The sequence below is a fragment of the Grampus griseus genome (genome assembly GCF_964374135.1).
Source record: "Grampus griseus genome assembly, chromosome: X".
Taxonomy (NCBI): Eukaryota; Metazoa; Chordata; class Mammalia; order Artiodactyla; family Delphinidae; genus Grampus; species Grampus griseus.
In genome coordinates, this window is record NC_138999.1 from 129235992 (window position 1) to 129303685 (window position 67694).

Here is a 67694-nt window from a genome sequence, read left to right on the forward strand (position 1 = left end):
TGTCGCTCCCTGCCTCGGTTTCTCGCCCCGTCTAAACCCTCACGTTTGTCTCCCCAAAACTGCTCTTGCAGGAGTCTCCCCATGACCGAGGCTGGGTACACGGGCCGGGGGAGGAATGGGACCCCACCCAACGGGAAGGAGGTGTCGTGCTATGGCCCTGGGCTCATCTGGGCCCTCAGGAAGTGGCTGAGCTTCCAGTGATGGCGTGGATGCCAGGGCTGATGACGGCCTCTTCCTGGGACGCTTGGCGGGCTGACCCAGTTACCCCTGTAAGTGGCCAGCACAGGGCTCAGCCCCGAGGAAGTGGCCACCCTCAGAGCAGTTATTGCACCCTAGGGGACCTGCTCAGATGGAGCAAGGATGACTCGCTGGCTCCTCCTCTCTGAATCAGCTTCTCTGAGCCTCAGCTCGGGGCAGGCAAGCTGGGGAGGACCCCCAGTATCTGTGCTGCGTCCTGCCAGCCCCCAGCTGAGTCCCAGCCTGAGATCACACAGACAGGAACGCTTCCTCTTTTTTAGGGAAAAGAGGCTGCAGTGGGCTGGGAGGTGGGGCACCCGGAGTGCCCGGGAGCCTAGATCAAGCCCTTCCAGAAATCCACAACAGCTGCCACCCTGATCCCTTTCCAGGCTGAGGAAGGCTCAGGACCAAATTCCGGGGCCCCGTCCCTGGACTAGCAATCAGAGGCCACCTGCCCCTGGTCTCCCCTCCACTTCTGCCCTCTCCCTCTCTTCCGCCCGCCCTAACACCCGCAAGCCAGCTCCCGCCCCTCTCTGGGCCTCAGTGGCCCCATCCGGATAGTGGAAAGTTTGAATCTCTGAGGCTGCGCCTGCCCAGAGCCGCCAAGGGTCCTTGTGTGAGTTAGACTGTGTGTCCCTTCACTGTGTGCCCCAGGGTGTAGAGGGGGGGCAGGCAGAGTGGGGGGAGTCCTGGGGGGCGCAAGGGGGAGGGGTGCAGCTAGCCCAGCCGTCTACAAGAAAATTACTCCCTCTGAAGCTGCCAGGGGGGCCGGGAAGCCTGCCCCCTCCCTCCCTCCCTCCCTCCCTCTCTCCCTCCCTCTCCACGCCACCAGCCCCCTCCCTCCTTTCCTCCCTCCCCGCCCCCTCCCCGCCGTCCCCTCCCGTCGTCGGCCCGCCCGCCCAGCCTTTAGCCTCCCTCCCGCCGCTGCCACCGCCTCTGTCTCCCTCTCTCCACGAACTGCCCAGGAGTGAGCAGCTGCTCTCCGACGACCCGACGGACCGACAGACGCACGGACTGCCCGACCCTCAAGACCGCCAACCAGCCAGCCTGTGCCCGCCGCTTCCCCTCCTCAGGTAGGGTCCCCCCCTCCACAAGCCCCGTAGTGTCCCCGCTGTTCCTACGCTGGCCCTGAGCTGCTCTCACTGCCTAACCCCTGGGTCCGCTGCCCCCTCACCGCCCTCTCCCGCCCCTAGGCTGCTTGTGGATTCCCACTGCACGGCTGCAGGCTCCTGGTCCGCGCCCCTTCGTCGCCACCCTGCGGCCCCCTGGGTCCTTGTCCCATTTCTGCGTCTTCTCCCCGCTGTCCTCCAGGCACCTTCTACATCCCCTTCGTTCACCCCTCTGACCTTGCTCGGCTCTGCTCCACATCTGCCCTCTCTGCCTCCCGCCTCGGGGTTCTTCCCCTTGGCCGCTACCCCAGAGCGTCATCCAGGCATGGCTGGGCGGCTGGCACCCTCACTCTGCCAATGGCCCCCTTAGTTCACTGCAAGTCCCGGGTGCACTTTGCACTCGGCCCTGGTTAGGAGGACCTCTGGGCGGCCACCCAAGCTCGTCACTGGGGAGCGGTCCCCACGGCCTGGGGCTAGTCCACGGCGTGGGCTCAGAGACTCGGTTTCCCAGGCACACCCCAGGCTCCCTGCCCAGATATTCCATGCTTACCCACAGGCCAATGCCGTGCCTCCACCTCCTCCCGGGCGAGGTGTGGGTCCACAGAGTCCTGGCTGGGGGGTCCCCGGGCGGGGCTGCCTGGACAGCTCAGTCCACTCTGCCCCAGAGCCCCCTTGGACTGAGGTTCCAAAGCGGGGTGCAGAAGGAGACTCAGGCAACTGTGCTGTGTTAGCCACAGGCAGGCTTGGCCTGTGGCCCCGGAGGGCTTCTGGGGACCACGGGTAGATGCGAGGACACCATCAGCCCAGGATGGGCACCTTTAGGAAGGGGTGAGGTTCAAGAGCTCCCAGGCTAGATGCTCTGTCCCCCAAAGGCCGCCCCCCACTGGTGCCTGGGGGCATCTCAGGAATGGAGAGAGAACTCCAGTTCTGAAACAAAGTGTAGCGACAAGGTTGCCCTCCAGAGCCGTTTGGGAGGGGAGCCGTGGCCCCTGCTGGTCCCACTCCCACCCCATCCATTGTACAGAGGGGGCAACTGAGGCCCAGAGAGGGGCAGGAACCTGCCCACAGTGGCACAGCCAGTCAGGGGCAGAACTGGGGCCAGGACTCAGAGCTCCTGACTGACAAATCCAGGCTATTGACCCCGTAGCATCCAGGGAGCCCGCAAAGTCACTTGCATGTTGACGATGATAGCTTATGGTCAAGTGCAGTGCGTGGGGACTGGAGTGAGAGGGGGCAGGCCCACTGGCCCCGTCCCGCAAGCTCTCAAGATGGCTGGCATGCTGAGGGAAGTGCCGAGGGACCCAGGAGAGGAACAAGGGAGAACGGAGCCCTCTGTCTGGGTGTGCCACTGAGCATCCTGGAAGGCTGGGGGATGGGAACAGCACCTCGCTGCTCCACGGGCGGGGCGGGGCTGGGGCCTGGGCACCCGGTGGTGAGAGCTTCCCGCGTTGCTCCGCTGAGTGCAGCAGAAGGCCCGGGGTCCTCCAGGGCAGGGTGCTGGGTGGGGCGGGCGGGGCAGACCTCGCCCAGGCCAGGGAGATCGTTCTCACGCAGCTGAAGTCTTCGTAAGGGCCACTCAGGTTGCTGATTCGGTGGCCAGTCCTGCCCTCTGGGGGCTCCTGCTTCTGTGAGCTCACCCCTCCCTGGCCGGCCAGCTCTCCACGAGGTAGGGACTGACTGAGATTGAGACCAGCTGGAGATGCTCAGGCCCCCCTCGGTGCCACCCACACCCTGGGAAGGCTGGCGGTTCGGCAGAGGCGCCTTTCTGTGCAACTTCCGGTGTCCGGCTGCCGTGGGCCAGCGTGGGTGAACCTCTCAGGGCAGTTCTCTGTGCGTGCATCGAAAGGAAGCCATGGCACTGTCTCCGAGCCGCCAAGACCGGGCGGTGGGAAGAAGGCTGGGAGCAGGGAGGGCCCCCACGGCGAGGCAGCGACCGGCCCACTTTCACGTCCCAGGACCCGGCTCACAGAGGGCATTAACCGTCCGACCACTTTTATGCCCTGCCCTGGAGCAGGGACCAGGGACCCCACTATGTCGATGGGGAGTCCGCGGCCCAGCCCCTTCACCAATGGGTCTGGTGGCAGTTCTGTACCAGCTCATTTTAGGGGCCCAGAAATCTGGGGTGCTGGCCCTCTGACTGTCATGCAGGGTGACATGCAAGCATTGGCCCCAATTTCTCCCCAATCCCATCAGTGGCCCTGGCCCATCAGAGGAGCGTGAATGGGGAAGGACCGGAAGAGAGGGTGTGTTCCTAAGACAAGAAAGCAGTTCCTTTCTTTAGCAACATTCCTTAGTCATTCAGGACCACAGAGCATCCCTTCCAGCACCGGCGTCGAGTCCCAGAGGAGGGATCTGTCATGAGCCCCTTCCCAGGCCCACCCACCACCAGCTCTCCTCCACTCCCTGGAGAAGCCCCAGGGAGACAGGCCTGTCCCAGCCATCACTTGTCCTTGGCCTCCTGGGGATGCAGCCTGAGGCCGTGGCCGGCCCCAGGGCCAGCCTTGGAGCACGTGAGCTGCGGGACGGCAGCCCAGCTCCCAGACTCCCAGTAGGGCCCGGCGCTGTCTGGCTCGCCTCCGGGCAGGGCCCCAGTCCCAGCTCGGGGCCTCCAGAGCCCCACCTGCTAGGCCACTGGGCTGTTTGCCCTTTCAATGGCATGTCTGGAGCCCCTCTCCTTCCCTGCCAACACCCTGGATTGTTAGAAAGTTCTTCCCCAGGGTTGGAGAGCTTGGTCCCTGCCCTGAGCTGCCCACCCCTCCCTGTGCCTGTCGGCCCTGCTGGTGGGAGGGGACACACCAGCCCAAGGGCTTAGCTCAAATCCTGGGGCTAGAGGGTGATGGTGACTGTCCTGGGGCGCCCTGCTGTGAGCATAGGGTGGGGGTGAACATGGGCCCCCTCTGGAGGCAGGCACCCCCGGGCCCTGCCAGCTCTGCCCCCTCTTGTCCTGTCAGCTGGTGCCCGGGGCACTCAGTTCTCCTCCCACCCCTCTGTCCCCTCTGCTCACATACTGGGGCCCACACCTGATCACCCATGAAACCTTTTCTGTGAATCCTATCTTCAAGGAAGCCAGTGCGGGGAGAGGCAGAGGTGCCTGCGCTGGGAGGACGGAGACGGAGTCTGCTTAGTCCTGCCCCAGGCCAGAGGCTAACTGGTAGCCCTAGAGCCAGGCCCTTCTCCAGGCTTCCAAAACCAGTTTCCCAGTGCTCCCTGGGGCTGTGGTTCATCTCCCCACCTTCCAGATGGAAGGTTCTGGGGTGAAAGCTCTCCCCTCACCTGGAGTCCCCAGCCCCAGGGTCCCCCAGGACTTCCTTCACGCCCTCTGGGGCTCTGTTTGGCTTGTCCGCCACCCTCTCTACTCTGGGGTGGGGCAGCTCCTGGGTGCCTATGGGAGCAGCCCACTTGCCCACACGCCACCAGCCTCAGCTCCTCCAGAGGCTGCTCGGCCCCCATAGCAGTCCGCAGAGCAGCCCAGGTCGCGCTCATTGGCAGGCTGGTATCGCTGACGTTCCCAAGCCCAGTGGAGGTGCCAGGGACTCAGACGACTCATGCCTGCCCCTCCCCATGGTGACACATCGTTCAGGTTTAGGGGACTGGGGCTCTACCCAGCCTCCTCACAGCCAGCTCTCGTGATCCACGGCGTCTGAAGGCCAAACTCGGCAGAAACCCCAGCCTGGAGCAGAGCTGCAGGACAAGGGGCAGCAGGCTGGGGGTGGTCCCAGGTTCCATGCGACTCAAGCGGCCCCTGCTTCTCCCCCACCAGCTGCCTCTGGGTGGCTCAGATGGCCAAGAGGGACACAGCAGTCAGAGGCCCGAGTGGCCATGGGATCGGGGATTTGGGGAACAAAACTAGGACCTGAAGGAGAGGGGCAGAGGGCAGACAGGACCTCAGGCTCTGGGAACCAGGCTGAGAGCATCTCCCTGTGGGGTCTGGCACCTGCTGGGACCTAAAATGCTTGGGGGAACCTCCCGGGCCAGGCTGGGATGATGGCTTTTCCAGGCCACTTCTGTGCAGCTGGAGGCGGAGGCAGAGGGGCTGGGGCTGGCCTGATGGGTGCGCTGGGGCCGAGGAGGGGCATCTGGCCCCGCGGGCTGAGGGGAGCTATGGATGGTGGCAGTCAGAGAGAGACGCCATGTTTCTAGAGGATTCGTGATGCAAGCCAGGGGGCGCAGGACCCACAGGGCAGGGCCCTGCTTTCCGTCAGTGTCACCTCCCAGCCAGAGTGGGGGAGATGCAAGGAGTCTTCTGCAGGGACCGGGGGCTGGTTCGGCCCCCTGTGCAACCCAGGGAGTTCGGGATTCTGTGACTTTGGGCTCTGCAGCAAAGTCTGCGGGGACAGAGGGTGGGGCAGGGCACGTGTGCCCCCTCTCCCATTTCCTCACAGTGTGGCCTTGGGCAGGAGTTTCCTGCTGGTCCTCAGGAGGGCTGTGCTAAGAAATCCCTTGAGTGCCCTGTCCCACCCTGGGAAGGGATAGAACACCTTCCCCCGCCCTCAGGGTTTCTGCAGCGAGCCTTCGGGGGTGCGGGGGGGGGGCAGGGCACCCAGCAGCCCAGGACCCCCAGCTGACCTGGCTCATCTGCCGCCTGACTCAGGCATGGCAGAAGGCCAGCACTGGAACCGCCGGCCTTCCAGAGGTTTCCCAGAAGGCTGGGGGTGGAGGTGATGGCTGTCCTCAAGGCTGTGGGGAGAGACGTCCGGCCTGGTCAGTACCGGCCGCCTAGCCACTTCCCCGGTGCCAGCGCTCTGCAGCAGACGGGCTGGCTCCCTGTTGGCCTCCGACACCCACATCCAAGTCAAGTCTGTCCCTGAAGGCTGCAGGGGCACAGGACCCAGCTCTGTCCGGTCACCTCAGCAGCGCCAAGACCCCAGCAGGGAGGAGCGCCCTGGCCAGCCACGCCTGGATGTCTGCTCCCCTCGTAGCTGGAAGGCGTGCCGAGGCCGTGGCGGTGGGCTCGGGGTGGCTGGCGAGCAGACACCGATGGCGCGGGGCTCAGGGCCCACCCCAACCCCTGCAGCCACGACCCCAACGCGCGTAAGCCTCAGGAGACCCACGGATGGTGCACGTCTCCTCTCTCAGGGCCCGGGAGGGAGGCGGCGAGCAGCCGGGCGTCAGCTCGCAGAGCAGAGCTCTGGGCAGCGCCCCTGCCTCTGGCCTGCTAGTAGAAGCTGGGCCTCAAAGGCTTTGGCGGACAGAGGGGAGGGGGGAAGCGCGACCCGCAGTCCCAGGGACCACGGGCCCGCGCGTCCGGGTTCAGGTCGGGCTGCTCAGAGGGGCCAGACACCCGGGCCGAGGCTGCGGAACAGCGTCAGGCGTCCGGCATCTGCGACTTGGCAGCCGCGGGCCGCACATCTGCAGGCGAGCTCCCAGGGCCTGCCAGACCTCAGGCCCGCTCCCGCCGCCCTTGGCCTGGCCTGAATGCCTGGCGCGGCCCCTCCGTGTTCTCAGGGGCTGCCAGTGTGTCTTGTTTGGCTGTGACCTGGAGCAGTCCCAGTTGGAGGACTGTGCTGGCTTTCAGAGGGCCAGACAAGGAGAGCCCTATTGGGTGGGCGGCCCTCACGCCAACCTGTGGGCGCGGCGCGAGGCCTCACCGCCATCACCGCTTCTTTCCTTCGCTCTGAGGAGGAGGGACCCATCCAGCTCAGAGAACACTTTGATGGGGCTCGAGGCTGCCTGAAGTCCTTGGGGACACGCCCAGGAGGCCCAGAGGCCTGGGTAGTGTGGGAGGTGGGGCTGGCGGGACTTGCCGTGGGTCTCACAGTACCTGTCCGTGGGGGCTCCCGCTTCCGGGGCTGAGGGCCCACCCCCCTCCTGCACGTGTGTGCGGTGGGAGGGACCCGGTGTGAGGTGGGGGGAGGCAGCCCTGCAGCTCCGCTTCCTCCCCCAGCCTCTGTGCCCTGCCCACACTCAGCCGGCGGGCCAGAGAACTCCATCACCCCCGGCTCCTTCTGGGTCTGTTGCGGCCCCCGGGGGCTCGGTGTCCAGTCGGCCCCCTCCACTCTGCACAGTTCTGGCCGCTGAGTCTCCTGCCAGCTCTCCGCGGGGAAAGCAGGGCTGTGCCGGAAAGTGCGCCAGCCTGCCCACTGCCTGGGCCCAGCCAGGAGCCGGGTGAAACCAGCCAGACCTTGTCCTGTGCTGTCACGGGGCCCTGGGGTGGGGCCTCCAAGTCCTCAGCCTCCCTCCCCGCAGAGTGAGCCTGCACTAGAGCCAGCCCTTCCCCTCTCTCAGCCACTCTGTGGGGCCCCAGACGCAGCGACATCAGAATATCAGGCACGGCGGCCCGGAGCGGCTCACCTCCTCCAGAGCCTCCGTCCCCCACGGAGGGTCCCGTGAGCCCACTTGGGGCCCCAGTGGCTAGTCCTGCCCTGGTTGGCCTTCCCAGCGCCTGTCCATCCTCCCCCGTGGTGGAGGGGCCAGATGCGGGTGGAGGCGCCCCGTGGAGGCCCCCAGACCTTCCCGGTCCCACCAGGCTGGAAGAGCCCTGTCTGCGCCCACCGCCCCCCGAAGCCTCCCCCCGGCCTGGCCAGACCAGCCCCCTGCCCCCCTTGTCCAGGTGGACGGTGGATCCCAGAGCCTCCCAAGGATCCTGCCGGGCGTTCCAGCCCTGACTCACCCCCGCCCCCCACCCCGCCATGAGGCAGTGGCTTTGGCAGGAGTGCCAGGCCGGGGGGCAGTCCCCTCCCTCTCGTCCCGTCATCCTCGCCTTCCTGTCCTCTCCGCTGCTCTTCCTCCGCGCAGCCCTGGGTGTCCAGCAGCCCCTGGGCAGGGGCCCTGCGCCGCAGCGGCAAGCCTGGGAGGCCTAGGCCCACCCTGCTTTGCCCTGGGGTTTGCGAACTCGTGGGAAGAAGGAGGGACTCATGGTCCGGGAGGCCAGCCCAGGGCCTTCTCCCAACTCTTCACCAAGTCCCTCTAGGGGCTCCCCAGGTCCCACTGGGCCAGCCTGGGGCTGGCAGGACCTGGAGTGTCATCATGAGCTCTCAAGGCTTGCAGGAGCCAGGGAGGCTGGGCGCTCCCCCAGCATGAGGGACCCTCACTTTGTTGTGTGACTGCGGCAGGCAGGCAGCTTTTCTGGGGCTGGCTCCGCAGCTGCGTCTGATGAACAGCACCCTGGGCCCCCGGCCGCTGCCTGCCAAGCAGACTGCGGCCCCAGCTGCCAGAAAGGCTGCTCCGGCCCCTCTCGCTGGCAGCTGCAGCTCTGTCCTCAGGATGGTGGGAGCCAGGACAGGCCACGTGCCCAGCTCAGTGGGGGGCCTGAGGAGTGCGAGAGGGGCGGCAAGATGGGGATCAATGGGAACCCGAGGTGCAGAGCTGCTGCGCCCACGTCTGGAGGTGGCCGCAGCTCCCAACCCCCGCCTGCTGGTGGGAGGACTCTGGGGCAGCAGTGCCCACCCTCCCCGGGCGGCCAGTCCAGCCCCAGGTCAACCGGGCCTGTCAGGGGCCTCCTTCCCCCTTTGCAGCCGGCTATCAGGCTCGGGGGGCTCACCCAGCCCCACTGAAGCCCCGAACAGCCTTTCCCCTGGCCAAGATGGGCCCCGAGTGAGGGCCTCCCTGGGGTGGGGCTGCTTCACGTCTGCACCCGGGGCAACCGCAGACACCCCGCGCCTGGGAGACAAGCAGGGCAGGTGCACTTATTCCTCTATAACATGGGAAAATGAGGCTGGGGCTTTCCCAGGAAAGCAGGTAGCTGGGGGTGGTAGGAGAGGCAGGGACTCCAGCCTCCTCCTGGGCACTGTCTTTCAGCAGAGGAGCCTCTGGACAAGCCTGAACCTGCCCGCCACCCTGGCAGCAGCCTGCTCCCCTCTGGTGGCCTCTCCAGGGGCCCGGGGCCGTGGGCAGAAGGAAGGGTGGGAGCAGAGGCGGGAGCCCTGGGGCTCTGCGGGCTGAGCCAGGGGACGGCTCACGAGCCAGGGGAAGGCTCGTGGGCCAGGGGAGGAAGCCACAGCCCAGGGGAGCAGAGGCGGGGTGGGGGGGGGGCAAGGGACGCCGCTTCCATGTCCAGGATTCCACGCATGGCCTGGGAGAATGCCCCTCTCCTCACCTTCCCTCCAGGGCTGGCCCAGCCTTCTACCCAACGTGCCCAGCCTGGTGCCTTGGCCTCTTGACTCTTAGAGAAATGTGGGTGTGCTGCAAGGGGGGCTCAGGCAGGAAAGGAAGCGACTTGTGGTCACCTGAGTCAGCCCTGAGCGCGCTCACACTGCCCTGAGCATGTGGGAGTGGCCGGGCCACAGTGGTTTCTTTAAATCTGAATTCCTCAAAGCCTGTGGGCGGCAAATGGCTGGGTTTCCCTCTCCGCCTCCTCCACTAGCCTCAGTGACCCCCCAGGCAGGCTGCAGCTGACTCAGTGGCTGGTGCGTGAGTGTGTGTGTGCTTGCGTGAGTGTGTGCTTGTGTGAGTGTGTGTGTGTGCTTGCGTGAGTGTGTGTGCGCTTGCGTGTGTGCTTGCGTGTGTTTGCGTGTGTGTGCGCTTGCGTGAGTGTGTGTGTGTGCTTGCGTGAGTGTGTGTGTGCACTCGCGTGAGCGTGTTGGAGGGGTACAGACTCACCAACTGGGAAGACACAGTGCTGCCCACTGAGGCCAAGTCCTGCCCGGAGTCTCCTGCCCACCCACACCTCCCTCCCGGCCCCTACAGCCCAGGGCCTGGCTGCACCCGTGAGGGGTGAGGGGCGAGGGACACGAGGCCAACACGTGCAGAACCCCAGCCCCCCGGGCTCGGGACGGTAGCCAGGCAAGGGCCCAGAAGATGGGTGTGGGCGCCAGCTGGGCACTCCTGATGGCCTCTCCTCACCCCAGTCTCGCAGGCACACCCACCATGTGGCCCCTGTGGCCTCTTGCGGCCCTGCTGGCCCTGAGCCAGGCTCTGCCCTTTGAGCAAAAAGGCTTCTGGGACTTCACCCTGGACGACGGGCTGCCCATGTTGAACGACGAGGAGGCTTCAGGCGCCGACACGACCTCGGGCATCCCAGACCTGGACTCCCTCCCTCCCACCTACAGCGCCATGTGCCCTTTCGGCTGCCACTGCCACCTGCGGGTCGTTCAGTGCTCCGACCTGGGTCAGTCCAGTGGGGTGGACGTGGAAGCGTGAGGGTGGGGAGGGGGTGACCCCAAGCCAGCTCGGGAATCCTGGTTTCAGTGTGGGAGGGTGTCCACTGGTCTGCTTGCAAGCAGGCGGGGAGCGAGAAGCCCCTCCGTCTGCCGACTCTGGCGCTGGCCCACTGGCGGCGGAGTCCCTGCGTGCACGCGAGTCCCTGAGCTCCGCGCCACGCTGGGGTCATGGCCATGGCTCACACTGGTGACGGTGGTGCCGGCCCCCAGGTCTGAAGGCTGTGCCCAAAGAGATCTCGCCCGACACCACTTTGCTGGACCTGCAGAACAACGACATCTCCGAGATCCGGAAGGATGACTTCAAAGGCCTCCAGCATCTCTATGTAAGCCCACCCTGGCCCTTCCAAGGGGCTGCAAGGAGGTGGCAGGCCCGCAGCATGGGGGGTTGGGTCCAGATGGGTGTGGGCACATACTTGTGGAGTGCGAGAGGGGACCGGAGACCTGGGGAGTCCTGAGAGCGGTCTGGAGGCGGCTGTGGTGGGAGTGCCCAGGGTCACAGGGCACATGTGCAGGTGTCAGCAGCCGTAAGTGCAGGACAGGATCACTCAGCCCAATTCCCTTCTTGACTGAAAACTTTTCATCTTATTGACTCCTCCCAGCAACACAGTGAGAAAAGATTTCATTGTAGCCAGGGTGCAAGTGGGGAAACTGGGACACAGAGGAGCGGCAGGCTGCGCTAAGCAGCAGTGGTATTGCTGGGCCTGAGCGCCAGCTCCCCGATCTGCACTCTGCCCAGGAGCACAGACGGATCTCCTGGAGGCTGAGCTGGGGCTCAAACATCTGTAAAGTCCTGACAACTGCTAATCGTGAATCGCTAGCTCAGGTGGCAGGGATGGGGGAGAGGAGAAGGCGGGCAGGTAGGGGGCCGGGGCCTTCACCTCAGCACGCGTGCTGCCTCAGGCCCTGGTCCTGGTGAACAACAAGATCTCCAAGATCCACGAGAAGGCCTTCAGCCCCCTGCGGAAGCTGCAGAAGCTCTACATCTCCAAGAACCACCTGGTGGAGATCCCTCCCAACCTGCCCAGCTCCCTGGTGGAGCTCCGCATCCACGACAACCGCATCCGCAAGGTGCCCAAGGGCGTGTTCAGTGGGCTGCGCAACATGAACTGCATCGGTGAGCGAGATCCCACCAGTGGCGTCGTCACCCGTCCCCGGCGGTGGCAGTGGATGGGGGAGGAGGGTCAAAGGGGGGGCTCTGCCAGCCAGGGCAGCTGGGTGCTGGGCTGTCCAGGACAGCCATGGACCAGCCGGCTGGGCCTCACGGTACTTTCTGGAAGCTTGTCTAGGAGCACACCCCAGAGCTGCCAAGGGAAGGTGAAGAGAAACTCAGGGCCCATAGGGAAAGGGAAGGGAAAGGGCCAGTGCAGCCAGCCAGCCAGCCAGCCAGGGGCTGGGCGGGCGGGGGAGCCCGGCCTTGATTCCTGTCTCCCCTCCCTTTCTCCGTGCTCCCTCTGCCCCCTAAGGCTGATGCCAGGCCCAGTGCCCTTGGGAGTTAGTGGCCTCGAACAGCGAGGAGTTTGCATTCAGTCCATTAGCGTTAGTAACTTAGCGGCACTGCTTTCAGGGAGAGATGGGGGAGCGGGTAATCAGCAGGGCCCACTAGGCCAGCCCAAGCCAGGCAGCCGACAGGCTCTGGGGGCGTGCGGGCAGATGCCCAGCCCTGGCTCCAGGGCTGAGGGGGCCTCTCTCCTAGAGATGGGTGGGAACCCCCTGGAGAACAGTGGCTTTGAACCTGGAGCTTTCGATGGCCTGAAGCTCAACTACCTGCGCATCTCTGAGGCTAAGCTCACCGGCATCCCCAAAGGTAGGAAGTCAGCCCTTGCTTCCCACACTACCTGGCCTTCGGAGCACACATGGATACAGGTGGGGGGCCTGGAGCCATCTGGAGGCACCCAGTCAACTCAGGGAGGGCTTTGGCTGCCCCTCTCCCCACCTGGGGCAGAGCTAGGGTCTCTGCTCCACCAAGCGTGGGACCGTGCACACACACACACACACACACACACACACACACACACACACACAGCATCAGCCCACACACGTGGCCTCCCCTCCTGCATTCAGCCCAGAGCATCCTCTTTTCCTGGCAGACCTCCCCGAGACCCTGAATGAACTCCATCTGGACCACAACAAAATCCAGGCAATCGAGCTAGAGGACCTGCTCCGCTACTCAAAGCTGTACAGGTGGGCTGGGGGTCTGGGGGTCTGGGGGCGCTGGGGCGACTGGGGGGGCTGGGGGCCTGAGTCCTCACAGTGCCGTGCGGCCTGCGGGCCCCACCACACCATCTTTTTCTCATCCGCCCCTTCGCAGGCTGGGCCTGGGCCACAACCAGATCCGCATGATTGAGAATGGGAGCCTGAGTTTTCTGCCCACCCTGCGGGAGCTGCACTTGGACAATAACAAGCTGTCCAGGGTGCCTGCTGGCCTTCCGGACCTCAAGCTCCTCCAGGTGAGAGCCAGGGAGTGGGCAGCCCCTCAGCCCATGGCCCTCCTTGCTCAGGCCCAGCACGTGTGGGGTCTGGGTACAGAGCGGAATGGGACCTCGCTGCAAAGGAGCAGGCTCAGGGATCCCTCCTTCAGGGCCAATCACCTGCACTGAGGGAGGAGAGGGGCAGGTGGGGATGCCGCTGTGGACAGCAGGGAGGGCGGGCCCGGGGCAGTGAGGTCGTGAGGGAAGAGCAGGTTTCTCAGGTGGGTGCAACACCTGCAAGGTGCGGCCGGGTCCACGAGGTGAGGGAACAGTCTGGGCACGGGGTACACAGATCTGTGGCAAGACAGGGACAGCCCAGGGCGCAAAGTGGGCTGATGAGGGATACAAGGCCTGGCCTGGGGCTCTCTCAGGGGCCCTACCCCCAGTTTGGCTGTCAGCCACATGGATGAACTTGGCCGTACTCGGCCCTGCTCTGGACCTCAGTCGCTGCTTCCAACCCATTCACACGTGCCAGGAGACCCGCCATTCTCGCGGGCTGGCCACTCAGAGCCGAGTACACCGGAGCCCGCCTGAGCCCTGCGTGGGGACCGCCCACCTGCAGCGGCAGCGCCCCCCTGGCCAAGCCGAGAGCGCCCTCTAGCGGCCGTGTCCTTGCCGCCTCTAGAGGGCGCCGCTGCAGTCTGAGCGCCTCCCTGCCGTCATTGGGTCCTCCCTCCCTGACCCTCCTGTCCCACAGCATGTGGCTTCAGGCAGCTGGGGGAGCGGGGGAGGAGGAGGCTCTTTCTCCTCTCACGCCCCTGGGGCTCTGGACTGGGAGGCTGCTTCCCTGGGGGCAGACTCACAGCCCAGGGAACCCAGAGGGAGGGCCAGTGACTTTATGTGAGCCCAACGTGCCATCCTTCCCGCATCGACAGTCCCACCCCACCACTCGTGCCCCACGTACCCCTCACCTCACACCCACACCCCCCAAGCTCCCCATCCCAGCACCCAGTCACACACCAGTGCCTTAAGGCGGGCCAGCACCCGCCCAACAACCATACCGAAGCCTCAGTTTGCTCCTCCAGACCATGGGAGGATCACCTCCACGCCCTCAAAGGGCCGTGTGGATGCAAAACAATGAAACGTGGCCCATGAGGCGGCGGGGCGGGACTCAGCCGGGAGGGAGGGCACCAGCCCTCGGGGTTCTGCCCTCCGCTCGGCCTACCCAGGCAGGGCAGACGCAGGCAGGGGGGTTGGGGCGACTGGGCCACCGCCCTGAGCCACACCCCTCTGCCCCCAGGTGGTCTATCTGCACGCCAACAACATCACCAAGGTGGGCGTCAACGACTTCTGCCCCATGGGCTTCGGGGTCAAGCGAGCCTACTACAACGGCATTAGCCTCTTCAGCAACCCCGTGCCCTACTGGGAGGTGCAGCCAGCCACCTTCCGCTGCGTCACTGACCGCCTGGCCATCCAGTTTGGCAACTACAAAAAGTAGAGGTGGCGGCAGCCGCCAAGGTGGCCTGGGCGGGGCCTCTGGGGAGCACAGCGGATGTCCTGAGGGGGGAAGCAAAGCAAGGGAGCCCCGCCCTTGATCCCCAACCCCCTCGTCGCCACCCGACATCCTTGCCCTGGCTCCCAAGTGTGCAGGTGAGGCGTGAGGCCTGGCCCCCATCACACACCCCTTAGCTTCAGAGCTGCCCCTGCTCCCCCATCATGACCACGCAGAGGTGCCCCCACGAAGCTTTCTTCCCATTCACCCCAAAACCAAATTGTCTGAGGCTCCAGTCCAAGGAAAATGGTCCCTGGGTCTGGGGGGCCAGGGATGGAGACAGCGGACCCCGCTGAGCCCACCCTACCTGCCGGGCACACATCCCTCCTCGGCCTGGCCTGCTACCCTTCTCCTCCCATGCCCGCTGGCATCCTTCTGTGAGTTCACGGCCATCCATCCCAGCCTGTCTGCTCTACCGGCCCCTGGATCAGTCCTCTCCATCTCTCTCTGTCTCTCCGTCTGTCCCTCCCTCGTCTTCCCTCTCCTCTCTCACATCCTTGGGCTGGGTCTGGTCTCTGTCTCGCTGGGCTTCTGCCCAGCCCCTACCCAGGTGGGCTGCGGTGGGGGACAGCTGCCCCCCACCCCACCCAGGCCTCGCCCCCAAGCCTGGATGATCCGGCAACCACGCGCTCCACAGGCCACGTGCTCCCAGGGGGAGCATTGGACTCAGCCAGGCCCTGAGAGTCTGTCCCCCGGGAGGGGCCCAGCACCCCGCAGAGTCCCCAGCACGCTCCTCACTGCCCCCCTTTCCCCCACGACGGCTAGGTCTCCCCTCCCGTGGCCTTCCAGCCCCTGGGGTAGTAAGGAGGGGCTGCTTCTGAGGTCGGTTGTTGTCTTTCAATTAAAGAAACACTGTGCAACACGGCTGCGTGTGCAGCCTCTCGGGGTGGACTGGGGACCCAAAGGAAACGGGAGCCACGAGGGTCCGCTGTGGCTGGCGCCCAGGTTCCGCCTCTCCGTGCCCCATCGGAACCCTGAGCTGCCTGTTCTCTGCTTTCCCTGACTTCAGTGGGGAGCACCTCCAGGCTCAGGGCTGGACCAGAAGGCCCCAGGCTGCCCCCTTCCCGTCCCTTCTAGTCACTTCTGTTGCCCTGGCTATCCTCAGACTGGGCTCCTGCAGCAGGGCCGGCTGAGGTGGCATCTGCCCTCCCAGAGTGGAGTGTCTGCCAAGCAGCCGCTGGCTGAAGGGCACCAGGTCAGAAACTCCCCCCAACCGAGCGGGAGCCGGGAAACCCTAGGGGCCCCTGCCCGCCTCAATGGGGTTTGGGGGCTCAGCACAATACCGGATTTCGGCTGTGGTCAGAGCTGTGTGCCACACCTGTGTCAGCACCAGGGGGCGCACTCCTGTACTGGCTTGGCCTGGGCTCCCAGCGCAGCGACCACCCAGTAGGTCACCCTGTGCGCAGTTCGCAGCGTGTGGGTGCCGGTTCCCAAGAGAGGATCCAGGGCACAGCCCGTGAAGCCTGGGGACATAGGTCTGCCCCGGAAAGGGAGTGGGGGGGGAACAGTCCCCCAAGAAATGCCCCTTGGATGGCAAGCCCAGCGGGCTAAGCAGGAGACAGGCTATGGCCTGGCTGCTCTTCCCTCGTCGTACACAAGGGGCCTCTGCCCCAGGTGATGGGATCCAGGGCTTCCCTGAGCAGCCGTGGGCCACCAACGAAAATAGAGCAGGCGGGGCCGCCAGGAGTGCCAGCCCAGGAGAGAAGGAGCCCAGAGGCACCGCGTGCTGGCTCCGTGCACAGAACCCTTCCGCCTGGCCCGGCCCTGGGGCACCCGGCGTCCCCAGATTTCTCCTTTTGGGGATGGGAGGCACCACTCAGTGTGGTGGCCCAGCAATAGAATGTCACCCGTTGGCATCACAGCACTATTCTGGGCCGTGTGTTCCACGGCCCGGCAATCTCTGCTGAGCTGGGCAGGCTCAGGGCAAGGGCACTGGCGGGGGTCCAGGAGTCAGGGCCTCGGTCAAGTCCCCTCGCTGGTGGGAGGAGGGGCAGCCGGCACAGGGCCTGGCGGAGACAGAAACACGGAGCCCTCGGGCTGTTTCTCTGCGGGCAGCTCTGGGCACCGGACCCTGTGGATCGCTGCCTTCCCTCCAGGCTTGCTGCCCTTCCTCTCCTCCCTGCCTCCCTCTTACTCTGGGACACCAGTGCCACGACACGCTGGTGGGACCGGTGTAATAATGCTGGTAGGCACAGAGGAGAACCCCGTGGTTGGGCCCCAGGGAAGGTGTCCCGTAGGCCCGGTGGGTCACACACATGAGAGGGGACAGCGCCATGCGGGCATGACCCACACCCTGCCAGACCCAGGGGACCACTCAGGTCCCACTGCAGGCACCGCGGAGTTGAACAGGGCCGCACCCCACGAGGGCCTGGGGATCATGGTTGGAAAGGAGGTCTCCGTACCCAGAGCACTTGGTCAAAGACAAATGACCCTGGGCGGGGGGGACTTCCCTGGTGGCACAGTGGTTAAGAATCCACCTGCCAATGCAGGGGACACAGGATCGAGCCCTGGTCCTGGAAGATCCCACATGCTGTGGAGCAACTGAGCCCGTGCGCCACAACTACTGAGCCTGCGCTGTAGAGCCCACGAACCACAACTACTGAGCCCACGCGCCTAGGGCCCGTGCTCCGCAGCAAGAGAAGCTGCCGCAATGAGAAGCCCGCGCACCGCAGCGAAGAGTAGCCCCCGCTCGCTGCAACTAGAGAAAACCCGCGCGCAGTCAAAAGAAAAAAGGCAAACGGCCCACTTAGCCTCACTCTGGTATCGAGTGTGTTGCAGACTATGAGATGATAGTAATAACAAAAGTTGAGACTGACTGGCCTTTGAAAAAAGCCTATGGCAACATCTCTGTCAGCCAACAGTCCCTCATGTACACTTCCCCATATGCCTTATACACCACGCAAGGCTCCTCCCTGCGGAGCCCAGGGCCCAGCTGCGGTCCCAGGAAGCCCCAGGTGGCAGAGCTGCAGGGGACTGGGGTGCTCTGCTGTGAGCTGTGGGCAGGTGGATGGGCGAAGGGGTGTGCAGTCCCAAAGCCTCGGTAACCCCGCGGGAAAGGGGCAGGAAAGATGGGGGAGGGGCCAGGTCCAGTTGACCTTGAATTGAGTAGGAGCCTGCACTTGGGTGCACGTTGGACGTGGGGTGAGAGTTAGGGAGTGGGCAGGGTGGGGTGTGGCACCCCCGGGGCCTGGAGAATGCCCCCTGAGGGCCAGGAGCATGCCGGGAGCTGTGGACGTGTGGTTGCACTCAGAGTAGGGCTCTGATCCGGAGGGTGAGCTGGGGCCGTCACACGTGCGTGCACACACACACCCAGGGCAGTGAAAGTCATGGCAGTGTCTCGCTCGGGGAGGGCTGTCCCGTGAAAGGAGAGGCCACTAGGGAGCTGACTCTGAGCGGCATGGGGCTGGCGTGGGGGACATTTCCAAGTACTTACTGCAGGTCAGGTGCCTTCTGGGTGTAGCCGGGCCCAGCTGGAGCCTAAGCTCAATCCACTGCTTGGGTTTAGACGAGTCGGGGCTTGTCGGAGGGGCAGCCAGCCAGGTGTCCTCAGGCCATGGTGGGGGCTGGGGGCAGGGCGCTTAGAGGGACAGCCCCTCCTTGAAGGGCCTGGGTGGTGGAGGGGCCCACTCTGAGAACTTGGGGGGTGTTCCTCCATTGTGGGCCCCACCCCCATGGGCTCCTGACTCTGGGCTCCAGTCTTGGGAGGACAGAGGTTTCAGGAAGAGGCAAAGCCGGCTCCACTCTGGACGCATGGGGCAGGGCATGGTCGCCAGGGGTGGCACAGGGCCACTGTGGCCCCGGAGAGCCCAGGGCAGCTCCAGCGCTGAAGGACTCCAGCTCCCGCTGCCAGCTCAGGGCTGGTATGAGTTTCCTGGGGCCACTGCTGTAACAAAGGACCACACGGGCGGCTTCAAACAGAGATCGAGTCTCTCATGTTCCTGGAGGCCACAAGTCCAAAATCAGGGTATCAGTAGGGCCGCACTCCCTGGAAAAACTCTAGAAGAGGGTCCTTCCCGGCCGCTTCCAGCTTCTGGTGGCTCCAGGTGTCCCTTGGCTTGTGGTTGCGTCACTCCAGTCCGTCTCTGTCTTCACAAGACCTCCTGCTGTGTCTGTGTGTCAGCTGTTCTTGCCTCCCTATTATAAGGACACTTATCACTACATCTGGGGTCTGCCCAGATAACCCAGGATCGTCTCCCCATCTCAAGATCCTGAACTTATATCTGCAAAGGCCCTATTTCCACACAGGGTCCCAGCCCAGTGCAGGCTGGGGGGGCGGGTAGGATGTGCACGTCTCTCCAGGGGCATTTCAGCCCCTCCTCCCTGGGCTGCAGGGGACCACTGGCCCTGGAGGTCCAGGCACGCTGGTGGCCCCCGAAGCCAGGGGATGGTGGCTGTGATCTCAGCCAGGGAGAGAGTGGGAAGAGGAGGGGGACCCGGGGCCCAGCCAGAGGGGCTCCCATTTCAGGGCTGGACTGAGGATTGCTGTCCCCGGAGGAGACGGTGACCGCCACACCAAAAGTGGCAGGAGCGAAACCGGGCAAGGGAGGGGCGACAGCTGCAGGGCCCACGGAGAGGAGGGGCCTGGGGACAGGTGGTGGCCGAGGACCTGGGAAAGAAAGAGTTTGGGAAGGGGGAGAACAGTGAGGGCTGAAGAGGCAGCCGGCTCTGAGCTCTGGGAGCAGGACGCACTTCACGTGCCAGTGCCAATGCCCCCGTGTGCACAGCAGCCATTAGTAAAATGAACACCGCCCCCAGGAGTGATAATATGTCCCCCGGTCGCTGAGGGAAGACAGTGACACAGTCCTAAAAGTGAGTCTTCTCTCTTCTCTTCAGCCACTCCCAAGCCTCCCCTCTCAGCACCCATTTCTTCCTCCACCACTTCTGTCCTCCCAGAGCCGCCAACACATGTCTGCTAAGAGGCTGGTGTTTGCTACTGGCCAAGGTTCACCCCCTGCCCGAGGGAAGCCTGTTCCCCCGTGGGAGGCCAGGAAGGGGGGTCCAAGTCTGGGGGAAGGGCTCTCGGGAGGCGACCCACCGATTGGGGCTCCTCTTCCCTGGCGCCCCATCACCCAGCCCAGCGCAGGCCCAGCTTGACCACCGGCTCCAGGTGGGGGCTGGCTCCCCTCCAAGCACAGGGGTGGCCAGGAGAACAGTGCCAGGCTGCCGGGTCAGCACCCGGCTGCAGGGCTGCTGAGGGGCCGAGGGGGTCAGAACCAACCACCAACCGGGACAGCCAGCTGGCTCTCAGAGAGCAAGTCCCAGGAAAAGCGGCCGGGGTTGGAGTGCAAGGGGAGCATGTGCGTGAGTGAGCGTGCATGAACGAAGTGTGTGTGGGAGAGAGAGTGTGAACAACTGTGTGAGAGGCATGCGGGAGGGTGTGAGTGTGACTGGGTGGGTGAGAGTGGGTGTGTGAATAAATGTGAATGACTGTGAGGAAGTGTGAGTGTGTGAATAACTGAATGTGTACAAGTGTGTGCAAGTTTGTGACTATGTGTGACTAGTGAGCGTGTAAAGGTGTGAGAGTAACTGAGCATGTGGGGGGAGGGAGTGTTCTGAGTGAGCGTGTGTCACCGGCTGTGAGTGTGTCAGCATGTGTGAGAGTGTCAGCACTGTGAGAGTGTCAGCACGTGTGAGAGTGTCAGCATGTGTGAGTGTCAGCACTGTGAGAGTGTCAGCACGTGTGAGTGTGTCAGCGTGTGTGTCAGCACTGTGAGAGTGTCAGCACGTGTGAGTGTGTCAACGTGTGTGTCAGCACTGTGAGAGTGTCAGCACGTGTGAGTGTGTCAACGTGTGTGTCAGCACTGTGAGAGTGTCAGCACGTGTGAGTGTGTCAGCGTGTGTGTCAGCACTGTGAGAGTGTCAGCACGTGTGAGTGTGTCAACGTGTGTGTCAGCACTGTGAGAGTGTCAGCACGTGTGAGTGTGTCAGCACATGTGAGTGTGTCAGCGTGTGTGTTAGCACTGTGAGAGTGTCAGCACGTGTGAGAGTTGTCAGCATGTGTGAGTGTCAGCACGTGTGAGAGTGTCAGCACGTGTGAGAGTTGTCAGCATGTGTGAGAGTGTCAGCACGTGTGAGTGTGTCAGCGTGTGTCAGCACTGTGAGAGTGTCAGCACGTGTGAGTGTGTCAGCACGTGTGAGTGTGTCAGCATGTGTGTCAGCACTGTGAGAGTGTCAGCAGTGTGAGAGTGTCCGCACTGTGAGAGTGTCAGCACATGTGAGTGTGTCAGCGTGTGTGTGTCAGCACGTGTGAGTGTGTCAGCATGTGTGTGTTCGCACTGTGAGAGTGTGTCAGCGTGTGTGTCAGCACTGTGAGAGTGTCAGCACTGTGAGTGTGTCAGCGTGTGTGAGTGTGTCCGCGCTGTGAGAGTGTCAGCACTGTGAGTGTGTCAGCGTGTGTGAGTGTGTCCGCGCTGTGAGAGTGTCAGCACGTGTGAGTGTGTCCGCACTGTGAGAGTGTCAGCGTGTGTGAGTGTGTCCACACTGTGAGAGTGTCCGCACTGTGAGAGTGTCAGCACGTGTGAGTGTGTCAGCACTGTGAGAGTGTCAGCATGTGTGAGAGTGTCTGCACTGTGAGAGTGTCAGCACGTGTGAGTGTGTCAGCGTGTGTGTTAGCACTGTGAGAGTGTCAGCACGTGTGAGAGTGTCAGCACGTGTGAGTGTGTCAGCGTGTGTGAGTGTGTCCGCACCGTGAGAGTGTCAGCACGTGCGAGTGTGTCCGCATCCCTGAGGATGTGTCAGCATGTGTGAGTCTCTGTGTGTGTGTGTGTGTGTACGCACATGCACACGTAAGTGTGACCTCTGCCTGCACTGAGAGGTGCCAGGTCTCAAGGGCTGTCTGTGGAGCAGCTGCTTCCTGCTTGAGGGACAGACCGTGGGGAGCTGTGCCAGTCTTCTGGCCCAGGGAAGACCCCCTGGGTCTGCAGAGCCTTCGTGCCCTTTAGGTGTCTGTCACAGTGGCACCTCCTCAAATAAGCCTTCCCTGAGCTCCCAGCACCATCTTTCGTCTCCCCCCGCCGTGCTCTCCTTGGGCCTTTACCCCAACTGCGATGCCTTGAGTTCACGCTCTGCCCGCCAGCTCCTTGTTTTGGGGTCCCTGCTGTGTCCTCGGTGCCCAGACCAGGCCTGGCACACAGGACACCCCGGGACCCTGTTTGTCCCAGGCAAGGAGCAATCAGTGGCTGTGTCCAGGCCTCTTCTACCTACCTGCTCCGGACTGGTGACGCGCACCACGGGCCTGTCACTCACACTCAGCCCCCGTCCTGTGCCGCTCCCACCCCCTCGCTCTCCTGCTCGCTGCTCACGGATGGGGGCCAGGGCCTGATCCAGGTCCAGAGGCACTCACTGTCCCTGGGGCTGGGCAGCTTGGGGCTTTAAGGACCAGGGGCACGGCCAGCCAGCTCCCGCCTGGCCACTGGGTGTCCACGGGCACACACTCGGGCCTCTGTCCACGGACGTGCCTACATGTGTTTGGGCATACGGGGGTCTTCTCCACATTGGAGTTTTGTCTGTGTGTCTGTCTCCCCTTGTGTCTGCGAATGTGTGTCCCTGTGTGTCTGCTTCTGGGTGTGTCCACCTGTGTGCGGGATCTCTGCATCCTGTATAAGGGTCTTTGTGTGATAACCTTTTGGGGTCATTGACTTTGAGAACCTGTCCCAAGCTCCAGCTACCCTCCGGGAAAAGTGTTTAGATGTCTTACTCCCAACTGCTAGCAGGCAGTTTCCTGAGGATCACCAGCCCCTCGGAGGCCACGGGGCAGGGGTGAGGGTCAGAGGGGGGCAGGGACCCCACATTACAAATCAGCAACTCAGCTCCACGCCCCGTTTGACCGTCAAGGAGACAGACCCAGGGGCAGCTTGGGGAGGGAGCGGCAGCCTGCCTGCTCGGTGCCCTTTCTCTGAGCTCCCCGGTGCCAGGGCCCCCCAGTACCCAGCCGCGCCCACCCCCACCCCCCTTGGCCAGCGCCCTCCGGGGTCACCGCCAGGCCAAGAAGGGCGGGCACCGCCGCGCGTCCTGGGGGAGAGCAGGGCGCGCACCGGGCGCGTAGCTCGGGAGCCGCGTGGCTCTGGAGCCCCGCGGCCCCCGCGCCGCGCGCCGCCCCCCGCGCCCGCTCCCTCCTCCCTTCCTTCTCCTCCCCCCTCTCGCTCCCTCCCCTCTCGCTCCCTCCCTCCTCTCGCTCCCTCCCTCCCTCCCTCCCTCCCTCCGCGCTCAGAGCTGCGGCTGAAGCCGAGCGCGCCGCGTCGCCCGCCGCCGCCGGTGCGGAGCGTGGAGAGCACTCGGCCGCAGCCCTCGCCCGCCGCGGAGGGTCGCGCCCGCGCTGCCGGGCAGGCCGCCTGGTGCCCGGGCCTTTCGGTCCCTGGAGCGGATCGTTGTCCGCCGGGCGTCCGCCCGCAGCGACTAGCGACAGCGCCCGCCGGAACCGAGGCCGCGGTGGCGGCCGTGCCCATGACCGGGTAAGTGGTGCCCTGGGCGCTCGGGCGCTGCCGGGGTGGGCGCGGGCGCGGGCGGGGAGGGCGGCCCGGCAGGTGGCGCGGCAGGCAGGTGGAGGGACACGGATCCCCGCCCGCTGCACCTGCGCCCCGCGCCTGGCCTGCTGTGTCCTTGCGGCGCCGCGGCCGCGCGTCACCCCCGGGTCCCCAGGCCAGCGGGCAGCGCCCCGCACCCTGCACCCTGTGCCCCGCATCCTGCGCGCACGCGCATCTGCGTCTGGGGAGAAAGGCCGCCGGGGGCTGCGGGCGGGTCCCGGGGCGGGCACAGCCGGGGGGCTCAGGGCCTGGACTGGAGCCGGCCTCGCGCACGCACGTTCTCGGAGCCTCTTGGCACCCCCTCCGCCCCCACCCCGCCCCGCTTCCTCACACTGTGTCATCCTTCCCGGACACACACAGTCTGAGAACCCCTCACACGTTCCCGCACTGTCCCCTGCACGCCCACACAGCTGCCCGGCCCCGCCACCGGCATGCCGATGGCAAGCAGACTCGGCCACACTTGGGTAACTCCTTCCCCATCCCTCTGCGCACAGCTGTCCCCCCCTCCTCCCTTGTGTGACCTTGGCCAGATGGCTTCTCCGGGTCGGGTCCTCAGTTTTCTCAGGGGTTTAGGATTCTGGAATTTGGAGCGCTGGTGTGGCATCTCCCAGAGGAGGGAGCCCTGGGTCTCCCCCTTGGACTATCTGATTCTCTCCTCAGACCTGGTCTCCTTCCTTCTACTGGTCCCTTTGGGGCTTAACGCCTGGCCAGGAGAGGGGCGGGGGCACGGCATGGGGCAGGGCAGGACCAGAGGGAGCCTTGGAGAGCCCAGGGCGAGGGTCTGGTGAGGGGTTGGGAGAGAGTGTGTAAAGGCTCCCTGAAGGGGCAGGGCAGGGCCGCCTCCCTCAACTAGGCACCTGACATTCCTGGGGCTGGGGGGAGGGGGGAGGGGGCCACTCGGTATTCCAAAGGTGAGGCCGTTGGGCCCCTGACCTCAGGTGGGTCCCTGCCAGCCACAGGGTCAAGTCCAGCCTGACCCCAGCCAACCCAGTCCGCCTCATTTGCCCACCAGCTCTGTCCACTCCCTACCCGCCACAGTCACCCCTCGCTAGTCTGTGAGCATTGCTTGGGTGCCCAGCACAGGCCTGGCCCAGAGTGGGCATAGGTTTCTGTGTGGCACATTCACAACCTTGACCTCACTGAACTTGCAGAATCACCCGGCGAGGGAGGCAAGGCCTGGGGTTTTGTCCCCATTTTTCAGACAGGGAAATTGAGGCCCCAAGAAAGGAAGGGACTCGGCCCTGCGTTGGCTGGCTGGGGGGCTGGCTGGGGACACTCTCACGGGCCTCGTGGGGGGAGCACGTCCCACACGTCCTGGCACAGTTCTAAGCAGGTTTCTAGACCCTCTGGCCGAGTCTCCCAAGCTACGCCACTGTTTCCATCACCCCCTTTCACAGCCAAGGAGACCAAGGACACATGAGTCACGAGAGGGGAGCTGGGCTGCAGACCTGGGCAGTGGGAACCCCCTGCCTGCTCTGGCCTGCAGAGGGGAGGGCTGGGGGGCTGATCGGGCCCCGGAGGGCCTCAGCTGAGGCTTAGCAGAGGGTCCAAGGGTGGAGCCAGCCCCTGGAGAGCCGTGTGGAGGGGGCTGGGGGCCTGGATTGTCCCTGCTGCTTGCCTCGAGGAGAGGGAGGGCCATGGACACAGCCAGTCTGGATCAGACCAACCTGGTCCATGCCTAGTGCCGCCACGTGGTCTGATCGAAGGGGCAGGCGTCTCTGGCACAGAAGTTGGGGGGAGGGGGGAACGCAGGCAGATGGAACTGGGGCGGCGTGGGAGGGGGCTTTGTGCAGAGCCAGAAGGAAAGCCAGTCCTTCGGGGAAGGAAGCCCCGGAGGCTAAGAGCGCGCTGGGGGGAGCTACAGCGCCAGGCGGGCGGCCGGCAGGGACGCTGCAGCAGGCCCCCGAGGGGCAAAGAAGGTGGCGGAGAGCACCCGGTTGCTGCCAGCTCTGGGCCTCATGGTCTTTGTGACCTTGTCTGAGTCCCTTTCGCGCTCCGGGCCTCGGCGGACTCCGCTGACATTTCAGGGTTCGGAGCTGGAGCTCCAGACGTTGAATCATTTGCGAACGCGGGGAGGTTGGCCGTGAGTCAGTGAGCGCTCTCTAGCCCAGAACAGCTTCTCCCGGCGCAAGGTGGCAGCGGAGGGTGCTGGGGTCGGCTGCAGCCCCTCTCCCCCTCCCCCAGTGTGACTTTTAGAGAGGGACCCTGGCCTTCTTGGTGAGCAAGATGAGAGTGTCCTGGGCGCCTGGGGACTTTGAGAGCCGAGCTTCGGCTGGGACTCTCGAAGCCGTCGACGCCAGGCCCAGCTTCCTCCTCCCACCTTACAGAGTTGTCAGCACGTATGTGGGCTTTGCCCACTACGCTCCCTTCTGTTCTTAAACTGAGGATGTGTATATTTAATTGATGGCTGCTGTCTCTGTCAGAGGTTACCAGCACCTCAAATAATGTCAGTAGTGACAGTGATAATAGTTTGTGACAGACACTGTTTTCAGTGCTTCACAGACATTCTCTCACTTCAACGAAACAACCAAATGAAGCAATGGCTGTTACTGTCCCCGTTTTGCAGATGAGGCGACCGAGGCCCAGAGAGGTTAGGCAACTTGCCCAAGGTCACACAGCCAGTAGGGGGTAAAACCAAGATCGGAAGGCAGGCCGTCAGGCTCCTGAGTCTGATTTGTGCGCGTGGCCACTGGTTCCGGAGCCTCTGGAAGTCTGTGCTGAACTCAGCAGAATGGCACATTCTATGAGTGAGCCGATTGTCAAGGGCACTTCCAGTCCTGGAAAGACCCTGCAGGTCAGAAGCTGAGCCTCCTGGGCCCCCCATCTACCCACTGAGAGAAACAGACAAACCGTAGATTTGAGGCCCTTCAGTAAGCCTTCCCCGTGACCCGTCCAGGGCGCCTCTACGAAGGTGAGTACATGTCTGCTGCTAGGTGGAGACCTGGGCTGTGGCGCCAAAGGCAGATGCTTCAGTCTAGCGCAGGGCGTGCTGCCTGGGCGCCTCACCACTGCCGTCTCTGAGATGGGCCCGGGAGCCAGGCTCCGGCTGTGAACTTCGCCGGGCACAGCAGGCAGACACCTGGACCGTGCAGATGTCTCCTCCCCACTTCACCCCCACCCTTTCCCAGAAGGCCACTTCTTTACCTAGGACCCCAGCTCCTGGCTGTTTCTCTCTGCCCTGCCCTGGCTAAGCTGGCGGAAGCCAGACCAAGTGGTGCCCGGCTGGAAAGCCCTCCCCTGCCTGGGCACCTTCTGTTGGGTGGGAGGTGCTGGAAGTGGGCCTGGGAGCGCCACCTGGAGAGCAGGGTCTGAGCCCACACGCCACCAGGACAGAAGACAGAGACTCTCCACTGGAGGAGCGGAGGCTGGGCCTCCCAGACTGCCCAAGGTTGGGAAGAGGGGATGAGGCCAAGTTCACGTGCCGAGTAGATGGCAGCACCCACACCAGAGCCACAGGGCGAGGGGGAAAGGCTCAGGTGGGGGGAAGGGCTGGAGGCTTCCCCTGAGTCCCGCCTCCGAGGGCTGGCAGGGATCTTGGAGCACAAGAGGTTTCCGGAAACTTGGGTCCAAATCAGAGTTGTGTGAGGGGGGTGCTGTGGCCAGTGTCCTTGGGGAGCACCTTATGTAACGGGGTCCTGGGCCTGCCTCAGTGTTCTGTAGGTGGCTCCTCAGTAAAGGGGAAGCCTTTTATTCAAATGAGAAGTTCTGTCCTGCATCCGCAGTCCCGAGGCGCCTGCTTCCGTTGTGAGGTTCCACGTGGTAGCCACTAGCCACAAGTGGCGACTGAACGAAAACTAAGCAAAGTTGAAAATGCCGCCCCTCGCCCACACACCACGTTTCAAGTGTTCAGCAGCCACACGTAGAGAATGCTTCCGTCATTCCAGAACGTTCTGTCACCCCGTGCCGCTTTAGAGCCAATGCAGACCAAGTCCTCACAGGGACCCTGAGGCCACTCCCAAGCCTGCGCCCCCAGTGGCTCCTTGAAAGGGAGCCGGTAAAGAGGTTGTGGACGCCTCCAGGCAGCCTGTCCGCACCTGGAGAGTCTGGGGGGCTCTGCCACGCTCGCCAAGGGCCAGCCCAGGTGCCTGCTCATGGGGCAGGTCTGCAGACAGGGGGAGGCTCTTGGGCGTTTCTTTAAAATAACGTTTACTTCTTTCATTTAAAAATGGTGCTCTTAACATGCATGCTCTTTACAGAAAATTCATGAAATGCTGAGACGTAGAAGATATAGGAACACCCCACCCCCCTCATCCTGTCTCCAAAGTACCAGTCAGTGTTTCCCGTTTCACTGGACGCGTCTCTGCTCCGTTTTCTTTGCTATTTATTTTTTCTATTTATTTTTACATTACTGTAATTATACCATGGGCACAATTGTGTAATCTATTTTTTACTTCACACAAGCATTTTCTTTATTAATGTAATCCCTTTCTAAATGATTTTTTTCAAAATGGATACGGCTTAATTTTTTGAAGATTATGAAGCAGTAAGTACTTATTACGAAAATAAAGAACATGATCGTTGGCTCATTTGACAGCTGTTTACCGAGCACCCAGGATGTATCAGGGCGGTCCTCGGGGCTGTAATTACAATTTTTAATGGCTGAATAATATTCTCTCAAGAGATTGTAATTCACTTAATTATTTGGCTATTCGTGGAGATCCAGGCATCTCCAGAGCATCTCGGTGGGTGACTCGTTCTGTCCTGAGGAGAGAGTGCCCAGACGGAAGCTCATTCTGCCAAAGGGCTTTTCTGGGCGTCTGAAGGGCTGGCTCGCTGCAGCCTTGCCAGCGTTAGTCATTGTAATCAAACAACCTGGCATAAATATCTAGCTCCAGAGTATCTACTTCAGTTTCTAGTTCTTGAATTGTTCCTGACGGTGAGCATTTTTCTACACGTTTATTAATTGTATCTCTTCTTGTTCAGTTCCTCTCCTTTCTTTGTGGAGGTCCAAGTGTTTCCTCTTGTGGGTCTGAATAAACTTTATCCATGAAACATAGTGACAGTTTAGCATACTTGTTGCAAATAATTTTAAATCCTCTTCATTCATTGCCTTTTCATTTTTTCATGCAAAAGGTTAACACTTTGTATCTCACACTTTTTTTGTGATTTCTTCCATTGCTTCCAGGCTTACACAGTCCCTTGGAGAAATCTGAGAACTTCCCACCTCTGGGTTGGCCATGTGTCTGCGTGTGTGTGAGCGAGCATATACGTAGCTGCAGTTTTAAGATGTTTAACTCTTTAATCCAGGGGTGGGCAAACTTTTTCTGCAAAGGGTCAGATACTATATATTTTCCACCTGGCAAACCACAAGGTCTCTGTCCTGACCATGGCTGTGTACCAATAAGACTTTATTCACAAAAACACTTGGCTGCCAGATTTGGCCCCGAGGCCGGAATTTGCCAAGCCCTGTTTATCCAAAAACAATTTGTGTTGGGGAATAGTATGAGGTAAGGTTCTCAAGCTGTAACCCATCATCCCTGTTTCTTTTATGAAACCTTTTGTCCCCTGGTTAACGTGTGATCCTGATGTGTGGTAAGGCCTGTCTCTGGGCTGTCTGTCCCATCTTGTGGACTCGGGCGTGGGCTCCCACACTGGTAACTGCCCACACCCTGGATCTTTTGATACCTGGCCTGCAGGTCCCACGTCAGTTATCTTAAAGCAAAACAAAACTCCTTTGCTCTTCTTGTCCCCTGAACTTTAGAGCCACTTGTCCGGTCCCCCAAATCAAGCTCTCATTCTCTGCACCTTTTTAGAGTCCGGAGCAGCGGGTGCTTCTCTGCGGACTCGGGTGGTGCCTGGCTCTCCGCAGACGCTGTTGGTTTTCCTCACAGAGGGACACAGGGGAGGCGGGTGTGGGCAGGAGAACGTGATCAGAGCGAAGGCCCACGGCTCAGGATGGCCAGACAGCCCAGGATCGCCAGACCCTCCTGATTAAGAGGCGGGAGAACAAAGCCGGCAACCAAGGGAGGGGCAGGGAGACGCAGGCGTCACTGCCGGCCATCTCCGTCCCGGCCGCGGGGGACCTCGGAGCGCGGGGCCTTGGTCCTCGTGCTGTGCTTTGGAGTCACCTCTCTGGCCGGCCCTGAACGAAGGTGGATGCCACCGGGCCGCTGCGAGCACTTCTTCTCCACTGGCCTGGGAACGTCCTCAGCCCCCCGGACCACGGGACGCCGGTAATCCCGGCACACCCGCGTCCCGACACAAACCCCAGACCGGGGAGTGGTGGTGGCCTCCCTGCCGAACGTCTGTGCACACGATCACTGGGCACGATGGTGGCCACTGCGCAGGGAGGGCCCTTCTCCGCGAAAGGACCAGCCCCCGACCGCAAGCGCTGGGCGCCCTCGGTGGCGGCGGCGGTGCGCAGCGTGGGGAGGGCCAGGCGCCCGCTTCCCCGCCGTGAGCGGGCCTCCACCTGCCACGCCAGGCCCGGGGGAACCTTCCCTGGCACCCCCTCCCCACTTCTGGGCCTCAGCTCTGTTCCTCCTGGAAGAAGCTGGGCAAAGCGTCCCATCTTGGTTTGGAGCCAGGGGCCAGGGAGGGAGGCACGTGGCCCGGGGCCGGGCGGTCCGGTCCCCTCGGTGCTGGGTTCCCGAGTGCTGCCCTGCGAGCAGGCGGCCCTGCCGCCGAGGGAGGCTCCCACCTGATGTGGCCCAGTGCCCGCAGCAGGCCCGGAGGGAGGGGCTGGGACGCAGGCGCCGGCCATCCTGGGCGCCCCCCAGCCCACCTGATCCCTCCCTCCTGGGCCCCTGGCTGCACGGCCCGCAGCGCCACGGCCGGTGGCCCGGCTCTTTCTCGCGGACACCTCTGTCCCGGGGAGCGGAGCGGAGCGAGAGTCCCTCCGACCCTGCCATCCATCCGTGCGGCCAGAGGGCTGCTGCCCGGGACCCCTGCCCTGGCGGCCCCCAGAGGGGCCCACGTGGCTGCGCCTGCGGGTGGCACGGGGGCAGCACTTCCATCGCGTTGCACGTGGCGGCAGGCCCGCCCCCCATCTTATCCCCCATCGTCCCCCACCCCCTTCCTGGCTCTCGGCCTCACTGGGCTGCAATCAGCAGGGGCATGCGGGGACGGGACTCGGACCCTGCGTTGTTGTCATTGAGGCATTCCTGCGTGACAGGGGCCCTCCTGCCTCTGCATGACCCCCACTCCCTCCTGGGCACACCGTGGGCCTGCGGAGCTTTGTCGTGTCTTCTCAGAGGTTCGCTGGAAATACTTCTGGATTTGTGTGCCAGGTTCTCCATGAGAAATAGCTTTCAGGACCCAGCAGAGTGCCGTCTGCGTGATTCAGATGGCAGCCAGGCCCCTGCCGTCTGGTGCCCTGGTGACCTTCAGATCCTGCCGTTGCTGCCAGTTGGGGTTGGTGAGGATGCTGGAACGGAGCCTGAGAACCTTGCAGATGCCCGTCCCTGGGCTGCAGCTTCCGAGGTGTCCTCTGGGGTGGCACTACCAGCCACTCTCTCCTCCATCCACACATTTGGCGCGTGTCCCTCCGAGGTCAGCCTGGAAAGGTGGCCCAAACGCTCTGGTGTGCTAGTTCTTCGTGTCTGGGTCACAGAAGGCCAGCTAGACTGGACTCCCGTATTCAGTCTGAACACGTCTTCTCTGCCCCACTCGGCACTCTCGTGCTGCTGCCACTCAGCCCTCCCAGTGGGATGCCCAAGACCAAGGTGTTTTCTACGTGCTCAGAGTGGCCTGTGCCCAGGGTCCCTCATCACCTCTTTCTCCCAGTTGAGCCGGCTCCATGGGGGACTCAGCCAGGGCGCTGGACCTGGCTCCAACCTCCAGCCAAACGGGGTCCTATGAGGGACACAAGGAGACCTACTTTGCCGGCACTCAGAGACCCGCTTGGTGGAGCCCAAGTCAGCGGCACATCTCTGGGCCCGCATTTGCAGCCTGGCCTTCCAGACCCTTGCTGGCCACAGGGAAGTGGGTGTCCTCCCCTGACAGTCTCCCGCCCCTGACCTTCACCCTAAGAGTCCCTCCAAGCCTGTCTTCCCAAGGGCTTCAGCCTGTTTCCAGAAACCAGACCCTTCCCCAGCAGGACCCACCATGGGGCCCCCATGGATCGTGTCCCTAGGAGGACACTTGGGTCCTGGCAGTCTCCTTATCTGGTCACCCTGGGCCTGCAGCAGCCCGTGGCCTCCAGCTGTCTATAGTTTCCTTAATTACCTGTTTAGGACTTGCCTGCTTCCGGTGGCTTGGAGCTGACTCTGGGGACCGGAAGCTGGCAGGGTGGGCCGTGTGGTACCATGGACAGAGCCGGGGATGTTTCGGGCAGGATTGGGATGGAGGGGCCTTCATTTTGTCCGCGTGAGGACAGGGCCCCGCGACCTCCTGGCCCCCACGTGTGTGTTCTCTACCCCTTTTGGGGCCAGAGGCATGCTCCCGAGACTTCAGGCCAGGCCACGCTCTGCGGGGCAGGCCCGGGACCTCACTGGCCGCCACCTGCTCACAGGGTAAAGCAGCAGGGGTGTGGGCCAGAGTGGGCCAGACCGAGTGCGGGGGAGGGGCGGCTGGCCCGGCTCCCTGCTGCGATGCGCGCTCTCCTCACACAGCTGCCGTAATTGGATAATTAGTGCCATTATGCTTCCTGCCCATCGGCTTCTCTGCTCCTGCTTTCTCGCACTCGCGCTCTCTGGCAGAAAACAAATGACTGCCCCCCAGGGTAGAGGCTTGACCCCCGTAACTACGCTTCAAGGCCCCAGCAAGAAAAAGGCTTCCAGCTTCCCTCGGGGACCAGGGGGTACCCGGGATTGTGAGGGCCACCATGTGCAAGTGTGGACTTCCCTCCAGAAGCATCAGGCTTGAGGATGGCCCTCAGCAATAGGGAAGCATGGGAGAGGCCCATGGGGTCAGCCCCTGGCCAAGCGGAATGCCCCGGCCTCCCTGGTGGAGCCTGGTCCTGCCTATGAGTCCTGGGCTGCAGGCAGGGCTGGTGGGTGCGAAGACACCCTGCAGGGAAACGGGCCCCCTGGGGCCCTTCCTAGGTGTGTGTGTGTGTGTGGTGGTGCCCTGTCCTTGGAGTTCACACCAATGCAGCCAGGAGGAGCGAGGACCCATTTTCCGGATTCAAAAGCGGAGACGGAGAGAGGTTGATTTGTGTCGGCTCACACAGCCAGGTCTCACCCCAGCACCTGCACCTCTGAGCCCTGAGGTGTATGTGGACAGATTTCCGGTCTGGTTTTAACTACATGTTGCTTTTCTGTGGTTTTCTGGGCACTTGGCAGGTGAACAATGTAGAATTCTCTAGAGCCGGACCACCTGAGTTCACGTTGGCCTCTGCTCGTTGATGGCTGTGTGGTCTCGCGTGAGTTCTTTAACCTCTCTGTGCCTCGGTGGCTTCAGCTCTAAAGTGGGGATAATTGCTCCTCCCACTTTAGGGGCTTGGAGCACAGAGGGACTGTAGAACTCCGCCACGGCACAGAGAAGGGTGCTCGGTATTCCCTGCGACCAGATTTCTGTCTGTCTCTCTCTCCGATACTCTCTTGGTTCTGTCTTCTGCTTTGCCTAGAACTTCTAGGACGATATCAAATGACACAGGTGAGAGGGAGCCCAGGTCCGAACCGCCCCATGTCCCAGGGAGCCCATGGAAATGTCGGGGGTTGGTAGGTCATGGAAACTTTGGGAAGGACTCCTGGCTTTCCCAGAACCAGGGCTGACTTTAGTCATAGAGGGAAGACAGGCATCTTACCTGGTGACAGGCTGGGTTCCTCCCTATACACCTGAATTACCTAGGAGACAGGCTTGAGCTCTGTAACAGAGACCCAGCTTAATGGAGACAAAAACGAGAGAGGATTTCTTCTGTGCGTATAAGTCTAGGTGGGCAACCTAGGGCTGCTTGGCCATCAGGGATCTGGGCTCCTTCCATGGTGTTGCCATCCTTGACATGTGGATCCCATGTGCAAAGGATGGAGCAAAGTAACTGCTCCTGCCCCTGTCTTCACATCATCATTCCAGTCCGCAGGAAGGAGAGGGGCGGGGGAGGACACATCCTTCCCTTTAAGGACACAACCTTGAAGTTGGCTCTGTCCCTTGCGCTGAGAACCCTCAGTGCTGTCCAAGAGTAAGGCAGTTCCTTGTCCCTTTTGCTCACATCCCATTGGCCAGGGCCTAGTCACATGGTCCTCCGTAGCTGCGCTGGAGTTGGGGGAAGATAGTTGTTAGCTGGATGACAAGACGCCTATAGCTAAAAATTAAAATACAACGTGGGAAGACAGGAATAGAAATCAGGGAAAGTCTAGCGAGTCTCTGCCACGAGCTCCTGGGGATTCGTGAGCACCTCCTAAAGCCATATTGTCTGCTCAGAATCTGCAGTCTGGAGACCAGGCCTTCCCAGGTGTTCTGGTTCCTTCTGAGGACAGGGTGGGGTCAGAGCCCCTGAGGAAGTGCGTACTAGCAGCAGGGAGAGAGGAGGCACACGGGGAGGCCCTTAGGGCCACACTTCTTTCAAGTAGGGGACAAGAGCAGTGGCAAAGGCTGCCAGCGGGCTTAGCCTCTCAGCTCCTCTGCCACCTATTGTGGCAGCCACCCAGCTGAGACAGGATATGGGTGGTGCCGAAGGGCCCTGAGGCCGAAGGGTGAGGGTGCAGAAAGGTCTGCTTAGGTTTCCATTCGGGTAGAGGGGACGCTCCAGGAAGTCAAAATCCACATGGGCAGAATCGTCAGCTGATCGGCCAGTCAAGGTGGTGGAACTCCTGCTATCAGTGTGTGGCCTGGGGCACCGCAGAAAGCTAGTCTGGATACGGAGCAAAAGGGCCAGTAGGGCCTGTTTGGTTTTTTAATTGTGAGAAAGTACACATAACATCAAGTTTACCACGTTAACCATTTTTCAGCGCCCAGCTGGGCGGCATTAAGTACATTCAGGTTGGTGTGCAGCCATCCCCACCATCCATCTCTAGAACCGTTCACCTTCCCCAAGGGAAACCCTGTCCCCATTAGACACTAGCCCCCCTCCCCCTCCCCCAGCCCGTGCCCCGCCCCCATCCTACTTTCTGTCCCTAGGAATCTGACGGCTCTAAGCAGCTCATACAAGTGGAGTCATACAGTATCCGTCCTTTGTGTCTGGCTGATTTCCCTGACCATGATGCCTTGTAGGTCCAGCCATGTTGTAGCAGGTGTCAGAGCGACCTTCCTTTTTAAGGCTGAATAACATTCCACTGATTGGATGGACCACATTTTCTTTATCCATTCATCCATTGATGGACACTTGGGTTGCTTTCATGTTTTAGTTATTGTGAATAATGCTGCTGTGAACGTGGGCGTGCAGATCTCTTAGAGACCCTACTTCCAGTTCTTTTGGGCATGTACCCAGGTGTGGGATTGCTGGGTCCTACGGTAATTGTTGAAATTTTTGAGGAGCCACCATGCAGTTTTCCATAGAGGCTGCACCATTTTATATTCCCTGATGGGCTTGTTTTGTTTTGTTTTTTTTAAATAACTTTATTTATTTATTTATTTGTTTTGGTTTTGGCTGCGTTGGGTCTTCGTTGCTGTGCGCGGGCTTTCTCCGGTTGCAGTGAGCGGGGGCTGCTCTTCGTTGCGGTGCGCAGGCTTCTCATGGCGGTGGCTTCTCTTGTTGCGCAGCAGGGGCTCTAGGCACGCGGGCTTCAGTAGTTGTGGCACGTGGGCTCAGTAGTTGTGGCTCGCGGGCTCTAGAGCGCAGGCTCAGTAGTTGTGGCGCATGGGCTTAGTTGCTCCGAGACATGTGGGCTCTTTCCAGACCAGGGCTTGAACCCGTGACCCCTGCGTTGGCAGGCGGATTCTTAACCACTGCGCCACCAGGGAAGGATAAGCTTGTTTTAACTGGAGGATTCTGGGCCCTCCCTGGAGCCTCTGAAGGCAGAGGCAAATATGCGGCCTCGAACCTGGCTGGGCCTCATGAGCCCTGGGGGAGCTTTACAGAGCCCAGGGCCACCCCCTCCTGACTGAAGCTCTGACTGGGGCTATGCGTTTTTACAGCCCCCGGGGCTGGGGGGAGTGGGGACCCCTCCAGGTCCGGTGTCCGCTGCTCTAGATAAGACTAAAGCACTGGGCCATCAAGTAGCAAGGGATACTGAGGAGGTTCACCCGCCCGAGGAGAGGGGCTGAATCAGGTAAAGCCCGGTCCCTGCCACCTCCAGGAACCTAGGCTTGTGTTTCCCTGGGTTCTCAAATCCTCCTTGAACGGACTCTGATTAGTGGGGACTTCCAATGCCCAGAGTCTGTGCATCTGTCTTTCCGCTGGCCTCACATGGTCCTTTGGGTCTGGACCAGGCTCTGGATAGGAAGCATCCTTTGGCCTTGCTGGCAGCCCCCGTGGGTCCCTGAGGCGGCCCCGGTACCCTGGTCACAGCACAACAGGGGCAGCCCCATGTGGGTGGAGGCGGGAGTTTGGGGAGAGGGTCCGTGGCGGTGATTGACCCTTTTCTGCTGTTATTGTTCTTGCCCAAAGCTGTTCGCTGCAAGAGCCACTTGGCGCGTGCACAGACTGTACCAGGAACAAGGCGGGGAAGGAGCGGAGGGGGGGACGGAGCTGTCCCTTTAAATCTGTTTTCTCTGTTTTATTTCCTTCTTTTATCCCATCCTCCTCCCACCACTAGCATAAGCGGTGGAGCTGTGAGGGCCCAGGAGCTGCAGTGACGGTGCCTCTGAAATATTAATGAGGCTGTTCTCTGCCTCGGCTCCTTCCCCCCGGGTTCCCTCCCTCCCTCCCTCCCTCCCTGGCTGAATGCGGGACCTCGTCCTTGGAGCCCTCAGTTCCCCTGCAGGGCGGTCGCCAAGGTGCGTGGGGCAGAGGGGAGGGGGCGGGGCCGGCAGGAGGGAGAGGGCCTGGGGGGGAGGGGCGGTGTGGGAAATCAAGGGGTAAAGGGGTAGCTGGCCACGGTCCTCACCTGCCTGGGGTCATTGGGATGTAAGGGGCAGGGCAACGGCAGGGCGAGGGCAGGGCGAGGGCAGGGCAGCCGCTCCTCGCTCCCCTGCAGGCTCCCCGGCCCCAAGCCTGTCTGAAGGTGCCGGGAGGCCAGTCTCCAGGTGCCCAGAGGTGGAGAGAGGAGGGGACTGTTATTTCAAGGAATCCCCACGGCGAGTGCCTCTGCTGCTGGGTCTGCAGGGAGGGCACAGGGTGGGCGGGCGGGCATCAGGCGGCATCCTGTGCCCTGGGACACTGCCTCAGAGGGACTCAGATGGGACTTGGGACTCGACTTCAGGGGCTTCTGCTCCCTTCTCGTCTCGGAGCGTGGTGTCCTGGGCCGGTTGTACTCACGACGGGGGAGTGTTCTCACCACCAGCTTACTGACAGGGAGGTGGCGGTGCCAGTGGCGAATGCCCGGTCACCAGTGTGGGGACAGATTCCACTCGGCCCCCAGCGGCTGCCATGGGACTGTGTCTCCACAGCTGTGAACGGCGGTAAATTCTAGTGCGTTGCGACCTGTGACCTGGGGGGCCGGCAGGTGGGATTCGTCCTCCATCCCTTGCCTCCCCTGTGAAGGCGCTGGGTAGAGCGCAGGACCGGCTGCTGGGGAAGCAGAAGGGCTTTCTCTCCGGGCAGCCAAGGGGCTGAGCTGCCAGGGGTGGCCTGACTCTCTCCTCAGGGACCTGGAAGGCGAGGCCAGGAGGTCTGAGAAGGAGAGAAGGCGTCTCATCCAGGAAGCTCCTAGCTGTCCAGGGCCTGGAGGGAGGGCCAAGGAGACGAAGTGGGGGACCCGGGCAAATTAAGTCAGAGGTGCTGGGAGAGCCCCCAAAGCCCGGTCCGCGGTGGCCAGGGAGGGCTGGCGCAGGGGGGAGAGGACTCCTGGGTTTCTGGTTGGGTGGACATGAGTCACGGGGCCCAGGGGCAACAGGTGTCAAAATGTCCAGGCCTGCAGCTGAGCTATCATCTCCTGCCGTGCCTGTCGCCCCCCTGGGTAGCAGCCTGTTGAAAGTCACGGAGCCATGGGGAGGCGGGCCAGGGAGCCCGCAGCGGGTCTGCTCCCGCCACCCACCAGTGCAGGCCAGTTTGGGCCAGGATGGAGCAAAAGCCAGAAGGTCCGAGTCCCCCTCTGTGGAGGTTTTCAACTCAATTAAGCCAATTAAGGTTTGAGAGATGAAGGAGTACAGAAATGGTATGTTCCCTGCCCTTTTGGTGCCTACAGACCGTTCTAGGCAGCCAGCCCAGGCCGGAAAGTCACTTCTGTTCTTGGCCATTTCGGTGATGCCTGCTGTCCTTATTCAGACGGAGGGAGGCCGTTGCCCAGGCTTACGGAGAACCCAGGGAAACAAGAGTATACGCTGCTTGGTCTCTCCAGCGGCCACCAGTCACTCAAGACAGACCTTGATTTGACTGATGCCCCCTGTACCCGGTGGCCTGTGGAGTTAACGAAGAGGAAGTTTAGCAGGACCACCGTCTCCGGCTTAAGGGGCCCCGAGCTGGGGGTCATGGCGTTCCCAAGGCTCCCGGCTCCTCCTGGGCCGCCCAGGCCCCGCTCGCTCACTCCTCCAGGACCCTGTCCCCACCCAGGGCTGACCATGCAGTAGACTTCTTGCCGAATCAATAACCATGTGTCTCTCAGAGCTGATGACCCAACTGCGGGAAAGACCCGCTCACAGGTCGTTGTCATGCCAAGCGGAGCGAAATAGAGCCAGTCGCGGGACTCTAGACTCAGCAGCGATCGCTTTCGGCGGGGACCTTCTGGAGAACGGTCCGCCTGAATGGCCGCTCAGATTCCTCAGAGGCCATCGGGGGAGAGGGGACAGAAAGGTGTGGCGGCCGGGCTGCGTGCTGTGGCAGGCCAGCAGTGCTGTGGGCGTGTGTGGACAGACCCACAGCCAGCGCACGACAAGAGCTGGGGGGTGGGGGGCCTTTGAAGGAATGCGGCCTTTCGCTTGACGGGGCAGGGGAGGACTGAAACACGGGCTCGGCCTTCCAGAGGCCAGTGCAGCTTGGAGGCAGAGAGGGTGACAGCACCTGAACTGGGCAATGCGGTGACCAGAGCAGGGTGGTGACCAGCCACCCGACTGGAGGGAGGCCTGTGGGGTGCTGGTCGGCACGTGGGGCCTGGCGGGGGCCGAGGGAGAGAGAGCGGGCTGCGGCGCAGGCAGGGTGCCGGGGGTACCGAGGCGTGGAGCGACGGCAAGGCCAGCCACGGGGCTGCGGCGAGGGCAGAAGGCCAGGCCTCGACTCCCTGCCCGGTCCCCTTACTGTGAGTCACCTTGGGCCCAGTTGGCCACAGTGGCGACAGCACACCAGTTAGGAGCAGCCCAAGGCCCCGGCGTGGCTGTGTCTGGGCCCGGCTGCTGCTTAATGGAGGGCAGGGCCACACCTGGGGACAGGAGCAGGGAGCGGGGGGGGGGGGGGGGGGGAGCGGGGGGGGGGGCGGGGGGAGATGAAGCCGCCCTTGGGTGAGCCCTGGTTGTCGGGGCGGAGGCCATGCTGTGCTGCCCGCCTACAGGTGCCCCTGGAAGTGTGAGACCTCCCCTGGGATGAGCTGCTGCCTCCCAGCACAGGCCCAAGAGCCCACCCAACCATGGGCGGTTGACTGGGTCACCCCCTGGAACCCACCAGTGTCATGTGGGCGGGGCTGGGTGCCTTTCAACTGGTCTCCACAGAGAGGGTGTAGAGGCCAAAAGGATAAAAGGAACAAATTGTCCATCTGGCTTCCCTTTTAGAGAGAAGTGCTGGAGAGGCCCTGGTAGCTCGTTGGGTCGACTTTGCAAGGTCTTGGAATGCAGGGGCATCAGAGCCCCGGGTGAGCGCTGGCCACCCCCCTCAGCCAGGGCTGGGAACTCTGCTCAGGGACAAGTGACTCACATATTTGCTGGGTGCCCCCCATCCTACCGGAACTCACAGCGCCCATTGGTCAAAGGCAAAGCGGAGCGTCCGCGGATGAACCCGGCCCCGCCCTCCCCTCCAGCAACCAACAGGCTAGGGGGCTGGGGAGACAGAGCCCGACCCCGCCAGTTTCACCCGGGGTGCTACCTTCCAGGAATGGAGAGACAGGGGCACGGAGCTCAGGGCAGAGAAAGGAGGGGAAGGAAACCGCTGCGGGGGAATGACGGCCCGCGGCGTCTGCAGAGGGCCGGGGAGCTCGGGTGGCTCGAAAGCTGCCGTCACGGCCTCCAGCGCCTCCTGAAACCCTGCAGTCAGAACACCTGGCCGAGCCTCAGTTTCCCGAGCTGACAGATGGCAGAGGATTCCTGCTGTGCCCACCTGGGTGCGCAGGTGCATTCACAGAGCACCCCAGAAGGAGCCTGCCCTGCCCCGACCTCTCGGAAGCCCGGCTTCCTTCAAGTCCCCTGAGCTCTGGTCGTGCCCCCGGGGTCCCTGCCCCCACCCCTCCTGCAAATCCCTCCATCGTCTCCCAGCTTCTGCCCCTACAGTCCATCATCACCCAGCAGCCCTCTGCTCGGTGGTGGCCTCTGCCGCTCGTGGCCCCATGGGATCCGCCTCCTTCCTGGTATCAGAACACTCTTCCCTCCCTGGCCCCCCGGCCCCCAACCGAAACTGCGCCCCCATTGCTCTGAAGCTCTTATCTCCATCTCTCCCACCGGCGGGAACTGCTAGGCACCCGTATCCCGGCCATTCGATCCTGCCCACCCTCTGTCCCCAGCAGAGACGGCCGGCACCGGCATACAGTAGATGCTCAGTAAGGATTGGTCAGATGGTGAACAGCAGGGACAGGAGGTGGGGAGGTGCATGGGAGCGGAGAGGACGGTGCGTTCGTGTGTCCGCCATCTTGTCCCCACATCTTCTGGCAGTGAAGGCTGCTCCATGCAGAAAGTATCTAGAGAGTTAACACTTAGGTGCCCAAACTTTTAAAACCTGGCTCACTTTGGATGGCCATTAGCTGAGGTGCCTCTCTGTCTCCCAGACCTCTCTGGCGGGACTGCCTTAAGTACGTGAGATTTTTCTTGACAGCGTGAGGCCAGTGTCCAGAGGAACTGAGGCCTCCACCATGTTCCGAGACCCCCTGAGGCCTGTGGGCATGGGGGAGTGGACCTTGTTTCCCAGGGACCTTGGTCTCATCCCCTGAGGACTGTGGCACGTCCATGCTCCTGGCGTCCGCTGGCCTCACAGAGGTAAGGGCTCTCCTGAGAGCAGAGGCCACGAGGCTCTGGGTTACTGTGTTTCCATGGGCGGTTCTAGATCAGAAACCTGGATTGGTGGCCGAGTTCTGCTTCCAAGAGGATCCTCTGAGCCAGGAGCTTCCCCAAAGGTGAGGGACCGGGCCCAACTGAGCCTCACCGCCAGGAGGCTTCTTTGCTGGTGTGAAGGCCAAGGCCACGTGCGCTGAGACCGATTCAGTCCGGGGAGCTTAGCGCACGGCCTTGGGGGATGCTACCACTCATACTCAGGCCACAAGCTGGGAATGAGAGGTGGGGAAAGGCCAGCAGGAGGAGCTAGGGGCCCGAGGAGGGGCGGCCCAGCAGGCCCCCGTGGCCCGCGCCACCAGACCCTGTGAAGGCGGCAGGCAGGGCAGCCAGGTGCCGAGGTTCCTCAGGCAGGTGGGTTGGTGGCGGCGGGGTGTGGGGACAGTGCGAGGGACGACAACTTCCTGACGCTCTGCTGTTAACCTGGGGAGACCCCAGCTCCTTACTCTGCCATCTGGAGGGCAGAGGGGTGTGGAGGGGAGTGGGTGGCACTGTGCTGTGGGCCAGGGTGACGGAGAAGTCACCAGTGACCTGTGGTTGCTTTCCACTTTCTCCTCCACCCTCCCCTTCCGCTCTCTGCCTCCCTCCCTCCTTCCCCTTCCCTCTCTCCCTCTCCCCTCCTTTTACCCTCCCCACCGCACCCCCCTTCCTCCCTTGCCCCCGACCCCACATCCCCTCAAGGCAGCAGAAACACCCTGCACGCTAAGCCTTGACCTAGCGCCCAGCTGGCTCTGTCCATGGCTTGGCCTGCTCCCCGGAACCCTGCACAGCGCCGGGCCTGAAACCTTGAGCCGCAGAGGCCGCGCCAGAAGACCACTGCCCCCAGGGATTTATAGCATGCCGGCTGCACCGGGCGAGTCTTAATCAGGCAAGCGTGGGAGCATGCTGGAGCAGACGAGGAAAGCTCGAGGTTGGGCACAGGCACAGATAACCTAACCGTGCCAGGGCAAGACCAGCCACTATTCAACCCTGACACGTCACCCCTGCTTTGGTGTGGGTTCCCAGATGCACTAGGGGGCAGTGAGAGCCTCGCATCCCAGGTTGGCTACTGCTGGCGGCGGCAGGTCCCCACCAGGAGCCTCTGACGCCGCCTGCTTCCCCACGCAGCGAGCTTACGGTGGCAGGACACGGGGGTGAGCTGGCAGGTGGGCCTGGGAGGGCAGTTCTGCATTCAGTGAGTCGCGGCTCAGACGGAGTGCAGATTTGCAGAGAACATTCCAGGAGAGTGGACCTTGGTTTTGTCTCAACCGAGCCCCGGGCTTCTTCTCACCTCCTTCTCCCCAGGTGTCTGTGTGCGGCCACTTCCCTCTGCCGCCACCTCGCCGCACCTCACCCAGGCGCTGGGACCTTGGAGGACACCCTCCCCTTCCGCGCCACAGGCAGGATGGGGGACGTGGCCAACAGTTCCATCGAGTTCCACCCCAAACCCCAGCAGCAGCGGGAGGCCCCCCACGCAGGGGGCTTTGGGTGCACACTGGCTGAGCTGCGCTCCCTCATGGAGCTCCGAGGGGCCGAGGCGCTGCAGAAAGTCCAGGAAACCTACGGGGATGTGGGCGGGCTCTGCAGGAGGCTGAAGACCTCACCCACGGAGGGTAAGTCTGCCAGCAGAGCCCTGGCACGGGCGGCGTGTGCGCCGGGGGTGCACGGCCCTGCGCCGCCCCTCACTCCTCCCTGCAGACGTTCTCTGGCCCCGGGGGCAGGCCCCGTCAAGGGCTGGGCGGGCTTGCAGCAGCTTCCCAGAGGCACTCCTGACCACGACCATGACCATGATCGGGCCTGTGCGCTCCCATTTCCCCCTGAGTGGGACATGCTCTGTGTGGGGCAACCCAACCCCCTGCACCTGTGCATCCGTAATCAGCAGTTCCCGCTTGCATCTCTTCTTTGGATTAACTAGAAATGGAACGACAGAGAAGAGGAAGGGAGAAGCCGGCACCGAATTGCACATGCTGGCGGGATGGGCCCCAAACTGAAACCCCAGCAGCTCTTCCAAGAGACGAGCGGGGCAGCCCCTGACCGAGTGCCCCCGGTTCACCATATGCTTGGCCCTCTGTGCAGTTGAGGGGGGCAGGAAGAGGAGGAAAGGCGTAGGGTTCGGTCCTCTAGGGAGGGGCTTGGGGTGGGGGCCCGGTATAGTGCTGAGTGGAGGTGGCACCAGCGCAGGCCATCCTGAAGAGGTCCAAATCTGAGATCTGCTGCAGGGAGCCTCTAGGGAGCCTGGGGTGTGTCCTCTAGAAGGTTCTAGGGGTGGAGGCCTGATTGCCACCTTGGTCCCCCCCTCTGCCCTGTGGCCCTTTTCCCCTGCCCTGCACCAGCCTTCCCCAGTCCTGCCCGCTGGGTCTGCTGGGAGGCCGGGACCCGGGGAGCCAGGCTTGGCCCCAGTTTCCAGAGGCCGGAGCATTTCTGGCCCAGCTGCCGCTTCCCCGGCAGGGCTGCTGGTGCCAGGGCTGCTGCCGGCCAGTGCCGGCTGATGGCATCAGCTCCTGTCTTGGCTATCACACCTCTGTCCACCCAGGGCCCTGGCCGCCACCCTTGTCTCCTGCTCTCTGGCTCCGTCTGTGTGCAGGTGACACCTGGGCTGGAACGGGCAGTGGAGATTCCTCCTGCCCCCGCCCCCCCTGCAGAGGAGGTGGGCCTGAGGCTGGGTGAGGGGGCGCCCCGCACGGCCAGCTCAGGAGCTCTGAGGGGCCGCCTGGGTCTCTCCTGCTTTGTGCTCTAAAGGGACCCGGCCTGGTGTGGGTGTGTGATCGGGGCAGATGGCTTGGTTCAGGGCCGGAGGAGCTCTCTCCTGCTCTCCTCCTCACCCATCCCCTCCCCCCAGCCCCCGGACTTGGGGCTGGGGTTGGGGGGAGGCCAGGGTGGAGGGCCATTTAGCCACAAGGGCTCTGGCCTCTCCCAGATAAAAGGAAGCAGATGGGCTTCAGCTGGTAGCTCTTTCCTCTGCCTGTCAGGCCTTGTTAAATATTTAAAATGTCAAGGCCCCTGGGAACGTGCCCGATTCTGCCACAGAGGCTCTGGCGCTCGCCCGGTGCCTGCGGAGGGGCAGGCGTAAAGAAGGGCGGGTGCCCAGGTGGGTGACCCCAACAGAGGGACCCCAGCCTGGCTTGGTCTGCATCCCGAAGAACGAGCGGTTCGAGGACCACCCTCCCATCTCCGACCCTGGGAGCCCTCAAGGCCCCAGAGTTCTCACCTGGACGTTCCCGCTCCTGCTTCAGACACAGTGACCTGAGCTGGGGGAGGGGCGACTTAGCTGAGCCCAGGCCCCCCGCACACCCCCTGGTGCTTTGGGGAGGGTGAGGAGACCAGGGCATTTTCAGCTATCCAGGAGGATTCCAGAAGCCAGGGAGCCTGGGTCTTAGGCCGAGCTGCGGAGACCTGGGCCCCGGCCCTTCCCCCGCTTGGCCTCCACTGGCACTCGTGGAAAGGAGAGGGCAGATTAGCCGAGAACTGCCCCATGTGGTCCTAATCCAATTCTGATGGCATCTGGCCTCTGCTCTGGGCAGGGTGCCCACCTGAGTCCATGCCAACTGCCGGCCACTGCCCCTGCACCCAGGACCTGGGCCACCTCAGGGGCCCTGCTGGACCAGTGCGTGCTCAGAGCCAGAGGGGCTGCAGCTGCCTTCGGTCACCCCAGCAAGCACTTCGGCAACAGCAGCTCTCCGGACCCCTGAACCCACAGGAAGGCCAGGGCCTCTGGCTGGTCTAGAGCAAGGCATAGAGAAGCACTGCCGCCGCACCAAGGGCAAACCAAGGCCAAGGGACGGGCTGAGGGAAGGAGGGAGGGAGGGAGCTCCTGGGGAAGGGGCCCTGGGGGCCTAGCTTCCTGCGGGGACCAGCCGGGCATAGGGGGCAGGGCAGGCAAGATGCAGATTCCTGAGGCGTGACGAGGACCCATGGGCTCTCCTCTATCATTCTCGGGGCCTCCAGATCAGTGCCCTTTCCCAGGGCGGGGGTAGTGGAGACCCTGAGTGTCTGGGAGATTCAGGGTTCGAGGACCTTCCTAGTAACAACCCCACTTTTCACATCTCCTGTAGGTGAAGGGAGTGGGACATGGGCCCTGAGCTGGGTCCCCAGCCCTTAGGAGCTGAGGTCCTGAGCTTCTCCCAGACCCCCAACTCCACAGCCTCCAGAAACTTGAGCCGTGGCCGGGCCCAGGCACAGTGAGGCAGGGGAAGGGCAAAGACAGCTGTGGCTCCTGCTGGGGGGAGCGGACAGTGTGCGGTCATGGCCTAGCTCAGGGGACGTGCCAAGGCAGTGTGTCTGGGGGCTTTTGCTCTTGTCAGTCCTTCCACCCCGAGGGGCCCCCTCCCCTCCCCCTCCCCTCCCCTCCCCTCCCCCTCCCCTCCCCTCCCCTCCCCTCCCCTCCCCTCCCCCTCCCCTCCCCCTCCCCTCCCCTCCCCCTCCCCTCCCCCTCCCCTCCCCTCCCCTCCCCTCCCCTCCCCTCCCCTCCCCTCCCCTCCCCTCCCCTCCCCCTCCCCTCCCCTCCCCCTCCCCTCCCCTCCCCTCCCCCTCCCCTCCCCTCCCCCTCCCCTCCCCTCCCCTCCCCTCCCCCTCCCCCTCCCCAGAAGCCACCTTTCCCTGTCCAGCACACACCCACCCTCCTTCCTTCCAACCCCTTTGCACCACACTCAGCACTTTCTTGTTCTCAACTCATCTGGGACCCGGTCTTGTGTGGCTTTCCAAGCCAGCAGGGGGCACCCCAAGGGCTGGCACCCGGGTCCTTCTGGTTGCCCACCCCCTGCCCCTCCCCTCCCCGCTGGAGGCCTGGGGAGTGGCAGCTACTCAGGTCTGGGAACTGCAAGCCACTGTCTGTCCACGAGGTGTCAGTGTGGGACCAGGCACTTGGGGGCAGAGAAGCCAGAAAGGCTTGGGGGGAGTGGGGGGTGGGGGGCCCGTGGATGGGCCTGGAAGGAAGCAGAGTCCCAAGCGCTGAGGTCGGGGCCAGGGGACCGTGTCATCCCATCTGCCTGCCTCTGGGGAAGATGGCCAAGTGGATGCCTGGCCTTCGGAGGCAATGGCCTGGACACCAGTCCCACATGGAAGCTTTCGGTACCTTCAGGAATGGGCCTGAGGAGACTCATGCTCTAGAAGGAGAGACCCAGCGGCCTTGGTGCAGGCCTGGGTGGGAAGTGGGTCGTCCCAAGACTGAGAAGTCAGGGCCCAGCTTCCAAAAGCTGGGGCGGGCCCCTTTGTGGGTGTTGATTCTGAGCCGCTGCGCAAACCACCCCCCTCCCTCCCTCCCTCCCGGCTCACACAGCTTGTTGGGGCTGCGGAGGGGACTGTAGTTCCTGGAGCTCCGCAGGCGCACCAGGAGGATGGTCCCCCGTTCCTTGCGCTCGGGCTCCGAGTTACCGCGTGGTCGCGGCCGCGCACCGGTGCCCTCCAGGCAGCTGGAGAGGCTGCCAGCGCTCCCGCCTACATGCCCCCAGGGTTTGCAGAAGGGCTCCAGGTGCCAGGCCAGTGCAGTGCCCGCTTTCTGGGAGCTATCGGTGTAGAGGGAAAGACAGGCACGGAGAAAGGGGCAGGGGGATGCGGGGCTGGCCTTTCCCATCCTCTCCTTCTGTGCCTCTGCTCCACGTGCCCACGCTGCGCAGGCCTGGCCGACAACACCAATGACTTGGAGAAGCGCAGGCAGATCTACGGGCAGAACTTCATCCCTCCCAAGCAGCCCAAGACCTTCCTGCAGCTGGTATGGGAGGCCCTGCAGGATGTGACCCTCATCATCCTGGAGGTGGCTGCCATCGTATCCCTGGGCCTCTCATTCTATGCGCCACCTGGAGAGGAGAGTGAAGGTGAGGGGCAGGTCTGGGAAGGGCGGTGAAGGAGGACCTGGTGGACGGGGGCGGGACGCGGGTGGCAGCGCAGAGGTGCTGGCAGGAGGAGGGGAGGGATAGAGCCTGAGATGACGGAGGGAAGAAGGGTGGCCGAGGGACTTCTCTGCCACCTCTGCCCTTCCCTCCTGTCCTCGGGCACAGCGTGCGGGAATGTGTCGGCTGGGGCAGAAGACGAAGGGGAGGCCGAGGCGGGCTGGATTGAGGGGGCCGCCATCCTGCTGTCTGTCATCTGCGTGGTCTTGGTCACGGCCTTCAACGACTGGAGCAAGGAGAAGCAGTTCCGGGGCCTGCAGAGCCGCATCGAACAGGAGCAGAAGTTCACCGTCATCCGGAACGGGCAGCTCCTGCAGGTCCCGGTGGCTGCGCTGGTGGTAGGGGACATCGCCCAGGTCAAGTATGGTGAGCGCGCCCATCGCCACCCACGCTGCGGAGGGGCTCAGCTCCCACGTCAGGGGCAGGCCTTCTCCGGGGAGCACGTGGGGCGGGAGGCTGCAGGCGGGCAGCTCGGGCAGCAGGCCCGGCAAAGACGGGGCGTGTCAGCGGCCTCAGCGCCCCAGGAGCAGGCTGTCCCCACAGCCTGTCGAGGGCCTCCCCAGCACGGCAGGGCGCTCCTGTGGGCCCCATTCCCTGGAAGACGGATGACAGGGCTAGGAGTGGGTGGGTACCCCCAGAAAGCAGAGCAAAGGAAGAGGGCCGCACACCCGACAGGACCTCCTCTGGGGGAGATGGGAGGCGGCATGGAGGAAGGCCTCCTGGACGCATGGTCTGTGGTTCTGGCCACCTGGCCGGCCTTAGGAGACCTGCTGCCCGCCGATGGCGTGCTCATCCAGGGCAATGACCTCAAGATTGACGAGAGCTCCCTGACGGGCGAGTCGGACCACGTGCGCAAGTCGGCAGACAAAGACCCCATGCTGCTGTCAGGTGAGCCCAGCGGGACCAGAGTCCCTGCTCCTGGAATGCCCGGGACAAAACCTGTAGGTGCTGAGCAAGCCTCCCATCCAGCGGTGCAGATCTCTGTCTCAGCCTCTGTGTGTTGCTGTGCCAGGCACTCACGTCATGGAAGGTTCTGGAAGAATGGTGGTGACAGCCGTTGGTGTGAACTCTCAGACAGGCATCATCTTTACCTTGCTTGGGGCTGGTGGAGAGGAGGAGAAGAAGGATAAGAAAGGTAAAAGGCAACAGTACCCTGCAGTTCCAGTGCCACCAGGCCGCTGGCCCTCGTACGTAGCCGTGCTCTCTTCTGCGCCTGCCTGGTGACGGCCCCTTGCTGGCCCAGGCCCTGGCTCTGGCACTGGGGAGAACCAGCCCTCAGGGGCTGGGAGGCCATACCGTCTCCTGGTTCCTTTTGGAGACCCCTCTTCTGGGGTCTTTGCCCCAGAGCCAGCAGGTTGGGGCCCCCCGTTTTGTGTGAGGCAGTTTCCCTCGGATGGCTCTTCCCCTAAGGCTTTGGGGGCGTGGGTGCCAGGGTCGGGGGAGTGCCCTGCCTGGGTAGGAATGGGGTTGGAGCGACAGGGACCAGGCACCCGACTTGGGGGTGTTCAGCCCACATGGTGAGGCACTGAGGGCCCCAGGCCAACGTGGCAGCTAGGGAAACAGGCCATGCAGCCAAAGGTGGAGGGCTCCCAAGCAGAAAGGACTAGACACCCCAAAGGACAGCCAGGGCCAGAGGAAGCTGAGATGGGGCCAGGGCCCTCACCCTAAGGGAGAGCAGTGTCGAGGGACAGATGTCTTCTGACGGCCCAGCTCTGTATTCACCCTGGCCTACCTGGCACACGGCTACCCAGCCGCCTCCTCTTGCCAGCGTCCCGAGCCCCAGGCGTGGCTGGTGCCCCCTCCACTCCTCAGAACAGGGTTTACAAAGCTCTGGAGCTCGGCCAGCATCCTCCCCCGCCCCCATCCCAGTCAGGACCCCGCTCCCTCCCACGACTCAGGCCTGCATCTGCTCGCCTTGCTCTGGCCTGGGTCTCCCCTCAGGCCACTCCTGCCATCAAACCAGGTAAGGAATGCCGTTCTCTAGACGTGCACCCCACCCCTGAGGGAAGCCGCCTGGGCCCACTAGAAGTACAAAGACACGCACGAGTGCGGGGAGACCATGTGCCAGAGCGCGCAGCCAGGGCCCTGGGGACAGGGCGTGCGGGTCGCCAGGCGGGATCGGTCCGCCCAGCCCAGTAACGTGGGGACAGGTCAGCGTAAGGAAAGGCGCACTCGTGTTCCCGGACCTGGGCACGTGAGGGAGGAAAAACGGATGAGCTGCTGTTGCCTAAAAGCCTCCGTGGGCCCCGCCTCCTGGCAGCCCGGGCCTGGCTTCCCTTCCTGGACTCCTCCCTGCTCCTGGCCCACCCGGCCCACCCCTCACAGCCAGTGGGCACCGGCGGACCTTCGGCCACCTTGGCCACACCAGGCCCCCCTCCCCGTGGGGCTCAGCCCGGTGTCTCGCCACAGCCAGCACCCTGGGGCCCACAGGAGGGCAAGTGGGTGGGTAGGCAGGCCCTGGGCCTCCTCTGGGCTGGACTGGAGTCCTTGACGGCTGCTCGGCAGGACGCCTCTTCCACATTCCTTCCCAGGCTCTTCCCCTCCCGCTAGGTTCCCTTAAATGTCACCATCCTTCAGGACTCGGTCCTAGGCCCCTTCTCTTCGACCTTGACAAGACCCCTCCAGGCCCCCCCGCCGCCGGCTCTCCCCCAGCCCCGGTTCCTCTCCCTGGCTTGCTGTGCCACTTGAGAGTCAGAGGGGACACCAGCAGCAGCTGGCTCCCTGGAGGAGGGGAACGTGGCGGGGGGGGCCCTGCAGGGGAGGCAGAGATGGCCAGGCTCCGGGGAGGGGGCAGTGGCACCCACGACCCCTCGCCTCCCCCACGTCTCCGCCAAGGCCCTGGCCGCTGCAGAGACCAGAAGGTGGCACCTCGCCCTCAGCATCCCCCCTCAACGCCCCCCGCCACCTCTCGATCTGTCCATCAAGGGCGCTGCTCGCCCGCCTGTCTCCTGCCTTCCGGCACTGACCTCTTTCCCCACTCCTTCCCCTGCCTCAGCTATGCCCCTTCTCAGGCCAGGCCCAGCCCTCGTCTTCCCATTCCCACCGTGCTCATCTCAAACCTCCCTCCCTCCTCCAGAAGTTGCCACGGCCCCAGGGCAACACGCCCGCACTGTGCTGCACTGTCACCCACCGTGTGTCTACAGGTGTCTCCCCTGCCCCGCCCCAGAAATCTCCTTCACCTATGAATGCCCCACAGGGCCCAACTGACACCCCACTGGGGCTGCGAGGGGACCTCTCCCTCCTCCCTGGGACCCCCAGACCAGACCCCACTGCCTGGGAGCCACCTGGCCTCCGGTCTGTGTCCCTGGGTCCCCAGTGACACGAGCTGTTGGGTCGTGGCTGACAGGCCGGCCCACTAGCCCTTCCTGTCCCAGGCTGGTCGTCTCTGGATCCAGGGCAGTGTGTGTGTGGCCTGCAGAGAGCTCTCCCGGCTGCTGCCCTGGGGCAGGTGAGGCAGGTGGAGCTGGGGGGCGGAGCCTGACCCCCAGCTCAGAGCCCGTCACCTGCCGGCTCTCCTGGGCCCTCCCAGAGTTGCAGTCCTTTCCGGCCTCAGAAACCAGAGGCACAGCCCGCACCGTTGACCTTGGCCTGGGGAAGCTGGTCACTGCCCCAGTCCCTAGCACCCAGCTGTGGGCTTCATGGTGGCAGAGCACGTCTGTGAAGGCGCGCCCGCACAGCTCCAAGTGGGGCCCAGCCCGGCCAGTGCCCCTGCCGCCCCCTCCAGCGCTGTGGGTGCCCCAAGGCTAGCCGTCTCGCTCCTTTATCCTCTAAAGCGCCCACAGACTTGACTGCTGGCCACGCTGCACAGAAAGCTGATCTCTAGGCCACCAGGACTTAGGAACCATCTAGGTCAACCCCCTCGCACTGATTCTGGGGGGAGCACCCATCCCGACTGGGGGGCCCTGTTTGAGGCAGCAGAGCTGGGACCTGACACCTGGCAGCTCTCATTACCCGTGGTGCCGGCCCTTCCAGAAACCTCCCACTGCCGACCATGCGTGAGCCAGGGTCTGTCCAGGGCTGGCCCGCGGCTTCTCTGGAGGGCTGGAGAGCAGGCCCTCTTCCCCCGCCCGCCGCCCTCACCACACTCACTGGCTGCACTGTCTGTGCCCCGCTGTCCTGTGTGCGCGTGTGTGCCAAGGCCACATGGGTGTTCTCAAGTCTCCGTGTCTGTCGTTCCTCTCCCGTTGTAGGCAAGCAGCAGGATGGGGCGATGGAGAGTAGCCAGACCAAAGGTAACGCGCGCCCTGCGCTCAGGATGGGTGGCAGAGGGTGCGGCGCAGGGTGGGGGGCCGCCCGCCTCGGTTGCAGACCCCGCCGGAAGTGCGCAAATATGGCCCGTGAGCCAGCATCCTGCTGAGGAAACTGAGACTTAATCGGGCCTGCGGGTTTCCTGGTTCGGCTGCCTGTCTGCTGAGCCTTCGAGGCCTGCGCCCCTTTCAGCCGGAATGCCTGGTGGGTGCCGATACCCTGTAGCCAGGGTGAAGGGTTGAAGGTGCTGGCAATCCAGAGATGGATAAAGTACGGTCCTGGCCCTCAGGAAGGTCACGATCCACAGACGTGAACCCGGGGCAACACTCAAGTGCAGTGTGGGACCCAGGAACGCAGACAGACGACTGGAGTTCAGAGGCCGGCTGGGGTTGGGATGGCACTTGGGACAGGACAGTCCAATGGCCAGGGCCCCGGGCAGGGGCAGGGAGTGGCAGTCAGTGGGGTAGAGGCTAGAGTGGCCCAGTGGGGTGGGACCTTGAGTGTCGCTGAGGCTGTGGCCCGAGGCCATGGAAAGAAGAGGCCACCGGTGAGCGGTCTCAGGGAGCCAAGGGGAGAAGGGATGGGCGGGGAGACAGAGAAAGAGGGAGCGGCTGACACTGCATGGTGGCAGGAGGCATGCAGAGGCACTGAGAGCCCCACTGGGTGGGGGGACAAGGACGAGTGGCAGGGTTGGGTGCCCCCTGCGGGTGGGGGACGGATGAGATGACACGGGGCGGCGTGTGAGGCGGTGGACGGGCCAGAGGCGGGTGTGGGGCAGGGGACACAGCACCACCACGTTAGGGTCCACCAAGGGGGCTGTGAGAGGGCTGCCGGTTCCGGAGAGGAGGTGGAGAGGCACCTAGGGGAGAGGAGGGAAGGCCCCATGGCGAGAGAAAGGTGCAAGGCTTGCCCGCCAGCAGCCGGGGCATGGGCTGAGGACTGCGCGCGTGCCGAGCTGGGGCCCCGATGGAAGTCCAGGCATCCGCCCGAGGGGTGTCCACCTGAGGGCTGGCAGGAGAGACGGCCTGAGCGGGGAGCGGGGGAGGAGAGCGCGGGGATTCCTGGGCCTCCCTGAGAGGAGTGGGAACGTGGCTAAGACAGCAGTGGGCAAGAGTCAGCTCTGGGTTCTGGAACATTCCATGGGCCCCAGGCCTCTGCTTTCAGGTATTGAGATTTGGGGCGTTACAGGACTGGCCACGCTGTCTGTGTGCCCAAGTGCTTGTGTCTGTCCTCCCTTCCCCTGCGAGGCCCCACGAGAAGCATCTCTGTCCTGCCCAGGACAGCGCTGGAGCCGCTGCCCACCTCAGGAGGGCCTGGGCTGATGAGAGAGGAGGGAGAGGACAGAGCCCCCTGTTTCCTCTCGGATGGTGTGGCATATCTTTCTCCGTGAAAGCCCCTTGCAGCCGTCACCCCAGCGGCCAGGCCCTAACCTGGGCTGCGGGTTTCTTCTGTGTGCAGCTAAGAAGCAGGATGGGGCCGTTGCCATGGAGATGCAGCCCCTGAAGAGTGCAGAAGGTGGGGAGACGGAGGAGCGGGAAAAGAAGAAAGCCAACGTGCCCAAGAAGGAGAAGTCGGTCCTTCAGGGAAAGCTCACCAAACTGGCTGTGCAGATCGGGAAAGCAGGTGGGGGCAGCCGAGGGGGCGGCCCAGGGGCCACCGACGGGCAGGGGCGGACACTGGGCTCCCGGACTCGAGGCCGGACCAAGGAGAACAAGTGGGAAAGGGATGTGACGTGGGGTGTGGGCCAGGCAGCAAGGGCACGGGCTAGGAGCAGGTGATGGCCTTCAGGGCCTGGTTCCGCCCCCTCTGGTGAGCGTGGACTGCGAAGCTCCGTAAGGCCAGAGACCAGGAGCGCCTCCCCCGACTCGGGGCCACGGGAATGTGGCTGCAGCGCCCCTTAGCTCTTCCCTCTTGCTGTCTCCCCTCCCTCACCCCTGCCGGCCACCCTTCCCGCCTCCGTGCTCCGTGGCCTCTGATGTGGCTGGGCAGGGCTGGTGATGTCTGCCGTCACCGTCATCATCCTGGCCCTCTACTTTGTGATCGAGACCTTCGTGGTGGATGGCCGGGCGTGGCTGGCAGAGTGCACACCTGTCTACGTGCAGTACTTCGTCAAGTTCTTCATTATCGGTGTCACCGTGCTGGTTGTGGCTGTCCCAGAGGGCCTGCCTCTTGCTGTCACCATCTCCTTAGCTTACTCTGTCAAGGTAATAAAATAAACATGACACGAATAAGAATTCCGCGATCCCAGGGTACAGACCCAGAACTTGTGGTGCAAAGCCGTTAAGCAACTTGGACGAAGCAAGGACTGGATAAAGTTTGGGATTGCTCAGGGGAAGAATGGTAGGCCAAGCAGGGATGTGGAGCTGGACTTGCACATCCTTGCCCACCTGGCTCCCTGGGCAGCGGCGGGTGACGAGCTAGCATCTGCAGGATGTGGGCAGGGTCGCCGAGGGGCCGGGGGAGTTGAGGTGGGGGCAGGGGGAAAGGGGGCCCCTGGGAGACGGTGGGCAGGGCAGAGATCGGGGTGGGCAGGGGAGCCACAGGGCCTGCAGGTGACCCGAGAGGGGGCTCTGGGCAGCAGGGAGGCTCCAGCTGCGCTCCAGGGAGAGTGGCCACCCAGAGTCGACCGTTCGGCCTGTCTGACGAGAGTCCTTACGTCTCACAGGCCCGCTGCCTCGGCTTGACCACCACCCCACTGCCATCTGAGCTGTGCACCTGCTGCCCGAGGTCCCGGGCCGTTAGTGCCGCGAGGGAAGCTGGTGGGCGGAGCAGAATCCTACATGCCGCTGTGCTCCCCCACCCCGCGAGGACAGCTGGCTACCCAAGCCTCCATCTGTGCCCTTTACAGAAAATGATGAGGGACAACAACCTGGTCCGCCACCTGGACGCCTGTGAGACCATGGGCAATGCCACGGCCATCTGCTCAGACAAGACAGGCACGCTCACCACCAACCGCATGACCGTGGTGCAGTCCTACCTCGGGGACACCCACTATAAAGAGGTTCCGGCCCCCAGCGCCCTGACCCCCAAGATCCTCGACCTCCTGGTCCACGCCATCTCCATCAACAGTGCCTACACCACCAAAATACTAGTGAGCCGGGAGCCAGGGCGGGCCGAGGCGGGGGTAGGATGAGAGGAGGGAACCTGGCCCGGCTACGGCGTAGGCGTCACCAGGGGCTTGCTAGGCTCTCTTAAGGACTTTTGAGCCGAGAGCCACAATCGTTTCTGGGGTGCTGGTCTCCCTCCTCGTCCCCGGACACTGGGCGGGGCCTGCAGGTTCTGGAAGCCCTTCCCAGCCCAGTGAGTCGTGGAAAACCTGCCCATCTAGTCCGTACTGGAGGCCCTCCTTAGCTCCCTGCCACCACACCTGAAAGACGTGGCGGCCGAGGCTGGGCTGGGCCCGGGGACAGTAAGGAGGGTGGCCTTGGGCCTCCAGGGCCATGCTGGTTCTCCTCACCTCGCAGCCTCCAGAGAAGGAAGGCGCCCTCCCACGCCAAGTGGGCAACAAGACGGAGTGCGCTCTGTTGGGCTTCGTCCTGGACCTGAAGCAGGACTTCCAGCCCGTGCGGGAGCAGATTCCTGAAGATAAGCTTTACAAAGTGTACACCTTCAACTCGGTCCGCAAGTCCATGAGCACAGTCATACGCATGCCCGACAGCGGCTTCCGCCTCTTCAGCAAGGGCGCCTCGGAGATCCTGCTGAAAAAGTGAGTGGGCAGCAGGACCCAGCCCGGGGCTGGGGCTAGCTAAAGCGTGTGGCATTTCTGGTTGTATTATTGCGGTAAAGTAGACATAGCATAAAATTGGCCCTTTTCATCACTTTAGAGTGGACAGTGGAGTGGCATTAGGTGCATTCGCACGGCTGTGCGCCATCACCACCACCCAGTCCCAGAGCAAGTTCATCGCCCCGAAGGAAACCCTGTGCCCGTTACACAAGCACCCCTCCCCCTCCCCCCAGCCCCTGGCAGCCACTCATCAGCTTTCTGTCTCTGTGGATTTCCTATTCTGGATGTTTCCTATAAATGGAATCATACGGTACACGTGGCCTTTTGCGCCCGGCTTCTTTCACTCAACATAGTGTTCGGAAGGTTCATCCAAGTTGTAGCCCATATCAGTGCTCCATTCCTTGTTATGGCTCAGGTAGACCACATTCTGCCTACCCAGTCATCCAGCGACAGACACTTGGGTTGTTTCCACCTTCGGCGACTGTGAATCACGCTGCCTTGAGTGGTCATGTGTGAGTTTCTGCTTGAACGCGTGTTTTCAATCCTCCTGGGTATATTCCTGGGAGTGAAATTGCCAGGTCGTATGGTAATTCCATGTTTCGTTTTTTGACAAAACACCAAACTGTTTTCCACAGGGGCTGCCCCACTTTACTTCCCCATTAGCAGTGCACGAGGGTTCCAGCTTCTCATCCTCACCAACGCGTTATTACCTGATTGTTGTTGTTGTTGTTGTTGTTGTTGTTATAGCCATCGGGATCTCATGGTGGCTTTCATCTGCATCTTGCTGATGACTAGTGACATTGGCACCTTCTCATGTGCTTATTGGCCATTTGCTTGTCTTCTCTGGAGGAATATCTATTCCAGCCCATGCCCATCTTGGATGTGAATTCTTTGTCATTTGATTGTTGAGCTGTAAGAGTTTCTGTATGTTCTGAGTATTAGATCCTTAACACATTCTGGTTTTGCAGTATTTTCTCCCGTTCTGTGGGCTGCCGTCTTTTCACTCCCTCGATAGATTTTTGCTCACTGCCTTGATTGTCCTTGGATACACAAATGTCTTTCAATTGTGAAGTCCAGCTTATCTCTTTTTCTCTTTTGTCGCTTGTGCGGGGTTCCTTTTAGAGGTGGTGAAAACGTTCTCGGGTTGACTGTGGTGATGGTAGCACAACTGTGAATATACTAAAAGCCATTGCATGGGACATTTTAAGCGGGTGAGTCGTGTGCTGTGTGAATTGTATCTCAGCAGAGCTGTTAGGGAAACTGAGGTGGGCGACACACGGCTCTGCCTCCAAGTGCACCATGCCCCGCACCCGCTCAGCGTTCACACCTCCCCTTGGCCTTGGCCTCTGCAGCGCCCACGCACCCTTCTAAGACTTGGCCTGATTGTGCTGCCGTGCTCACCCCCGGCTTTCTGGGGCCTTCAGGACAGAGTCCCGAGCAGGACCTCTGGGCTCCTCCCGTGGCCTCCACAGCTGGCTTCTTTCCTTCCTCACCAATCTGCTCGGGGCCCCCATTTGTCCGTCTGCCATGCCAGCCTCTGGGGCCCGTGTTTCCTCTGCTCCTTCGTTTTCTGCACCTGAATCCTGCCAGCCTTTCCCATCCCAGCCCTTCTGTGGTCGCTGCCTTGTCGTGGCCCTGCTCCGTGGCATTCGGTTTTTGCTGATGTCCCACCTCTCTCCCTAAAGCGCAACGGGGCAAGAGTGACAGCCCCCCAACTCCCATCGAGTCTGTGCGGAGCTGTGGGAACAAAGTACCATCATCCTGGGGGCTTCAAACAACAAAGACCTATTTTCTCCCAGTGCTGGAGGCCAGAAGTCCTCAATCAAGGTGTGGGTGGGGTCGCCCTCCCCCTAAGGCCTCCAAGGGAGGATCCTCCCTTGTCCGTCCCAGCTGCCGGTGGTGGCTGGCCACCCTTGGCCTCCCTCGGTTTGTAGCTGCATCTCTCCAATCTCTGCCGCCATCGTCACACAGCCTTGTCCCTGTGTCTGTGTCTCGACGTGTCCGCTTCTCTTTTTTTGTTTTGTTTTTTTGCGGTACGCGGGCCTCTCACTGTTGCAGCCTCTCCCGTTGCGGAGCACAGTCTCCGGACGCGCAGGCTCAGCGGCCATGGCTCACGGGCCCAGCCGCTCCGCGGCACGTGGGATCCTCCCGGACTGGGGCACGAACCCGCGTCCCCTGCATCGGCAGGCGGACTCTCAACCACTGCGCTACCAGGGAAGCCCCCGCTTCTCTTTTTATAAGGACAGCAGGCATTGGACTGAAGGCCCACGCTCCTCCACTGCGACCTCATTTAACTTTGCGACAACCCTCTTTCCAAATAAGGTCACATTCTGAGGTTCTGGGCAGAACGTGGAGGGGCACACTGTTAGGCCGCGCACGAGCACAGCGCCCCCTTCTGGGAGAAGCCCTCCACTGCATCACATGGAGGGCTCAGCCGGAGGCCTGGCTCCCCCGCCTCACGGCGAGGGCTCCTCTTGTTCTGTCCGCCCCAGGTGCACCAACATCTTAAACAGCAATGGGGAGCTGCGCAGCTTTCGCCCTCGGGACCGGGACGACATGGTGCAGAAGATCATCGAGCCGATGGCCTGCGATGGGCTCCGCACCATCTGCATCGCCTACCGGGACTTCTCCGCTGCCCAGGAGCCCGACTGGGACAACGAGAACGAGGTCGTGGGCGACCTCACCTGCATAGCCGTTGTGGGCATCGAGGACCCCGTGCGGCCCGAGGTAGCCAGAGCCCCTCTGTGAGCTGCCCGCTTGTCGGGACGGGTGGAGGGGCCACGCTTCTTCGCGTCTGGCCTCGGTGGTGAGGCCTTTAGACGTAAATGCAAGGAGGGAACTGCCCCTTTCTCCTGCCCTCCTGGCCGTCACGCCACTCCCTGCCAGACTTTGTAGGCAGAACAAATGGCAGCCCGCCAGAGTTGGACCAACTGGGGAGGGTGGGCGATGGCAGAGCCTCGGGGTCCTCCAGGGGCATGGCCAACACGCCCCAGATCAGACCTTCCCCGGCACACTGGACCCCCACCCTCGTCCTCTTGCCCTTGCACCCTTCAGGAGGCTCGGTCCTGCCATCTGGAAGGCCCCCTCCTGCTTGGCCTCCGCCAGGTAAGAGAGGGCGGCAGTTAGAACCTCGACGGCTGCCAACGCCCGCAGGACTGATGGACCAGAGGGGCTGGTGAGGGAGACGCAGGAGCCGGGGACAACTCCCAGGGCTCTGGTTCCGAGAACTGGGTAGATGGTGTTTGGGGGGCTGGGGGAGGGGAAGGCAGTTCTCAGTCGAGGGTTTGGTTGGGGCCGAGTGAGGTTCGGGACATCCCCATGGAGATGTCACGTGGTTAGGTCCTGGCCAGAAAGACATTCTCCAGAGGCGTCTTTTCATGAGTGATGGTCGTGGGTGCAGCGGAGCACAGGTAGGAGGAGCCTGCGAAGGAGACTCCAAGGAAGGGGCCGGGCGGGGAGGGGAGACTGTGAGGGGTGTGTGGCTGAGCAGGGCAGCCAGCGTGTGGACGCAACTTCACCCAGAGCTCTGCTGAACAGGGAACGGAGCGACAGGGCAGAGGTTGGTCAGGGTGCAGAGAGGAAGAGCAATGGAGGCGGTGCTGGTCCTTCAAGATGCAAGACCCCCGAGGGAGAGAGCCTGCCAGGCTGGCCCTGGAGCGGGGTGCTGGCGGCAGCTGCAGGACACCAGCCCCCAGAGAGAGTGTGCAAGGCGCGGGGGGTGCAGGTTGTGAGGCAGGGAACAATCCTCTCTCTCCCAGGGCCTCTCCAGTGGCGCCCACCTCGTGTCAGAAGCACGGGCACCTTGATCCTGCCAATTAGCCTGAAAACATGTGCGTGCACGGGCTGCCCTCAGCTCTCCCTCGGGAGACAGGCATTCACGTACTGGATCAGACACCACAGACCCTCCATTCAGAAGTCAGGGGTCATCAGCGACAGCGCATCCCCGAATTCCAAGGAGATAGGGACCATCGTGTGCAGAGAAGGGGCACCCGGAGTTGGCCCCAGGAGGAAGCGGGTGGTGGCAAAGGCAAGGAGAGAGACTTAGAGCCAAGGAATGGGCCCAGAGAAGGCAGGTGGGGAGAGGAGCTGCCTGGAGAGCAGGGGCACAGGATGCCGCTGAGGGAGGCAGGGCTACCTCCAGGGACACAGGGACTGGGCCTTTCCCTTCGCCGGACCAAGGAGAAACTGAGGCGCAGAGGAAGGCTGTGTCCATACGGCGAGCCGAGTCCTAAAGCCATGTGGTCCTTGCATAGACCCGATGGCCTCTCCACCTGAACAGAGCCCCCAGGTGGCCGCTCCAGGGTGATGGTTGTCCTCTCCTTACTCCTTGGGACGTGTCGACAGTAGCAGCTCTAGACTTTTCCATCCAGATAACTGGGGCTGAATGAAGCTGCCGGAAAGCCAGAGCTCCTGTTGGAATGTCTCACAGACCCAGGAAGGCGACATTCACGGACCCCCAGGGCCCTGGCCAAGGCCATTTCTACAGCATCATAACAAAGCCCCCAGCCCTTCCACCTCCACCCTTTGCCCGGATGGAGGGGTGTGAGGTGTGAAGCGGCTGGCAGCCGCACGGCACGGGGAGCCCTTCTTGCCTGACCCCCTGGGCCAAGGAGCCCTGCAAGCTTCCCCTAAGTTCCAGCACAAATATTTGTTGCAGACTGAAGCTCTAGTCATCGATGTAAGGTTGGAGGCCCGAGACGTATTTGTAGGTCTCTGAGGCAGAGCTGCAGAGGCCCTCTTCTGGCCCACGGCAGCTCATTTACAGAAGCGCCAATGAGGCTAGGCTGGGGGCCGGATGGAACAGTCCAGAAGGGCTGCACACAGGCGGGGTGAGGCCCAGCCCTTCCCCCGGTCCGTGCTCTTCTCAGAGAGGGATATTATTGTTTTTATACGTTTTCATCTTAGAGAAAACATGGATAAAAGTTCCCTGAAGGTCACCCTGAAGGCTCAGCCTCAGTGGCTGTCCCGGCGGCTAGAAGCACAGGGTGAGAGAGCCGCCAAGGCCAGGCAATGGGCAGCTCGTTTAAGATCCAGAAACGGCCTTGGTAAAAGGGCCCAGGGGACAGGACCGCTCCTCTCTGGCTGGAGAGTGGCTGAGTGAGAGGCTGGGCAGCAGGTGGGGAAGCCAGGCAGAAGCCCACGGGGACCAGCCATCCGCGCAGTGGCCAAGGAGGGGAGCCCCAGGTGCTGACGGCAGGCGGGAAGGCCGATAGGGTGCTGTTCAACTTGCCGGGATGCCTGGGGGCCTGGGACGGCTACAGCCTGTGGAGGGCCTGGCAGGGGGGTGTCTCTGCCCTGGGGAGCTGCATGGACCCTGTAGGCAGGCTGTACTTACGCCAGAGGGCCTGGGGGCTCCTGCAGACACCTGGCTGCCTGCTGTGCTGTCGGGCCTCAGCCAGTGGGAGGCAGGCGAGGAAGGACAGTCACCCGATGAGGGAGAGGGCGCCTGCAGACGGAGGGAGCATCCTGCCACCTGGCTTGGAGGCCAAGGGCCTTTCAGACCAGAGACGAGCCGGGCCTGGGCTGAGCCCACACAGAGGAGGCCAGCAGAGGCTGGACCTGGGGCTCCCAGGGCTCAGGCCCATCACGGCCACTTGGTGGCAGCAGAGGGGCTGCTCCTCCCAGACGCATCAGAGGTGGTGGGGGGAGCTTGTTGGAAAGGGAGGTATCTCCCGGCAGCTCATCCTCTAGCGCTCAAGGATCCCCAAAGAACAGAAAGCGTCCCTGAGCTGAGCGAGGAGACGCGTTACCGGGGGTGTGGGACGCAAGCCCCCTTCCCGGGGCGGGGCCTTCTAGGCCGCCTGGCCATATTTGCTGCAGGGATTGTAAGGTCACTCTGTCCCAGCCCAGAAGTGGGAGCCCCTCTGGCTGGGCCCCGGGTACCCCTCCTCTTCCTACCCTCTCCCTGGCTGAGATCACAGCCTCCACACCCTGGCTTCGGGGGCCACCAGCGTGCCCGGACCTCCCGGGCCAGTGGTCCCCTGCAGCCGACCTGGCCCCGCCTGCTGCCCACCTCCCCTGGGGTCTCCCAGCTGCCCTGACCCCCTGGCGCCTGGCCCCAGCTCCCCCGGCCTGGCCACCAGGCCACCCCCGGGACACCGCGTGCTCCCGTGCTCTCTGTCATGCTTACACGGTTCCGGGGGCTCAGCCCGGCCCCACCGGGAGCCCACAGTGGGGTGCGCCGGGCCCAGCGGACTCATCTCCTTGCCCCGCCGCATCTCCTTGCCCTCCTCTCCCCTCCTGGCCCCTCAGGCGCGGTCGGCACGACTCTCCTCTGCGCTGCTGTCTCGGGCTCACAAGTCCCCTCCTCGCTGGAACGGGAGTTTCTCCACTCCACAATGCCACCCCCTCCCAGCTGGCCTCCGCTCCCTTCAGCACTGGAGGGATGTCTTGTTCTTCTCCCTTTTCCGGAATCTAATCTTATGTTTGGAAAATGGAGAGGTACTAAGGAACCAGAGTGATGTCCCATTTCCTCTAATGAGCAGTGAGAATGCCTTGTCATGTCAAGCCTACGGCTCTAAATGTCTTAGGTTTTATATCATTTAAAAAAAAAAAAGTGGCGGGGAAACAGATGTTAGTGAGCTTGGCCAACAAGGCCAGAGCCTGCCTTGAGTCAGGGCCCGAGAGGGTCCAACCCGAGGTGGGTCCTGCCAGCTGGCGGGGCAGCTGGGGCCAGAGGTTCCTTTCTTGTCCTTCCGGAGCTCACTGGCACGGCCCCTGCCAGCTGGCCTGCTAATGGGACTGGTCCTGGCTCGGCTGCTCTGGGGCTCCATTTCCCCAGTGGAAACTGAGGTTGAAAGAGCTGGGTGATTTCTCCGGTCACCTTGCTGCACACGGCTCCGACGGTGCCCCTTGACAGCATTCCAGTGGCTTCTCCCAGCCTTGCTCATGGTGTCAGGGCCTGGTTCTGAGTCGTCGGTGGTCCCCGGGGCCGGCACAGGGAAGTAGGCACCTGGGCTTGGGGGCACCCTGCTCCCTGCGGGCCAGGCTCCCAGCCGGGGCAGAGCTGACAGGCCGTCTCTCCCGCCTCCTCCCGATCTGGATGGAGGAACGGCTCTGGGCTCCAGCCATCTTGTCCCTTCCAGGTCCCTGAAGCTATCCGCAAATGCCAGCGCGCTGGCATTACAGTCCGCATGGTGACGGGGGACAACATCAACACGGCCCGCGCCATTGCGGCCAAGTGCGGCATCATTCAGCCCGGGGAGGACTTCCTGTGCCTGGAGGGGAAGGAGTTCAACCGGCGGATCCGAAACGAGAAAGGCGAGGTAGTTCCCGGCCGCCAGCCCTCCCTCGAGTCCACGGTTCTGGCACTTTCTCCACCGCCGCCCCCTCTGTTCAGCCCTGACTGCCCGCCCTGCCACCGAGGCTCTGCAGCGTCTGTGCTTTTCCCTCCCAGATAGAACAGGAGCGTCTGGACAAGGTGTGGCCCAAGCTGAGGGTCCTTGCCCGATCGTCTCCCACCGACAAGCACACTCTGGTTAAAGGTAATGGAGTGGGCTCACTCCTCACCCTGCCCTGCCCCTGCCCCGGGGGGCGGGACGCAGGCGGGGTATGGCCGTCACCCCTCGGGTCGTCGTCTGCTCCCAGATGCCCAAAGCTGAGCTTCCAGTTGGGTCTCAGGGTACTCAGCTCTGGACCCATTGCTGCTGGAGACTGTGTCTCAGAGGAAGTCACTGGCCCTCCCTGAACCTCATCGGGAAAATGGGGATAATAATGGAGACTCCCTCAAAGGGCTGACCTGCCAGGGCTCGAGCCTCCACTTCTCTGCGCTCACAGTATCAATGGAAGACGCCAGTAGAGACCAGCTCTCTTCATAGCAGATGGGGAAACTGGGGCCCAGGAGAGGGAGACATTTCTCCAAGTTGCCCAGTGCCGAGCCCCTGCCTTCTACGAAATCCCACCACCCTGTATCATCGCACTGGGTGATGGGCCAGGGTGGGAGAAGGGGGATGCGACTGCCAGTGAAGGCACAGGACTTGGTCCCAAAGATGGTGGACAGCACGGAGGACTGGAGCCTACTGCCCCCCCCCCGCCCCCGGGCTGGTCACCCGGGGCCACAGGTGGCACCAGACCTGCCCTGATCTGTGTTCCAGGGATCATCGACAGCAACACCGGCGAGCAGCGGCAGGTGGTGGCCGTGACCGGGGACGGCACCAACGATGGGCCAGCCCTCAAGAAGGCGGACGTGGGCTTCGCCATGGTAAGCCACCCGCTGTCAGCCTGGCTCACCACGCCAGGTGGGGCCTTGTGATGGAGGACGTAAGCTTTGTGCAGCAGTGTGGGGGCTAGCGTTGAGGCAAGTTGCAGAGTGCCAGAAGTTTCTTTCTCTCGCATCTTGGCCACCTGGGCCTCTGCAAGCTCTGCCCTGTTGGTGGCGGCTGCAGCGGTGGCGCCCTCTTTGTTTGTGAGCAAAACCTCTCTAGTACAAGGACACGTTTGGAGTGGGTGAGGGGGGCTGGGGAAGGGGCCCCGTGGACACGGTGTGTGTGTCCCCCAGGGCATCGCGGGGACTGACGTGGCAAAGGAAGCCTCGGACATCATCCTGACGGACGACAACTTCACCAGCATCGTCAAGGCCGTCATGTGGGGCCGCAATGTCTACGACAGCATCTCCAAGTTCCTGCAGTTCCAGCTGACGGTCAATGTGGTGGCCGTGATTGTGGCTTTCACGGGTGCCTGCATCACTCAGGTGGGCACTGGGGGCCACCGGGGCCCAGGGAAGACCCCGGGCTCTCCCTCCCATGGCCGGGCTCCTCCCGCCCAGTGCACCTGGACCCCAGTGTGCAGAGCAAGCCCAGGGGACCCCGCCCCCAGCAGGGTGAAGGCTGAAGAGCCCCTACCTGAGGACCCAGTGGCGGGAGCCAGGTTTTTTTTGTTGCAGACTTTTTTGGTTGAGATAGAATTCACCCATCAAAAACTTCACCGTTTGAGAGTATACAATTCAGTGACTTTTAAGTACATTCACAGTGTTGTACCATCATCACCTCTATGTAGTTCCGTCATGTTTTCATCACCCCAAAAGGAAGCGCCACTCCCCCTCCACCAGCCCCCGGCACCCGCTCATCTGCTTTCTGTCTCTACAGACTTACCTATTCTGGACATTTCCGCTACACGGAACCAAATCATAGGTGGTTGTTTGTGTCTGGCTCCTTCACTTAGCGCAATGTTCTCGAGGTCCATCCATGTTGTAGCAGGTACTTTATTCCTCTTGATGGTGGACTGATGTTCCATTGTATGGAGCAAGCACCTTGTGTTTCTGCATCCCTCCATCAATGGGCATTTGGGTTGTTTCCACCTGTGGCCGCTGTGGACATGCGTGTGCAAGTCTTGGTAGACCTGCATTTGCGCTTGTCCTGGGTCTGCTGGGAACTCCGTGGTTAACCTTTGCAGGAGCCTCTTTTCCTTTTTCAGTTCTCCAATTCTCCCCATTAGTGAGTGTCCAGAATTTGTCTCCCTTTCAAAGGTATTTTTGAATTGAGATAAAATCCGCATGACATAAACTGTACCGTAATAGCCATTTGAACCAAAGTGTACCATCCTGTGGTTTTTGATGCATTGCACATCTTGTGCAACCGTCACCTATACCTCAGTCCAGAACCTTTTCATCACCCCTGTACCCACCAGGCAGCCACTCCCCACTCTCCTCTCCCCCAGCCCTGGCATCCACCCATTCGCTTTCTGTTTCCATGGGTCTGTCAGTTCCAGAAGTTTCATAGGCATGGACTCCTACAGGATATGGTCCCTGGTGTCTGTCTTCTGTGAGGCTCATTTTTAACCAACAAGTCAGAGGCGATGGGAAGGAAGGTCCAGTGCAGTTTCTACCTCTTCCTGGCCCTTGGGTGCAGGAATGCATCTGTCGGGCTCTTTTATGGCCTGGGCCAAGTGACAGGGCGTGGCAGCCTCCTGCTAACAGTTTGGACCACACCTTCTAGATCACTGCCAGCAGGTGAGAGAAGAAGGGAGACTGACAACATTTTAAGAGCAGGAATCTGAAAGCCCAGCGAAAACTCTCTGCTAACTTTAAGAAAACATAGGGATGGAATTCAATTCCAGTGACATTGACCCCAAGCTGCGTCTCTTCCCAGGAGTGGGGGGCCGGTGGGGTTTCCAGGCCCATGTTGGGGTAACTGGCTCCTCTCCACAGGACTCTCCTCTCAAAGCCGTGCAGATGTTGTGGGTGAACTTGATCATGGACACGTTCGCCTCTCTGGCCCTGGCAACAGAGCCGCCCACTGAGTCGCTGCTGCTGCGGAAGCCGTATGGCCGGGACAAGCCCCTGATCTCACGGACCATGATGAAGAACATTCTGGGCCACGCCGCCTACCAGCTCACTACCATCTTCACGCTGCTGTTCGTCGGTAGGTTGGCCCAGGGCACCCTGTGCTGTGGCCAGCCCCGCAGGCCCCGGCGGTGTCCGGCAGTGGCAGGGACAGACGGGCACCTGGGGACCCGATTTCCGGTGAGGACCCCTCGGCCCTCACCTCTCTGCCATCCTGGGAGTTTTGTTCTCTGTACGGCATCGGCTCCTTTTAGGAGGTTCCTTTATTTACGTGGGGGCAGGTTTGTCGCTTTGTCTATGTGTGGCCTCTCTTCCTGACGTCAGAGGGCCTCCACGGGTCTGATGAGCCTTGACCACGTGGTGGCTTGGCTCTCAGCACATGTTCCTGGGAGTAGACTCAAAGTTCAGTGCAGGCATGGCGGTGGCCAAGGGGCAAGGGTCACCACGTGAGGGCGCCCAAACGGCAGCACCTGGGGTCCTCTCATGGGGCCTTTCTCTGCTATCTCGGGAGCAGAAGCTGGTCATGGCTGACCCGAGAGCCGTTCCTTCCCCAGCTCGAGCCAGTGTGCAAACGGGTCTTAATGTCTTCACCCCTGTCCTGGGGTTTCAGTGCCAGACCCCCCTGGTCTGGACCCGGCCTTGGCTGTGATCTCCCGTTGCTTAGCCTGGGGGCTGGGGGGCTCATGACTTCCAGCCGTGTCGCCCGGTGGTGACGCGCCCACCTGGGCCCGGCTCCCCTCACGCGGCCCTGGGCTTGCAGGCGAGCTCTTCTTCGACATTGACAGCGGGAGGAACGCGCCCCTGCACTCGCCGCCCTCCGAGCACTACACCATCATCTTCAACACCTTCGTCATGATGCAGCTCTTCAACGAGATCAACGCGCGGAAGATCCATGGCGAGCGCAACGTCTTCCACGGCATCTTCGGCAACCCCATCTTCTGCACCATCGTGCTGGGCACCTTCGCCATCCAGGTAGGAGCGACGGCTCCACTCTTGCAGGTCCCTCCAGGTCTGCCACTCCCATTTCTAGAACTCCATTCCTTGGCGGGAGGCCACCTTAACTCCAGGAGGCGCTGAGTGTTCAAAACCAGGGCGTATTGATAGAAAATGTGAGGTAGAGCGAGGCCAACAGGCCAGGATAGCTGGTTTCTCGCAGTTCTCAGAGGGGGGGCCAGCCACGGCACAGGGACCACCTGGGGAAGCACCCGGGCTGGTCGGCAGGCAGGAGAGCGGGAAACCCAGAGCAGGAGCTGAGGCAGGAGGGGCAGGCTGAGCACTTGATGGTGTGAATAATTCCTGGGCTCTGGGGTGTAGGGCTGTCCACCTTGTGGTCTGGGACCCAGCCCTGGGTGGTTAGGGAGGGGGACAGTGGCCTGGAGGGTGAGAGCCCAGGAACAGAGAGAGTTGGAGTGTGGCCTTGGGACCAGTTGGTCTGTAGTTGAAAAGCTCACCCCTGGAAGAGGACTCCTCCCACGGAGGGGCCATGAGGCTGCGGGAGGAACATGGCTAACATGACCGAGCCTCGCCCGAAGGCTGGAAAAGGGACAGTCCGGGGCGCCTGGCTCGGTGGGCACCTTGCAGCAAGCGAGGCCACGTGCCCGTCCGGCACAGCACCCACGGCCTGTGGTCAGCCGGTCTAGGAAGCTTCTCTAGGCACTGGCTGAGGTGGGGACGAAGGGAAGGAGGCCAGAGAAAAGAAGGCTCCCGGGAACTGCCTGTCTACCTGGGTGAAGCAACAAGCCTTCTGACTCCCTGAGCTCGGCCCACAGGACAGGGGGAGCCCCGAGGGCTAGAGGAGCTGGCCGGACGCGCCTCCCGCCCACCCCTCTTCCACAGATTGTCATCGTGCAGTTCGGCGGAAAGCCCTTCAGCTGCTCCCCGCTGTCTACGGAACAGTGGCTCTGGTGCCTGTTTGTTGGTGTTGGGGAGCTGGTCTGGGGACAGGTAAGTGTCTGCCTCAGTGGCTTTCCCAGCCCTGCCCCTTTCCAATTTGTCTGGGGAACTGTGGGCAGCCCAGGGTCCCCTAGCCTGCCTCTGGGACAGGCCATGACCTAGGTGCGGGGCCACAAGTGACAGCCTCAGCAGAGAGCATGCAAAGGGCCATGGCTGGGATGTCACAGCGCCCAGCAAAACCACCCGCCGCTCCCCTTGCCACGGTAGGAGCTGAAAATCGTGCCTTATAATTGGGTGGCTTGGAAAATGCTCACATATTTGAAGCTACACAATACCTCTGTGAACCTTCCAGACAGGGTGGCTTCAACGGCAGGTGTTATTCTCTGGAGGCTAGATGTCCAAGTTCATGCTTACATAGGGCAGGCCCAGGAGAGGCCGGGCACGAGCTCCCAGCTCCCCCGCCAGGGGAGTCGCGTGGCAGTGCAGTTTCTCCCAGCGGTAATGTGTGATGACACGCACGGGTACCACCATCGGGGCAGCTCCCCTGAGTGGTGCGGTCCGGGGACTTGAGTGGCGTCGGTCCTGGAGGCCTGGGGAGCCCATGTGACTTAGTTACTCAATCTCTGCGCCCCAGAGGTCAAGATGGTACATGCGACCCAGGGACCCGCCCCAAATCACCGCGGCAGTGTAGCCCGCCTGCCCTCGGCCCCAGCTAAACCAAGAGGCAGGGGCCTAAAGGTCCCCTCCCACGAGCCAGGCCAGGGCCAGACCTTGGTCTGGCGAAGCGAGTCCCTTACGTCACACACTGTGCGGGAAGGTGGCGTGAGCCGCTCCTCTGGGCGTCGACGGAGGAGGGTCCACCGGCACGCACACTGCTTTGGAGAGCAGGATTCGGCAGCAGGCAGAGGCGGCCCAGGGGCCGCCCGCAGGGAGCAAGCACTGAGGAGAGAGCTGCACACGGTGCCGGGGCCTGTGCAGGGGCGGGCGCACACACGGCCTGGGCCTGCATCAGTGGAAGGCGGGCAGCCTGCATCCGCTCCCGGCCCCAGCAGAGCTCCCACCTCTGACGGCCACTTCTGCCTGCTGTCCCTCACCTCTGGCGACCCAGGTCATCGCCACCATCCCCACCAGCCAGCTCAAGTGCCTGAAGGAAGCGGGGCACGGGCCCGGGAAGGACGAGATGACCGACGAGGAGCTGGCTGAGGGCGAGGAAGAGATCGACCACGCCGAGCGGGAGCTGCGCAGAGGCCAGATCCTCTGGTTCCGGGGCCTCAACCGGATCCAGACGCAGGTAAGCCGCCGGGCTGCTCGGCCGCTCTGGCTCTCCCGCCTCGCGAGGGGGGCAACAAGCCAGAGGCGGAGAATGGGCGAGGTGAGCTGAGAGGACAGGGAAGCCCTTGGGGCTTGCCGCCGCGATCACAAGGGCAGTTGCCGGATGTGCCGGATAACAGTATGTCTCCAAGATGGCCTCTCCCTGACACCTCTCCCAGAGCCCAGGTGGCCCTCCCCGCTAGTGGGCACAGGTGTCAGCTAATGGCGTGTGCTGTGACCCAGAGCTGTATCTCAGGGAGATGGGGGCACGGGCCACCCACTGTCTGAGTAGCTGCCGGGACTCGTTTTCTTTGCTGGGAGCTGCCCCAGGTCATGGGGCAGGGGCCTT

General features: G+C 62.7%; 2 protein-coding genes across 6 annotated transcripts in view; both read left to right on the top strand.

Annotated features, from left to right (window-relative positions):
- The first annotated feature begins 1183 nt into the window (after positions 1–1183).
- BGN (biglycan) lies at positions 1184–15264 on the top strand. The gene is made up of 8 exons (XM_082681958.1): positions 1184–1310; positions 10133–10392; positions 10655–10767; positions 11345–11558; positions 12138–12248; positions 12532–12625; positions 12753–12891; positions 14153–15264. Exons 2-8 carry the CDS (start codon positions 10152–10154, stop codon positions 14348–14350), a joined length of 1110 nt encoding a protein of 369 aa, XP_082538084.1. The 5' UTR covers positions 1184–1310; positions 10133–10151; the 3' UTR covers positions 14351–15264.
- Positions 15265–41410: 26146 nt separating this feature from the next.
- Positions 41411–67694, top strand: part of ATP2B3 (ATPase plasma membrane Ca2+ transporting 3) — a gene marked incomplete at both ends in the record, with an annotated part of 40510 nt that continues 14226 nt past the window's right edge. For 2 of the 5 annotated variants that reach the window (XM_082680946.1, XM_082680948.1), the window contains 19 exons: positions 41411–41618; positions 45618–45815; positions 45999–46256; positions 46653–46778; positions 46903–47025; positions 50081–50122; positions 51597–51761; positions 52128–52342; positions 52987–53229; positions 53603–53844; positions 56355–56589; positions 60948–61127; positions 61259–61346; positions 61956–62062; positions 62360–62551; positions 64007–64220; positions 64902–65113; positions 65978–66085; positions 67143–67325. In XM_082680946.1, coding sequence (XP_082537072.1) covers positions 41411–41618; positions 45618–45815; positions 45999–46256; positions 46653–46778; positions 46903–47025; positions 50081–50122; positions 51597–51761; positions 52128–52342; positions 52987–53229; positions 53603–53844; positions 56355–56589; positions 60948–61127; positions 61259–61346; positions 61956–62062; positions 62360–62551; positions 64007–64220; positions 64902–65113; positions 65978–66085; positions 67143–67325 — 3339 coding nt within the window. Of the gene's footprint in view, positions 41619–45617; positions 45816–45998; positions 46257–46652; positions 46779–46902; positions 47082–50080; positions 50123–51553; positions 51762–52127; positions 52343–52986; positions 53230–53602; positions 53845–56354; positions 56590–60947; positions 61128–61258; positions 61347–61955; positions 62063–62359; positions 62552–64006; positions 64221–64901; positions 65114–65977; positions 66086–67142; positions 67326–67694 lie in introns of all 5 variants that reach the window. The other 3 variants (XM_082680947.1, XM_082680949.1, XM_082680950.1) reach the window with 3 other exon arrangements.

Bases quoted from the DNA above. Each gene is read 5' to 3' on its own strand.
- BGN (XM_082681958.1), top strand. From the start codon at position 10,152: ATGTGGCCCCTGTGGCCTCTTGCGGCCCTGCTGGCCCTGAGCCAGGCT. The intron at 10,768-11,344 runs GTAAGCCCACCC...GTGCTGCCTCAG, and splicing joins AAGGCCTCCAGCATCTCTAT to GCCCTGGTCCTGGTGAACAA. The intron at 11,559-12,137 runs GTGAGCGAGATC...CCTCTCTCCTAG, and splicing joins GCGCAACATGAACTGCATCG to AGATGGGTGGGAACCCCCTG.